The sequence below is a fragment of the Ambystoma mexicanum genome, chromosome 4p (genome assembly GCF_040938575.1).
Source record: "Ambystoma mexicanum isolate Mex_15411 chromosome 4p, UKY_AmexF1_1, whole genome shotgun sequence".
In the NCBI taxonomy this organism is placed as follows: Eukaryota; Metazoa; Chordata; class Amphibia; order Caudata; family Ambystomatidae; genus Ambystoma; species Ambystoma mexicanum.
This window is the reverse complement of record NC_090927.1, coordinates 385,572,920-385,645,008: the sequence shown is the minus strand read 5'-3', so window position 1 is coordinate 385,645,008 and position 72,089 is coordinate 385,572,920.

The window sequence follows — 72,089 nt, the reverse complement described above, 5'->3', positions numbered from 1 at the left end:
GTAGGGCCATTTCCACCAATTACACGCTTTGTCACTTCTGCGTGTAGGGCCATTTCCACCAATCACACGCGATGAGACTCTGACGTGCAGTCTTTCCACGTGTGCTCTGTCATCACGTGCTGTGTGGGAAACACCCGTGCGGGTCACGTCACAGACGCGCTTACGCGCTGAGGGCCTTTGGTCCAATAGAATCGCGTATGCGTGCTGACGCGCTTACGCGCTAAGGGCCTTTCCTCGATTTTCACGCTGACGTGCAGGATTTTCACGTGCCAAATCACTCCGTACCAAGCTGGCCACGCGTAAGCACACGGAAGACCACGCTCCTGCCCAGAAGGCCGAACTACTGCCCCCCAGAGCCCCGAGCACGCTCCCACCTACCATCTGCTGCTGCCTGACTGCCTGCTGCCCACGTGCACTGCCATTTGCTGCCTGCACATCAGCCAGGGGTGCTGTTGCTGTGACCACCCCTGCTGGTACCGAAGACTCCAGACTGGAATTCCATCGCTCCACAGCCCAGCCCCAGGACCCAGTTGCCCACCCACTCCTGCCTCTGGGGTTGTCATGTCGGGGCAAACACCATCTGTGACCACTGACAACCCCCGGCCAGAGAGGCAGAGGGGCACCAGCTTCAGTGCCACCGAAGTTGGTGTCCTGGTGGAGCAAGTCCTGGGGCAGTATGATGCCCTCTTCGGAAGTTCCCGCGCCGACAAGGAAGGACGGACTCGGATCTGGACTGACATCGTGACTGCCATCAACGCGGAGGGGGTGGCAGTCCGGGACTTACAACATGTCAGGAAGCGCTGGGAGGACTTCAGGTCCAGGACCCTGAACAAGGCCCGGCGCCTCTTGAAGGCAGCGGATGCCAAGGGGCGCCGGGGCCACTTGTCGGAAGAACAGATGGGGGTCCTGGAACGCATATCCCCAGCGCTCCACGTCCAGGTCCTGGAGAAGCAGACCCGTCTGGAGTCGAGCGGTGAGTGTACATGCATCCTGATTGTGAGCAGTGCGTGTGGTGATTATTCGGTATTGTGCAGGTTGCACATCTGTTTGTATGGGGTCGAGTATGGGTGGGGGTGTACATGGCCGTGGGGCTGACACATGCGAGGGCTGTAATGTGTGAGACATGGATGGTGCTTGTGTGTGTAGGCTTGCATGGCAAATGCAGTTGTGCGTGCACACATGTTTGTATGTATGTGTATGTAAGTAGACATGTCCGTGATGTCACGCATGTATGTTGTATTGGGCTGCATGTATGAGCACTGTGTACATGTGCATGTGTGTGTATTTGACAAGGGTGCAACAGTGATGCAACATGGATGCATGTGACTGCGGTATGTGTAAGCCTGATTGGCAGATGTGACATGGATGCCCGTCTGAACAGTGCGACACTTGGCAGAGGTGTACACATGCATGCAAGTGTGGTGGTGTGTGTACATGTGTGGTGCACTTCCTGTGTTGCATGTGATGTCTGGGTCACCTTTGGCTGCTCATGCTGTTGTATGTGTATGGATGGTGGTGGCAGTTGCGATATGGCTGTGGTATGGCTCATGTGTGCGAGTTGCAATGACATGTGTGTTGGGGATTGTGATGACATGTCTGAGGTTTGCCAATGCCACTCATGTGCAACTGTCATGTGTGTATGTGTCCATTGTACAGTGCCCTGATGCCTGTGTTTTGTTTCTCCCTGTCTGCAGCGTCAACTGATGAAGAGGGCGGAGAAGGTGCTGTGGAGCACAGCGGCGGGGATCCGACCGCCAGCCGGAGACGCAAGGCCCGGCTCCCCTCCCGTGTTGTCATCTCGTCGGGGAGTGAGGAGTCCGGTGCCGCGTCCCAGGCCGCAGCTGCCGGGGGGAGGTCCAAGAGGCGGAGGTTGGAGTTGGACTCCTCGGCAGCAGAAGGGGCAGCTGGGACCCCACAGGGCCCAACAGGGGAAGATGGCACGGAGTCATCCAGGTTGGTGGGGGTTCTGGTGGAGGAGGAGGCCGTGCAAGCACCAGAGACGGGGTCTGGAGGTGGGGATCCCACTGGTGCTAGTGGTGCAGTCCAGGACCAGGGACAGGAGGCAGCACAGGCCGCCGCGGAGGTGCCTGTGTGCAATCCTGTCCCCGATCCTGTCCCTGCATCATCTTGCACCAGCAGGGATGCCTACGTCCAGACCCGTTTCCAGGCAGGGGATGAGCTGACGTCAACTGGCCTTCCTCTGCCTGCGGACGTGGCTATCCAGGTCCGGGTTGAGCCTGTCCTGGCTGGTGTGGCATTGCGTCAACGGGCCATGCGAGGTGACCTGCAGTCTTTTCATGGAGAGACTGCACGTCATCTCGAATGGCTCGTTGACCACGTCAGCCTGCTGGGACAGGTCACCCAGACCGGATTCCTCCGTCTGATGGGGCTTGTTCCGACCCCCTCCTCAACTGGACCCCCTACGCGCCAGTCGTCCTCTGTGCCATCTTCCCACCCATCAGTCACCTGGGTGCCCTGTGGAGCTGCCTCTGACAGTTCGGCCAGGCTGGTGGAGGAGGCATCCCTGCCACAGTCGGGAGTCGGACGTCCAGCAGGGGTGGCCACATCAACAACTGCACCCCAGCCGGCGGAGGATGTGCTGGCAGCAGGAGGCAGTGCACGGGCAGAGGCAGAGCAGCAGCAGCAACATGGTGGGAGCCATGAAGGCTCGGGGCCTTCGACATCGGAGGGGCAGGCATCGGCCGGAGGGCAGGAGGACCCAGGACAGAGAGTGTCTTCCGTGTGGCAGCGGTTGGGCCACGCCATAGGTGCGGAGCGGCGGCGGGCGGAAGAGGCGCGGCTCACAATGGTCAGGGCGGAGAACTCCATGCGGAGGGCCCTGAGGCGGGCCGAGTGCCTCGAGGCAATCCGCAGGGGGTTGGAGGAGGACACGGCGTCGTCCCTGCGGACCCTCAGGGCCATGGAACTGGACCGCCTCTGGGACATCGAACAGGAGTTCGATGATGCCCTGGCCCGGAACACCACGGAGTGAGCCGCTGGACTTGCCCGCCGCCTTTGTATATAGTTCTTTAGTTTTAGGTTTCCTTTGTTTTTTCTTATGATTTGGAGTCGACGGACACTGCTCCACTTTTTGTATATAGTTGATATTTAGGTAGGTTTTTTAGGAGGTTTCCTTAGTTCAGTTGTGATGATGGACCCTTGTTATTTTTGTACATAGTTCTTTGTTGCATGGAGAGTTTTTACATTTCACTTTGGACAAAATTTTATGGATTTGATTTTCTACTTTTGTGTTTTTATGCGGACATGCAGCTTATTTTTTCACATTTACATTGTAGTTATTTTTCTTTCTTTACCATTCGTATTTTTGTCCAATACATTTTTTTTTCCATTGTTCACTGTGTGGTTTCATCTCATTGGTTTCATGCATGTCATGTTGTGTGTTTTCCCATTCAATTTGAAAATCTGTGTGTGACGGACATGGGTTCATTTGCTTCATGAACATTGGGGGTGTAACATGTGTTTTCATTTCCATGTGGGTGAATGGGTTACTTGGTAGGGCTTTTTGGCTGTGGAGGCTGACCATTACGCACATGATTGGGGATTGTGAGGACCTGGTGGGGGCTGCACATGGTGGCAGGGGGGTGGGGGTGGTGGGAGACATGAGTGGGGGCCTGGTGGGGGCTGCCCATGGTGGCAGGGGGGTGGGGGTGGTGGGAGACATGAGTGGGGGCCTGGTGGAGGGTGCCCCTGCACTGCTGGGGGGTGGGGGTGGTGGGAGACATGGGTGGGTGCCTGGTGGAGGGTGCCCCTGCACTGCTGGGGGGTGGGGGTGGTGGGAGACATGAGTGGGGGCCTGGTGGAGGGTGACCCTGCACTGCTGGGGGGTGGGGGTGGTGGGAGACATGGGTGGGTGCCTGGTGGAGGGTGCCCCTGCACTGCTGGGGGGTGGGGGTGGTGGGAGACATGAATGGGGGCCTGGTGGAGGGTGACCCTGCACTGCTGGGGGGTGGGGGTGGTGGGAGACATGAGTGGGGGCCTGGTGGGGGCTGCCCATGGTGGCAGGGGGGTGGGGGTGGTGGGAGACATGAGTGGGGGCCTGGTGGAGGGTGACCCTGCACTGCTGGGGGGTGGGGGTGGTGGGAGACATGAGTGGGGGCCTGGTGGAGGGTGACCCTGCACTGCTGGGGGGTGGGGGTGCAGGGGGACATGAGTGGGGGCCTGGTGGAGGGTGACCCTGCACTGCTGGGGGGTGGGGGTGCAGGGGGACATGAGTGGGGGCCTGGTGGAGGTTGACCCTGCACTGCTGGGGGGTGGGGGTGGTGGGAGACATGAGTGGGGGCCTGGTGGAGGGTGACCCTGCACTGCTGGGAGGTGGGGGTGGTGGGAGACATGAGTGGGGGCCTGGTGGGGGCTGCCCATGGTGGCAGGGGGGTGGGGGTGGTGGGAGACATGAGTGGGGGCCTGGTGGAGGGTGACCCTGCACTGCTGGGGGGTGGGGGTGGTGGGAGACATGAGTGGGGGCCTGGTGGAGGGTGACCCTGCACTGCTGGGGGGTGGGGGTGCAGGGGGACATGAGTGGGGGCCTGGTGGAGGGTGACCCTGCACTGCTGGGGGGTGGGGGTGGTGGGAGACATGAGTGGGGGCCTGGTGGAGGGTGACCCTGCACTGCTGGGGGGTGGGGGTGCAGGGGGACATGAGTGGGGGCCTGGTGGAGGGTGACCCTGCACTGCTGGGGGGTGGGGGTGGTGGGAGACATGAGTGGGGGCCTGGTGGAGGGTGACCCTGCACTGCTGGGGGGTGGGGGTGCAGGGGGACATGAGTGGGGGCCTGGTGGAGGGTGACCCTGCACTGCTGGGGGGTGGGGGTGGTGGGAGACATGAGTGGGGGCCTGGTGGAGGGTGCCCCTGCACTGCTGGGGGGTGGGGGTGGTGGGAGACATGAGTGGGGGCCTGGTGGAGGGTGACCCTGCACTGCTGGGGGGTGGGGGTGGTGGGAGACATGAGTGGGGGCCTGGTGGGGGCTGCCCATGGTGGCAGGGGGGTGGGGGTGGTGGGAGACGAGTGGGGGCCTGGTGGAGGGTGACCCTGCACTGCTGGGGGGTGGGGGTGCAGGGGGACATGAGTGGGGGCCTGGTGGAGGTTGACCCTGCACTGCTGGGGGGTGGGGGTGGTGGGAGACATGAGTGGGGGCCTGGTGGAGGGTGACCCTGCACTGCTGGGGGGTGGGGGTGCAGGGGGACATGAGTGGGGGCCTGGTGGAGGTTGACCCTGCACTGCTGGGGGGTGGGGGTGGTGGGAGACATGAGTGGGGGCCTGGTGGGGGCTGCCCATGGTGGCAGGGGGGTGGGGGTGGTGGGAGACATGAGTGGGGGCCTGGTGGGGGCTGCCCATGGTGGCAGGGGGGTGGGGGTGGTGGGAGACATGAGTGGGGGCCTGGTGGAGGGTGACCCTGCACTGCTGGGGGGTGGGGGTGGTGGGAGACATGAGTGGGGGCCTGGTGGAGGGTGACCCTGCACTGCTGGGGGCTGGGGGTGCAGGGGGACATGAGCAGGTGTGCAGGGTAGTCCCCTGTTTTGTGGGCTGCCTGCTGGGGCCGTGGAGGGTGTACAGGGAACACCTGTGAGGACCCACCCAGCCTAATTGCGTGTGATAATTCCCGCACACCCCTGTAATACACGTACCTGGCCAAATCGCATGTCAGAATTCCCGCGCACCCCTGTAATACACGTACCCAGCCGAATCGCGTGTAGAACTTCCCGTGTACCCCTGTAATACACGTACCCAGCCAAATCGCGTGTGATAATTCCCACGTACCCCTGTAATACACGTACCCTGGCCAATCGCGTGTAGAACTTCCCACGCACCCCTGTAATACACGTACCAAGCCAAATCGCGTCTGATCATTACCACGCACCCCTGTAATACACGTACCAAGCCAAATCGCGTGTGATCATTCCCGCGCACCCCTGTAATACACGTACCCAGCCGATTTGCGTGTAGAACTTCCCGTGTACCCCTGTAATACACGTACCCAGCCAAATCGCGTGTGATAATTCCCACGTACCCCTGTAATACACGTACCCTGGCTAATCGCGTGTATTACTTCACGCATACCCCTGTATTACACGTGCCCTGGTTAATCGCATGTAAGACTTCCCGCGTACCTCTGTAATACACGTTCCCTGGACAATCGCGTGTTGAACTTCCCGCGTACCCCTGTAATACACGTTCCCTGGACAATCGCGTGTTGAACTTCCCGCGTACCCCTGTAATACACGTTCCCTGGACTATCGCGTGTTGAACTTCCCGAGCCTCCTGAAATACACGTACCCTGGCAGCCTGGCTAATCGCGTGTATAACTTCACGCGTACCCCTGATATGCACGTTACCCGCTTTGCGTTCCTTGTTTGGCAGCCCTGTAAACTGGTCCAGGGTTAGCGCAGCCCTTTGCGATGATTTAGCGATTTTGATGGCTTTTCCTTGCGCGAGGGCGTTCTTGGGGGCGTTACTGGCGCTGCTGCAGGGTCGCTGCGATACTCTGCGCCACGGCTGGTTTGGGAGCCTAAAATCCATGAATACGCTGTGCGCGGAAATCTGTTTTAGCGCACGTGCCTGGCGCAGACAATCGCACGCGGACACTCTGCGCCAGCCGCTTGCGACACTTTTCTGCGAAATTCTATGAATTACCCTGTGAGTATCGTCTTCCTGTCCAATTGCTTCAACTGTCTTGCGTCTCGCTGTCTCGTCTGCTTGCACCCTGCCCTGTGTCCTTCCCTAGTGTTCTCCCCTCTCCCTTCCCTCTCTCTCCTCTCCCCTTCTACTCTATGGTGCTCGCGGTCTCTCCTATTTTTTCTAACTGCTTCTCTATAGACTATCCTGCCCTCCTCACTAAATCTGGTAGGAAATAGTATAAAAAGGACATCCTGTTCTCCAACCCAGGCCTCCCTATCGCTGACACCTATACCAGTGCATCCTCCAGGGAAAATTTCACAGACATCGGGCATCATTACGAGTCCGGCGGTAACCATGGCGGTAAAACCGCCTGGTTACCGCCGGACTCGTATTACCATTCCGCCTCTGTGATTCCCGGAATTACCGGGGCATTACAACCCCGGTTTTCCGGGAATCACGGAGGCGGAATGATGTTAATCCCCATTCCCATTGAGTCCTGTAGGACTCAATGGGAATGGGGATCATGGAAACACCGGCAGCATCTCGTAATGTTGCCGGTGTTTCCTCGTCCGCCTGCAGGCAGGCGGTGTTAAACCTGCCAGGTCAGACCTGGCGGGAACATCACCTCCCGCCTGCAGGAGTTGTGATCGCCCGGCATGGAAACAACGGTGGCGGCGGGTTTACCGCCACCGTTATTTCCGGACCGCCTGATTTGTAATGAGGCCCATCCTCTTTGTCGTTCCCTCTCCTGACCTATGGATCCTACATATGGTCTCTGTGCTCTCTCCTTTCTCTTCTTCCCCCATTAATGGTGGCACCCGCTGGGATGCCCTCCTGGCCTCCTTCCACTCCTCTAAGGTCATCATTAATGTCTATGTGAATGGCACCGTCCTGGTCCAAGGCCCTCAGGCCAACCTTCACCTCTTCAATAGATGCTTCCCACGCCTTATCAATTGCCTTTCTTCTCCTGCTGTCCCCTCTCCGTCCTACACGGCACCCTTGCCTCCCCCTTCTGCCTCCTCCTCGGCTACCTTGCCCTCTCCTTCCCTCTCTGCACCCCCTCGGGCTCCTCCTACACCTCAGCAGGGCGTACCTCTGATTTGTACTCCTCCCCAGAAGTCCTTCAAAGATGGCAACCTTCTTCATATTGCCACTATTAACTCTCGCACAGCTTTCAAACACTCCTCCGACATCTGCCGCCTTCTTGAGGAACTGGACCCCAATGTCCTTGGTCTCACCAAGACATGGTTCATGGCCAGCTCTGTCACTAGCTTTGACACGCTCCTCCCTGAAGGCTACAAGATCCTCTCCGCACCCAGGCCCAACCGCTCTGGTGGGGGTGTAGCCCTGATTTTCCCTGAATGGATTTCTGCTTCTGTCATTCCTACGCAGGCCTACTCCTCTTTTGAATGCCCCGTCTGCAGGCTCTCTCTCTCCCCTAGCCATTCCCTTACTGTGGCTACTATCTATCGGCCACATGGTCAGATCTCCTCCTTCCTCTCTTAGTGGGCGGACCTCTCCTCACTCCTGGTCTCGACCTCCCAACTCCTCCTTCTTGGAGACTTTAAGATCCACCTGTATGCTTCCTGTCCTCCCCTCTGGACTCTTTTGCAACCTCTGCGACTCACTCTCACTCTCTATTCTCCCCTCTGGCCCAACTCACTCTGCACTCTAGATGTTCTGATCGCCTCAGACCTCTCCCTATCTGCCACTCTCACCACTCCTCTCTACTGGAGTGATCACTTTCTCCTGTCCTCCCATCTCACCCTCTCTACCTCTCATGCCAAGCCACTACCATCATTGCCACCAGTGGCGGCTGCTATGCTAGGGCGGCCGGGCACCGCCCCCCCCAAAAAAAGAGAGAAACTAAAAGAGATTCAGTCAGAGAACTTCTCTGATTGAATCTCTTTTAGCTTAGTACTGCTGCAGTTCCTTTGCCAACAGCGCGGGGGCGCTGTGGCAAGGAAACAATAGTGTGCGCCCCGGCACCAGGCCGACCTACAGTGTATAGGTCGGCCTGGTGCCGGGGCGCGTCCCAATTTAGTATATTTTTTTTCTATAGCAGAGTGCGTGGAGCTCCTAGCTCCACGCACTCTACGTAGCCCCTTTCATTATAAGCCTGGCGGGGCGCTTCAGGGGTGGCCCCGCCAGTATTGAAATGTGCGCAAACAGCGCACTGCACTTATTCCCTCCCTCCCCTGCCATGGATACAGTAATGTCATTGGCTGGCAAACAGCCAATGACATTACTGTATCTATGGCGCAGGGTGTGTGCGTGCGCCTGCGCCGCCTTCACACCCTGCCGTTTTTCTCTTTCTTTCCAGCCCGACCTAGGAGTCAGGACTCGAGTGTGTGGCACAGACCAGCGGCGCCGTGGTAAGTACCCCAGTGTTTTCTTCTCTCTGGGCCCGGGGACTGGGAGTGCTCAGTGTTACTTACTAGACTCCCCTCCCCGGGCCCAAACTATGTGGTCCACTGTCCACGGCTCAGGGCCCAGGTCAACACTGAACAACGTGTAGGCCAAGGCCTACACGTCGTTCAGTGTTGCTGCCGAGCTGACTGCCGTCAACTTGGGCGAGCCTTGGTCGTAGCGGGCCAAGTTGACGGCAGTCTGCTCAGCGGGGGCCGCCGGGGCCTAGCCTTGCTTTGTTTAACCCCCGGTCCGTGCGTGGCCCAAGGGCCTTGCCTTGGGCCACGCCGGACCGGTACGCAAGGGCCAGGCCCAGGGCAGGCAGGCAGCAGGCGGGTGCTGCTTCTGCGGCCCGCCGCGACCACTCCCGCATCTGTTAGTGCCGACGCCGTTTTATATTTTCTGCATTTTTCGACAAAAAGAAGAATGCCGAAAATATAAAACGGCCTCTCCCTGCAAGCCAGGCTCTCCCTGACTTGTGCCGTTTTATATTTTCGGCATTATTTTTTTTGTCGAAAAAATGCCGAAAATATAAAACGGCACAATTAGCAGATGCGCCGCGAGTGGTCGCGGGCCGCAGCTGGACCGGAACCAGAGGCCGGAGAAGTGCCTGCAGTTCACGGTCCATTGCTGATTTTTTCTAGTAGCTTATCTAGTTCTGCTTTGCATTTAATTATTTATTTTGCACATTATAACACGTGTATTGAGGAGGACCGTGATACCTTTGCAAGATGTGTTTGCGTGTGAGGTAGGGAGGCCTGGGGGAGGGGTGCTGGGCATTACACCTTATTAAGGAACTGACTGCTAGCTGCATCACTGTCCCTCGGCAGCTCGCATGGCTGGCAGTGGCGGAATCTAATCCTTTAAAGCCAGCCCACGCAGGGCCACAGATGCGAAATAATTTCAGCAGACAGACGTAATGGAATCTGAGCGTTCCCGTCTGCTGCCTCGAAGCAATACTTTATTTTATTATTATTAATTTCTTGTCTCATTTCCCAGGGTTGCCTCTAAGCTGTCTGCCACCGTCACGGTTTTCCGTGATGAGTTTCTCTAATCATGTAGATGCATTTTGTAAAATTGTGAACGGTCTGCGACAGGAGTATAATTATTTCAATGCAGAATACATGCAGTGGCGAGCAGTGAGATGTGGAGCACCCAGTGGTGTAAGAGCATGTCTAACTGCAGTGCTTGAAAGATGCCACCTGTGTCAATGTGTCCGGCCCCTAATTACAGGGCAGGGCTCTCACTGTAGAAAATACTATGATCCCTATATCATAGTGTGTTACCCCTAATAGGGTACAGAAAACTTCACTCTGCTGGGACCCCCATGGGGTATTATGTGCACAGAGCTACTGTGGCGAAAGAGCTCTCATTATACTAACAGTGCTGGAAATGGAAATACATTACTGCGGGATCCCTCCTGCAATGGCGGGCGGGTAGCAGTTGAGGGTAACGTGCTTGCTTCTCAGTAGATTAATCACAAACACTTGGAAAATGATCTCGCAGGCTAAGTTAGCTTACTACAGTTTCAGCATTGAGGTAGCCTCTAACAGGCTACCTTGCTCCTGCAAGGCCTTATTTGACGTAGTCAAGAACTGCTCCAAGCGCTCACCTCTCCCAGGGTGCTGGCTTCATGAGAGAGATTTGACAGAGGAAACAGCTTCTTCATTAGCAAAATGGATCAAATCAGAGGTCATATTGATGGCTGAAAACCAGACAGAGCCTTGCTAGCAGTGGTGGCTGCTGAGTGCTGACTCAGAATGCCACCGCCGACAACGTGACTGCCATTGCCAAGCAGCCCTGCGCCGACGGCTGGGACTACGACAGGAGCGTGTTCGTTTCCACCATCATCACTGAGGTATGAGGAGAAGAAATTTTCTTCTCCTCATACCTCAGTGATGTGAAATGACACCCACTGCGCAGAGCACACAGGCTGGGGAGCCGCAGTGCAAGACAAATAAGGACAGGTGCAGCTGTGCAGCAGCGCAGCATATTAGCCTCACAATGTGAGGCTAATATGCTGCGCTGCTGCACAGCTGCACCTGTCACAATGAGACAGCGACGGCAGTGGCCGATTGAGGGTCCCGCGGGGAAGATTGTCAGAGAGTCCGGGGTGGGAAGGACATAGAGACAGAGTTTAGGGTTGAAGGAAATAATGGCTGTCACAAGTGTGACAGTGATGAGTTTCAGGTCAGTTCAGTTTTTGGCGTCACCTATAAGCCTCGACGATTGCATTGGAGTACAGCTAGAGTAGAAATGTCACACAAGGAAGGACACAAAGCTTGTAGGTGTTATTTGGTTTTTACCCACCTATTCAATGACCATGGCCATGTGATTCCATATGGCTATTCCCACCCACTTCCTGTCCCTGCCCATCTTCTGCCATTTTTGAGCCTGTTATCGCGACGCAACGAAAGTCTGTAAAGGGGTGTGTGTTGTACGAGTCTGTCTGTGTGCCTGTTTTACTGCTGCTACTAAATGCATCCTTTACTGCACAATTGCCGCAATGCTGGGAAGCAAATTTAAAGCAGCACCTCACAGTGTCTGACTCTTGTCAGTAACTACAGTTGCAATTATAGGCTTCTTCTAATTTCATTAGCAAGTAGATTAAGGACACTTGTTTTGGTATACGCACTTACTGGTTCTCCTCTGCCAGAGAGGGTGGTGATCTTTTTTTTTTTAAGGTTTGCGCCCTGGTTTCCTAAGCGTGTCACTTCCCAGTAGGCGGTGGGTGTGCACCAATGAGAGTTTTTTTTAGGGCAGGAAACTAGTAATGCTCCCCCGATTCCTGGTAGTGCAAATGGGTTGTAGACGTGTGTTCCTCTCAAGACACTGTATCTAACCCCAAGCCTTTGTGAGAAGGGTTCGGAGCTGCCTATTTATTGCTTGTATGTGGAAAGGTGGCAGCAGCGTGGTGTTGGCACAGAACCTCTGAGATGGGTTTTGGAGGAATGGCGCTGTAATGTAATACTAGTCGTGTTCCGAATCCCATGAGTGAACGAGTGCTTTCCAATATTGTGAAAGTCATGTTTTAATGTCGGAACAGTGGAAACTGGTACTGTTGAATAATTTTTGTTCTGCATTCATCCAGATCTGGCGGCCTCAGTTGTTAATCAGCTTACCCAAGTTTATCTCTTTATTAGGCGAAAAATGTTCACCATACAATTTTAAAAATACAATATTCGAAATTAGGAAAAGTTGAGCAATTATAGTAATAACAAATTTATATTGTGTTTAGACAATCAGAAAACGTGGAATGTAGGCTGTAACCACAAGTAGACACCTCCATTCCATGCTTTCCTTTTGTTCTTTTCACTGTTTCCAGCTGCTGTAAAATACACCATCACACTTGCACACGTAAGAATAGTGTACCACCATTAATATGTAAAACCGAATGCTTTTTTCATATTTCGGTGGGTTTTTTGGACAGTAAATTGCACATTTTGTAGGCCATTTTTCCAAAATTTTCACGGGGGGAGAACCCCCCCGCACCCCCCTTGGGGGGGGTGGGCTCGCGCGCTGCGCGCGCTCGCGACTATATTCGCCCTGGGAAATTTACGCCCCACCAGCTTTCAAACTCACCAGCCGCCACTGATTGCCACCCACCTTCTCAGTCATCCGACCCATGAATCGCGTGTCAGTTGAGGCTTTCGCCGCCACTTTCTCACCCCTTCATTCCCCTTTGGCTGACTCTCACCCTGACATAGCCCTTTCCTTGCTCCACTCTGCTTTATCTGATACTCTGGACATTCTTGCCCCTGTCATGAGAATCCGCCTGAAGCCCAAAGCCAAGTGCAGCTCCTGGTATGACTCTGACCTCATCACCCTTAAACGCAAGTGCAGGGTGGCCGAGAGGAAATGGCTTGCTTCATGTACATCCTCTGACAAACTGGCCCACCGCCTGCTCCAAAGGCAATGCTGGCTCTCTGTCCTCACCAAGGAGAGAGATCTCATCCAAGCCCACGTCTCTGCGGCATCTAACAACTCGGCTGAACTCTTTAAAATATGCAAGGAATTGGTCAATCCCGCCACAGTCTCTACCTCTCCTGTCCCTTCCCAGGCCCTCTGCACGGCACTGGCATCTCACTTCATCTCTAAAACTCAGGACATACTGTCCTCACTCTCCACCTCTCTCCTCCCTTCCTCTACTCCCTGCTCTTCATCTGACCCTTCTGCAGCCACCTCTCCTCCTTCCTTCTCTGCCTTTCCCCTGTTCTCAGCTGACGAATTTTAGAGACAAGTCTGATCTATGAAAGTCTCATCAAAACAGGTTCACCCCTGTTCCTCCAAAACCATCAAGGAACACCGACTCCCTGGCTCCTGCCCTGGCTGACTTCTGTAACCACTCCTTTGCCACTGGAGTCTTCCCATCCCCCCTGAAGCACTCCCCTGTGCACCCTCTTCTTAAGAAACCCTCTGCCGACCCTTCCTGCCCGGCTAACTATCGCCCAATCTCCATCACTCCCTTCCTCGGCAAACTCCTTGAAAAACTGGCCATCTCCCAGCTTAATCTTCACACTGAATCTGTTGGTTGTCTCCATGATCATCAGTCTGGCTTCAGAGCGGCCAGAAACACGGAAACTGCTCTCCTGAACATCCGTGAAGACCTGCTCTCCAACTTTGATTCTAACACCCCCTGTGTCCTCATCTTGCTTGATTTCTCCTCTGCCTTTGACACTGTCAACCATGCCATCCTGTTCTAATGTCTCTGTGATAACCTTGGTACCACCGGTCAGGCCCTGGCATGGCTGACTTCTTTCCTCTCTGACCAACCCTCCCAGGTCCAACTTGGGCCCTTCTTCTCCGCTATCTTTTTCTCTACCTGTGGTGTCCCCCAGGGGTCTAACCTCTCACCCTGGCTTTTCAACCTATACCTGGCACTTCTTGCCCACCGCATTGCCGCTCTCTGCCCTAACTTTCAGTGCTATGCAGATGACACTCCGCTCATTTCCAGGCTACCCTCGGCCACCTCTTCTCCGTCTCTCATCTCTGACTGTCTATCTGCTATCCAGGAGTGGTGTGCCGCCAATGACCTCTGCCTTAATGCCAGAAAGACAGAGATTCTCCTCATCAGCACACCCGCTCCCTCCTTTCCTGTCACTCTCTGGCCGGCCTCTCTTGGCCCTCCTCCTGCTCCAACCTGTGAGGCTAAAAACCTCAGGGTCATCTTTGACTCCACACTCTCCTTCTCTGCTCACATCTCTGTCGTCTCTAAGAAGTCACACTACCAACTGCACCTCCTCAGAGGTATTGTACCTTTCCTCTCCTTCCCCCAGAAGCTCACTGTCTCCAGAGCTCTGGCTCTCTCTAGGCTGCACTACTGCAACAGCCTCTTTCTAAATCGGCCTTCCTCTCCGCCCTCTTCGACTCATCTAGAACAGGACTGCGAGACTTGTCCTTGGCCTCAAGCCCAGGGATCGTATCTCTCCAGGACTGAAATCTTTGCACTGGCTCCCAGTGGCTGCGATGATCAAGTTCAAAACCTTCTGCATTGTCACAAGGCCTTCTGGGGCCTGGGGCTTCAATACCTTCAACTCTCCCGTTCCAAATATCTTCCTCTTCAAGCTCTTCACTCATCCGCCTCCAACTCCCTCAGGGTCAGTCGCTTCTCCAAGCAACGAGTTGGTGGTAGATCTCTTTCCTCAACTGGGGCTTCCCTCTGGAACAGCCTCCCTGCCTCCCTGAAACTTGAGGAGAACCATCTCCGATTCCGGAAGCACCTCAAAACCTTCTGCTTCTGCCTTTTCTCCTCCTCTCCCCTGCTGACCTACTGGCGGATTCGGAATCTGCACTGGTTACCTGGCCACCCTCTGTTCCTGGGCCCAGGTCCCTCCCCCGCCAGTCACACACACACCTGCACTGCCTGCCTGGCATCCCCCGCACTTTGGGACTGTGTCTGTATCCCTTCAGTCCCACCACCAGCACTTGACACCTGTTGTCTGCACTCACCTTTGCACTTGGCACCTGCTGGCCGTTACTTTACTTATTGTTATTATTCTACTCCCATGTACTGCACTGTCCCTTTCCCCCCTAACTCCCCCACTTTTCCCCTTCCCCACCGCACTTTCCCCCTTCCCGACCCCATGTACTTGCGTGATCTGAATTACACCTGGCCCAGTATGATCATTGTCTGTCCTCCCTTTGCTCGCCCTCCCTTGCATTGTTGCGCCTTGATACACTTGTGTATAGGCGCGTTATAAAAGTCATATCATATCAAGTCTGGCCAATGTTTCTGTTCATCTAACAATCTCCTCCTATTCTAGAGATGGGGGAGAGGGGTTGGGCTTGGGGAATCCCAGAACAATAAATACTTCTTTGGTGCTAGGGGTGGAGGGCACTAACCAAGGGGATCTCTGCGTTACTCAGTGGGTCCTCTCCTCCCTATTTCATGGACAGGGTATCATCTGCCCGACTAAGCTCCTATTGCCCCCCTCACTATATCTGTTGATGGGCACGCTACCCTTACCTAGATAGAAAGGCGCTTCATTGAGTCCTATACATAACACAGATCCACTGGTAGAGCGTCTTGAATACTAAACAATAGAGATGGGAGGGGCCGTCCCTCCAGAGCAGTTTGGAAAGGAACCAGGCACATAAACCCTCTGAAGATGTGCTTAGGCATTAGATAGGAAGCAAAAACCAGTGTGAGCTGAAAACATCATCTCACTCCTATGACCGGGCCAGTTCACCACTCTCATTTTCCACTCACATTCAAGGGGTATAAGCTGCAGGAGCCCAGGACCTTAACATTGCTAAGATCAACATACTCATATAGACCTAGTAGGAAAATCACAAGAAAAATGGTGCCAGTTCAGCTCTGAGCTAAAATCCATTATGCATCCATAACTATGTATATGCACATATAGTCTATATCCATTCTCTAAAGCTAATACATCTTTTGTATCCTTTATGCAAATTCAGTGACATTTTGTGAATACATGGGATGCATGTGTGTGATAATTATACAATGATTTGCGTGTGAAATAGTATACAATACTGAATACATTATGGTAAGTTGTTAATGGTTTTCTCACATGTAATTGGAACATTTAATTTATTTTATGTTTGTCTTTCTAGAAGCGTGCAAAGCCCTGGGACATGTAGGCGCTAGTTACAGTGGAAATGGTGTTCCAGTATGTCCACGGGTACAGTGTGGTTTTAAGGGCAAAGAACATGTGCAGCGCAAGGCTGAAAAGTCACAGTCAGGTGGGTACAGGTGAAATGCATTAGCAGCACGATGCTGAAAAGCCGTAATAATGTAGGTTTCAGGTACAATACATATGATATCATAGTTTATTTATATAGCACCTATACACAATGTGTTTCAAAGCACTTCAACTAAAACAGGGGATTGCCCCAAATGTGGTACAGCTATGGGGGGGGTCCAAAATATTATAACAACAAGAATTCCAAAAGCAGTAAGAAATCAATTTAACCTAATTTCTTAAAAAATTCATTCATGATAGGTATCAAAGATATCCAAAAATTATTTAATTACCCTGAGTAACCCAAATATATAATCTAATGAGGTAAGCAAGAGAAGAAAAAGGGAAAATGATTTTTTATGTTGAAATAAACAGTGTGCTTTATTAAATAAATAAAATATTGAAAAAATATTTTTGGGGTTGAAAATCAATATGAAGGACAATACATGAGCAAAAAATACCCTATGATAATCTGAATAGTGAAATACATGAACAAATCACCACAACAAAAAAGTGAATGAAAAACAACAATAAAATACAAAATAATAAATAAATGTACTTGCACAATACTATAATTTGTTCAGGTCTGCCTGAGGCAAGGCAAGAGAGGGAACAAGGGAAAATACAATGACATTCTTACAGTCCATGAACAGTAAGGATGTGAAAATTAACTATCGTACTCGCCCTGATGACATTGCAGATAGTGCAAGAGCTAAGACATAGATAAGGAAGTGAGCGGGAGAGTGGCAAGGAAATGGAAGCAAACAGGCGACTACCGTACTAGGCCTGACAACATTTCTGGTAGAGCCGGAGAGAAACAAAAGGTGAGGGAGAGGGATGCAGAAAGGGAGGGGAGGAACAAAACAAGCGACTATCGTACTAGGCCTGACAACATTTCAGATAGTGCTGGAAGGGTAAAGGAAAAAAACAAGTAAGGGGAGGGGAGAGGAGACAGACGAGGTTGCTATCATACTAGGTCCAGGGACAATTTTGATAGAGTAAGTGCATAGAAGAAAGTAAGGGGAGGAGGAGAGGAGATAGGAAAAGGGAGAAAGGGAGAGGAGGAGAGAACAGAGAGTAAGCCGTCAAAAAGAGTGGAGAAGCAAGAGGGGAGAATGAATACAATTGCAGAAGTCAGTAGTAACACAATGTTGCAAGCCAGGATACAAGATGAAGATGGGAACAGCATGATTCAGGGACACCATGAGTACAAGATGCAAAGGAAGTCCAGCATGAGAGTTGAGAAAGGGTGGCGCACCGTGAATCAATGAAGTCCATAAAAGTCAAATCCAGCATTGGCCACAAGATGGTGATGATGAAACCAGAATGTATCAGGACAGACTCCTGCAGAAGTAGGCTGGAGGGGGGTGAGGAGGGTTGCGGGAGCAAGGTAGGAAAATCAAGGAAAACAGGCAACACCTGTGTGCGGGAAGAGTAGAGGGCACAAGGGAACATCACAGGGGGACAAAAAGGGGTGGGGATGGCCTGTGGGGACAGAGGGAGTAAACACATGTTGGTGCATGCTTACCTGCTGTCTGAGCAGGGGGTCGGGCCCTGGGTCCTCCTGGTCCGTACAGGTCCAAACAGTAATTGCCCTTTTCTTCATCAGCCCTTCACTTCGGACGCCCGGTGAGAGACACCCTTGATCTAAGAGTTAAAAGCAGGAAGGAAGAGGCAGGGCTAAGAAGGTGAGTGGTGCTTAGGCCAGGTGACCTAGATCCACTTGCACATGCTCCCCATCTGCAAAGGAAAAGAGGCTGGCGGGCTCCTCAAGTAGGGAAAAAGAGTGGCAACCAGGAAGGCACTAGGTGGGTGGGGCTAGCTAAGTGGGGAAAAAGAGCAGCAACCTGAAAGGCACAAAGTGGGCGGGGATTAGGCCAGGTGACCTAGATCCTCTTCCACCTGCTCCCCATTTCCAAAGGAAAAGAGGCTGGAGGGCTCCTTAAATAGGGAAAAAGAGCGGCAACCAGGAAGGCACAAGGTGGGCGGGGCTTGCTAAGTGGGGAAAAAGAGCGGCAACCTGGAAGGCGCCAGGTGGGTGGGGCTGGTGCTGTGCAGCACAGTCGGCATAGTCAGATAGGTTACAGGTACAGTTACAGGTACAATACATATGCAGCACAAGGCTGCAAGGATTAGGCAGGTAGGTTGCTATAACTGCTTTAACTATTGTTTCAAAGTGAGTAAGAGGATTCCCCAACATAAATGATATTTGCTTTCTAAAAATATTCTCCTGCTCAAGTCACAAATGGGGGATGGTCTGGGAAGGTGTTACCAAAATGCATTGCTTTTAAATTGGAAATGAATAGTGCAATACACTGCATTACACATTAAGTGAGGTGTTATTTCAGTTGAACCCAAAATAAATGTCTGAGCTGTGTGTACAATGATGCAGATAGTACTGCTGTACAGGCTGCATGAAATTTGTTGTAAATCATAATCTCACTTAAATTGTACCCAAAGTGTTTTCACAGAAATAGTTCACATTAAGCTGTGATACGAATACATCCGTACCATAGCATAATGAATGAAGATTTGTTTGATAATCAGTGTTCTGTGAAGGCATTAGCTATTTAATAATGACTAGGAAATAGATCAAGTTTAATTATTTCATTTCTATTCTTACAGAAAATAATGAAAGTGTAAATCCCTTATACCCCTCATTTCTTAACTGCACTTGGGATGAAAGAGGAGGAGCCCGTATATCCATTTAAAATATCCTAAAACCATTCTCCTAGGTTGGGTGGGTAAACTGAAATTCCGTAACATGACATTCATAACCCAAAATCTGCTAAATTCCAATGCAGTTCATTTCAAACCCACTTTGAAATTAAATATACATATTAGCAACCCAAAGCAGCACATTTACATGGGAAATGGGATTTATACATCAGTTCTCGGATTACAGCATTTTTTGCGATTATTGGGTAAAGCAAAATATTGAAACAGTTTGTCATTTAACTTTATATGTAACTAGCAAAAGTACCCGTTCTCTGAGCGGGTTCTGTAGATAGACATGATAACACTCATCAATTGTTGAAAATGAATGATCCTGTAGGTCACTGTTCTGTCTCACCCTGGCATGGTGCAGTTCATTGCAGTGCATTACGGTGCAAATATCTCAGAAACCGCGCATTCTAGGGCCTTGAAGAGTTTTGTTCCTCGTGTCAGGACGGGTTGAGAAACAACATTATTTGTTTCCATTTCTGGTGAACATGGTTTAAGGCTTCGTCGGCAGGCACCACCTCGCAAAAATCCTCTGGAATAGTAATTTGACCTGCTGCGGCAAAAATCTTTGTTTCCCTTCCTGATGAACATGGTTTACGGCATTGCAAGGCTTTAGATACAAATTCAAAAAGGCGGGGCAAGAGACTGAGATCCAATGTGCTAATCAGTGGGAAGCCACAATAATTGAATTTAAAGATGTTCTTTCTACAGTAATCATCCCTGATTGATAGATGTCATCTGTGGATGGTCGTGTCTGGGTGAACACTTTGCCCAGGAGTTCCAAATTTAACAAATCAATGGATGCACAGCCACACTGTGCTGACTATTGTTTTTAACAATACAACAAGTTTATTTAGAAACAATTTTTGGTTTCCCTTCCCGGTGTTTACGACTTTGTCAGCAGATACCATCTCGCAAAAATCCTCTGGAAAAGTAATTTCACCTGGTGCAGCAAACATTTTGAACTTCTGGAATGCTACCTGCCTTCTCCTTTGCCTCTCAGCTCCATTCGTCTCTCCCACATTTTTAGTTTTCCTTCCCGGTGAACATGGTTTACAGCTTCGTCAGCAGGCCACAAAGCCACAAACACATTTTGCCTTTTGTTGAAATCCGGGCAAAGGGGCGGGGTGTCCCAATGACTTGTAGCTAGTGATGTCCGGAGGGTCTTAACAGGTAAGTATGCAAAATTTGGTGCAGACTGGTGTACCGGTGTGGAATTGCAACAGGGACAATGCTTCGCCAAGCCACAAACCCACCAAGAAATGTTGACTTTTGATGAAATCCACAGAAAGGGGTGGGGTGTCCAAATGCCATATAGCCAGTAATGTCCAGAAGGGTCCTAAAAGGTAAGCATGCACAATGTGGTCCAGATTGTTGAAACAGTGTGGAATTGTAGAAGGAATAACGCTTTACTAACCCACAAAGCCACACACAAATTTGGGCTTTTGGTGAAATCCGGTGAAAGGCGTGTGTTGTCCAAATGTCATCTAGCCATTTATGTCCAGAGGGGCCTAACAGGTAACTATGAAAAATGTGGTGCAGATTTGTGAAACTGTGTGGAACTGTATAAGGAACAATGCTTCGCTATGCCGCAAACCCAGAACATTTTTTGCTTTTGCCCAAATCCGGGTAAAAGGGTGGAGTGTGCAAATGTCATGTAGCCAGTAATGTCGGGGGGGTCCTAACAGTGCAAAATTTTGCGCAGATTGGGTGAAACAGTGTGGAGTTGTAGAAGGCACAATGCTTCACACCAAGCCACAAACCCACACGCAACATTTGACTTATTACACAGCCACGCTAGTGGCTGTCTAGTTATGGTTAAGTTGCTAATCCCATAGGAAGAGCACTTTTTGGGTGGCTTATAACTTCGCTCCCCCTGGACGAATCCACACCAAACTTTGCAAAAGAAAAAAGTATATGGCCCACTCTGAATTTTTTTGCAAAGTTTGGTGAGGTTTGGTCCAGGGGGGGAAAAGTTATAGGGCGTGTCCCAAAATGTATTTTTTTCCCTTAGACTGAATGGTAAAAAAACTTTTGCTCATGCCTAGAGCCCAAACCGCTGGACGTATTTTGACCAAATTTGCGGCAGGAGCAATGGCTTGGTCCCGAAAGTGTGCTTTTGTAAATTTGGTGAAAATCCGTCCAGTAGTTTTTTTGAAAACGACCAAAAAGTAGGTCACAAAAAATGTGTGATATCTATGTCCGCTCCGCGGACACACTTCCCTGTTCGCTCGGCGGACAGGACACCGATTGGGTAATCGGCTTGCGTCATGTCCGCAGACATGCAACGTGTTCGCTGATTGGCTGGGATGAAGCGTGAGGTGCGTCGGATTGTTTCGATGCGCCCGCCATCTTGGATCCCTGTTTGGTGTCCGCGGACTTTTTTTTTTTTTAAAACACAACATTGCACTTGTCAAACTTATCAAATAATCTCTGGAGAGGTGAGGCGTGATGAGGATGGGATGGGATATGGCTGCAAGAAGCAAAAAACTGGTGTTTTTTGTCACGAAAGTCCCACGGTAGATTTGGAGGTGTTCCACAATATGTGACTAAAGTACAGGCCAAAGAGATTGCATTTTGGCATTCAAGGGATGGAGATGTATAATAATGGATTTGTGGACTTGTAAACATAGATTGTTGCTTCTGCAGTCTGCAACCCCAACCTTACCTTGTGGTATTACAGAGTAATACTACATTCCGAATGCCTGTTCCTCTATATTGTTTTTATTGGTTGCCCAATATTTATGATTTTTTTATTTTATTTATTTAGTTTCTTACAAACTTTAAAAAAAGAGAATGTTCTTCCATTTCTTATCATCTAGAGACAAGTGAGCAATATTTCAATTCTTGTCCTTTTGCTCTATTCATGGGTTAAGTCTAGGTATTATACCCATTATCTTTCCCTATTGTGAAAGTTTTTTGTCCATTTCTTTCAAGAATGATATTAGCGCAAAAGTTATTTTGTTGTTAGAACCATCAAAAAAGGCACTCCACCATTCGTCATACTGCCATGTTGTTCTTTTCGCTCTCTAAGATCCCAGGATTTTCTGCCTCTCTTCTTCCAGGCCAGGGCAAGATAGGACAAGGTGCTTGAGCGTTTCAGTCTGGTGTTTACATAGCCTGCAGATTTTATCACTCTGAGTTATTTTATTTATTATGTTATGGATTTATTTTGTTTGAAATTGATTCATCCTGAACTGTAGAAAGACTTTCCGTAAGTATCTGCATGGGAATTTTAGCGGATATTTTGGTAATTTATTGTAGCCTTTGGCTTCGGGAGGCACTATTTGCATACATCTATGGCGAGACCTTTTTTGTTCTGTTTCCCACCAATCCATCTGCCACAGTTTCTTCTTAACTTCGTTGGGGTTTACCCATATTGTCTCCTTTGTAGTATTTAAAGTCTGCAGAATATTTTCGCATTTCGCCTCCCACATCTCTTGAATTGATTCACTTCTTATTCCTGGGTCCCTTTTTAATACTTTGAATTGAGGTGAGCAATTGGAGGCAGATACTTTACTATATAGCGTCAGAGTGTTCCATGTGATTTTTGCAGTTATGGAAATAAGGCTCAGTCCGTATCTTATACAAGCAAGAGGAGTTCCAATTGGCAACTGCAACATCTTCTTCCAAAATAGATATTCACATGATTCCCATATTCTATATGAGCATCCTAGGGTGGCTTCGCTTCCACATATTATCGCTGGCACGACTTTTATGTTGTAAAAGTCCCAAACAGGCTTTAAGCCAAACTTTCCATATTTTCTGTTAATCATAGCAGCTTGTGCTGTTAGTTGTCTACTTCTCTGCCTTATTGCTCTTATGTTTGGTTCATCATTGATATTCGAGTTTATAATCACTCCAAAATATCTCATCTGAGTTACATTTCTTAATGGTTCATTGCCAATTTTCCAATGGAATTCTTTCTTGGATATTATCCCACTTCCTTGCAGATTCTTGAATTGAAAAGTCTCTGTCTTTGTGATGTTTATTTGGAGGCCATTCACTAAAATATAGTTTTCCAGTGCCTTCAATGTACGCTGGAGAACAATAGACGTAAAGTCCAAAAGCACCATGTCATCGGCATAAAGGATCCAATCAATCGAATTTCCATTAATTTTTGGTGGAAATGTTTGAGTCTCAATCAGGTGTTTGCCCACGTCATTGATGAAAAAGTTGAATAACACGGCACCTAGTGGGCAACCCTGTTTTACACCTTGCTCAGTTTTAATTGCTTTCGACAGTGTTCCTTTTTTGTCAAGCCGGATTTTGATAGATGTACCGGAATAAAGTTCTTTTATCGCTCTTACAAGTCCTTCTGGGCAGCTCTGTGCTCTCATTTTTCTCCACAACAAGTTTCGGTCCACTGCATCAAATGCATGAGCTAAGTCAATGAAGGCAAGGTATATTTTCTTTTTATTTTTAATTGCCTCCATTTTTAGTAAGTTAAGAAGAAATAAGTTAAGGTTGCAGCCGACGCCCTTTACAAAACCTGTTTGACGGAGATCAAAGGAACCTGATTGCATTATCCATGCTGTTAGTTGGATTTGTAGTTGTGTCTAAAAGCGCTTTGGGCCGGTAATTCCCAGGTTCAGATCTTATCCCTTTTTTAAAAATAGTGACTATTATTGCGCTTTTCCATGATGAAGGAATGGTTTGTTCTCACATTATGTTTTTGAATAAAGTATAGCAAATTCCGTCCATTCCTTAGGATTTTCCTTTAGCATGAAATTCGTCAATCCGTCCGGGCCGGGCGCTCTCGATGTACTTAGCTTTTTGATGTTTTCTGCTATGTCTTCTTTTAACATATTGATGTTCCAAGTCTCATGTTTGTCTTTATTTTCTTGTGTAGACACTGCCATTGATTTATATAATGATGTGTAATGTTCAGTCCATTGTGCCTCACTTACCATATTGGTAATGAGCGCTGATTGATTTGAGTCTGTTTTATTCAGGATAGCCCAAAATTCTCTTGTTGTTTTATTGTGGAGTTTGCATCATTTCTTCAGCGTCTTTTTGTTGCATTAGAGCCCTGTGTGCCTTTATCCAGTTGTTATATTTTTAATATTTTTTTTCTTCTACCAGCTTTGGAACATTCTCCTGTTTTAATGCACGAATATTTCTTCGTAGTTCGTGCTTCTTCTCTACCACCGTTTGATCATAACTATGGAAATGATGAAATTGACTGTTCCCGTTGTTTTGGGCAGCTCCTTGTATTGTTCAAGCAATGGGACATAGTCTGGCTCCAAATAATTTTCAATGCAGGTCGTCATAGTTTTTATTTTTTTACTATTTAGCATTAGTCTATTTCTACCGGGCTCAATTACTATTTCATGTTGCCATTTGGCTGGGTTGTTGGATCTCAATTCATATTTGACTCCAATTGTGACAAAATTATGTTCACTCTGATCCATGTTTAGTACTTTTAAGTACACAACTGCATCTGCAATTCTCTCTGATACAACAAAATAATCAATAACTGAAGTTAGGGTCCCATTTTTCCAAGTGGGATTTGATGGTACGTCTCCTGGTGTATTCCCATTAAGTATTCTGAGATCCCTGACGATCATGTCGTTAAGGAGATGTTGTGTCAGTAACTCTGTTTTGAGATATTTGTGACCGAGACCGCTCAATCTGGACGTGTTAATAAGATCCAAGTTCCAATCCCCACATATTATCAAGTTTGCATTTGACTCCTGTGATATAATTTCATCAATTACGTCACATAACTCATCCGAAAATGCCCATGTCCCTGTTGATTTTTGTTGCCAGTATAGGTTGATTATTTGTGTTGGATTCTTCAGCCAGTCTTTTTCATCATCCTGGCCAATTTTTACAGTTTGGATGTATGGGGTCACATTTCTTGACTCTTAAATTCTAAAACCACTGATAGTTTTACCAATGTGATTATCCCGGTCATGGGTCTCCTCCTTTTTTGTTTGATAGCTGGATTTATTGCTATCTCATACCCTGGTGCGAGGGGAGATCCTACCAACCACGTTTCCTGTAAACACAGGATATCCAATTTCTGTAAGGCAGTGGTAGAGTCTCGGAAGAATGAACATGCCCTCTTGTATTCCAGGATCCAACTTGGAGGACATCAGTGCTTGTAGTCTTGTAGCACTAACTTGATTTTCTTAAATTTAGGGAACGTACCAGCCAACTCCAGTCTTCCTTCCATAGGTTCTGTTGTTCGTGTTGGAACTTGTTCAGTTTGGCACGTGTTCAGTCTATTATTCTGTGGGATTGAGATCTTTATTTTCTTTTTTCATTTGTTTTATCAACTCGTTTATAGGGCTCATTATTACATAAGGTAGCCAAGCTTTGGTCTCGATACCCATGAATGTTTCCAACTCGGTCAATTTGATCCTTTCTCAGGTTTCTTAACTGGTCCAATTGCTCCTTTCTGACTTCTTTTATATTAAAGTCAAGCTTACTTAAGGCCTTAATTTGGTCCACAATTTGATCCCTTATTTGTCTTTCGTGAATATGCAATAAAACCCATTCAGTCTGAAGTTCATTTACAAATTCAACTATTTTTATATTCTTAGATGACAAGGTTTTCAACTGTTCAATGTGTTGTAGCAAATTTAACACATTTCTCCTATTCAGTATTAACACATCATTTGCATTGTAGGATCTTTTTAATTGGAAGCAAAAGTTGGGATTGGATTTTTTTGTTTTGTTGTGTGACATGTGTATACTGTTGTGGGGAAAAGCTCGCAACAGCCATCAAATTGGAGCTCCTTGCAAGGTCACCTTGCTTTTGTTTCCCCTGTTGACTATTCAGAAGAGTCTTCAGTACTATCTCAGATTCACATTGGTCACTCTTCTGTGAAGTAGATTGAAGTGGCTCTCGATTAGTTATTAGAAAGAACCTCTCTTGATTCTGATGAATTAGGTTCCTTCTATCTTCAATAGTTAGGAACCTCTCAACATTATCAGTGTTGTTTTTCAAGGTAGTCGTTTTTTTTTCTCTCTCGTCATTTACAGAGGAGTCCATTATACAAACTCTCTCCTCATTGTACGTTTTTGCAGGCGGCTTCGTTGTTGTTTTATTCTCATTGACTGAAGTCGTCCGTTTTTTAGACGAGCTGCGTGTTATGTTTGCGGACGATTGGGCATCTGCTTCTTCTGTCCCTTGATCATCGTCCGTTATCTCATATGTTGATAAATTTATCAAATCATCAGTTGAATTTTCATCATCAGTGTTGTTTAAACGTCTCCTGGTGTCTATATAAATTTTGTCCAATTCTTTTACTAGTTCATTATTTGGGAGACCTTGTTCCTTTATACTCTCTGCTGTATGTTGTAGGAGATTCAGAGGTTTAAGATTTCTTAGGAATTTTAGTGATCCCCTCCCATGGCACTGTGTTTGGTTTGTTATATTCTTGTTTTTTTTTTTTGGCTTTGCATGCTATAGGTTTATTCAACTGAACGGTTGGAACTTTGTATTGTTTATCGAATATTGAATAGACACGTGTTTAGTTTCAGTTTCATTTATTTTTGCGTTCAGCGTAATATCTCTTTCATGGAGAGGTTTGCATATGGCTGATTCATCATTTTCTGTTGCATTTTTTAATTGCATTACTCGAGGTGGTTGGGATATCCTGATCTTTCAGTTTAGAAGATGGGTTTCCAGTTAGTTCTTTGTCCACCATGGCAAAGCTATGTAAAGTGTCATTGGTGTTAGTTTTGATTCTCATCGATGGGAGCTTTCCTAAGAGAATTGTCTGCTTATCTGAATTTTTGTTTGCCTCCGATGTTATGCAAGGCTCCACTTCATTGGATTGAGGCCTAGGTATACACACCTGGAGCTCTTGCTTGTCATTTTTTGAGGTCAGGTTGCCCTCAATCCCTTGTTGATGAGGTGTAATACTTTGAGTTGGACTTAAGTCAATCACTAATTTACTAGTTTTTATGGAGTTCCTTGATTGTGTTGATTCTTGTGATTTCATATTTTCCGCATGAGTTTTTTTCAGGATTTGTAGGGCTTCTCGAGCCACTTCTTCTAGCAATTTTTTGTCTCCGGCATTGCATATCATTTGATCCTTAAGAAGAGCGCTAGACATTTCAAGTGACTGTAGGCCGCTGTGAGATTGAATTTTCATTTCTTTCATCTCAGATTCGATGTTTGTCATCTTTGAATTTAGAAGAGCAATTAGCTTGTTCTGGTCTTTATAGTTGTCAATAAAGTGCTCATACATCTTTCTGAATGGTGCCCTAGAAAATATTATTGCCGATGATATTTTTGGCATCAATTCAGAACATAAGATTTCCATTTGTGGTCTTTTCTCATCTCGATGTGAGTTCTGTGTTCTTTTAGCAAGTGAAGAGTCAGAAGAAGTGAAGAGTCAGAAGAAGTTTCTTCCGATAATGAATTATCTGTTTCGTCACTCACATTCTGATTTTGTAAAGCAGGCGTGGGTCCTTTTATTACTTGTTTTTCAGGTTCACATGTCATTCTTTTCTGAGATCTGTGTATTTCTTTTTCAGGACTAGAGTTAATCCTTCTTCTTTTATTTGTTCTTTCATTATTTGTCGTAGAGATTTTTAGTTGATTGTCATAATTACATTGAAATACGATGTTATCAGGGGTTTGTTCATTAACAGTTGTTAGGAGGGGCAGGTGAAGTCTAGGTTCACAATTCGTTAACTCAGCCTGACCATTCAATTGTATTTGTTTGTTTATGGAAACCAGATCTTTCAATAGTTGGTCGGCAACTGCTAAGGAGCTCTGCCTTGCTGTCGATCCTGGTGCGTTTTTGTCAAATGTAAGGTGCTCAAATTGTACTCCTGTTTGAAGTCTCTCTTCTTTTGCATCCTGCTCATTGGTATATCTACTTGGTATACATGGATCCAGTCCTGTTTTAAAAGGAACTACATGGCCAAAAACTTCATTTTCACCATAGTTCTTTTCTTGCACATTCTATAGCTTCATAAGCATTACAGCGGGTTGCTTTCTCAGATGTACTCGCATGGTTGTTTATGAGGTCTTTAGCTCTATCGACCATGTTTATTTCATGTTGCTCGTTTACATCTGTCAGATTCACCATGTCTGGTGTGTAGGGTACGTTCACATGTAATTGGTTATGTGAATTTCTTAAGCTTGTGTGACTTTCTGCGTCAGACAAGCAAATATTCAGTTTGTCCGGCTTTTCTGAGTTTAATTCAACTGCATTCTCACTGCAGCCCTCCATGAGGCGGCCCACGAGGAAAGGGTCCACCCGGTCAGAGACCGAGGCTCGCCGAGTGCCAGTCTCACACGCAGAGCCCAGAGAGACGCACCTCGTCCGGACGGAGTCGGTTTGTGAAAACAAAACCAAAATATCGAGGCTGAATACCCCAAAAGAAAATACACCGAACACGGGTTACAAAGGAACATACAAAGAACTTTATTTTATACTGAATCCAATTACAAACACAGAGCAAAATCAGATAGCTATCGGCCCTCAGTACAACACAATGAACTCCAGCGTGGTTCAGTGTGTTCAGTGAGAGACGCTGTACATTAGAATGCATTGGCTTTTTATACATTTTGCGGGCACAATGTCCAGCCCCACTTCTGGTTAATGTTCCACTTAACACATCACCGATCTAGGGTTCATGCCAAGTCTCGAACAACCGCATATAACTGGTTCGTTTTTAATACATGTATCAACAAGCCTATACAGCAACTGTGTAATCTGGGATTTTCCATGTTAGTCTTCTTAAACATTAATACAATGTGTTTAGACCGGTGTTCTATGTTCGGTATTTGAATACATTGTTTTTATAGTATACTCGTTGATTAGTTTCTTTACACGAGTCATCCTTTACACACAAGTCAACGAAGGACAAGGTCTCAGTTCACGACCTCAACAAGTGGCCTGCAGGCAAGTTACATATTAGCTATGTACAGAGGTCAAGACGGCCATGTTGTATTTTTGGGATGACATCGTCCACCATTTTAACTCACAGGGTGACTTTTACAAAGAGAATCCTAAAATGGCGGATTTGCCTAAAATGGCGGCTTACATTGATTTAAGGTCAGGACCTTGCAACACAGATTTTTTCGCAAGCGACTTTCGAGCAGCTTGGCGTAGGCCAATATACATATATTTATTGCAATAGGAGGCACGATATAATTTCTCTTTTGACAAACCCTCCTTTTGGCCTATGCCAAGTGCTAAAACTACTTTGGATCTCCTTGCAAACTAAAATGTCTCTCAACACATATTCTTTGGAAGTTTTATCTGGGGCATACACTTTATGTCCTATCGAACCTATCGCTTGTGCGCAACATCCCCCTAGCATCGAACACATACCAGGTAGACACGGAATACAGCAACAAAGAAACAACAGGATTCCCAAAATAATTAGCAAGACCGAAAGTACCTTCCAACCCCAAGATTGCAAGAAGTCCCAGAACCAAGCGCTAAGATCCCAGTTTCCCTCGGGAACATGCACTTCGGAACTAAGGACGTACAGATTCTGTATTGCCTTGAAGATGGTTGGGGAGGAATCTGGTGCAAAAACACAGCAAGCAGACCCCACTAATTTACACACTCCACCACGCTCAGCCAGAATGACATCGAATGCCATCCGATTTTGAAGTGCTACTAATCTTATCGCCTTCTGTTCTAACGTCATATTATAGAGTATATCCGTGGTCTGGTTGATGGTTCTCTCCAGTACTCACGCTAGTTTTCTGAAATCTTCTGAATTTGCTATCTGCCCCCAAAATGGCACAACTAATTTAGCTATATCTACCAAGATTTGTGCTGGGGTGTCACCATTCTCGTCCCGCCGTGGACGAGCCTTTGAAACTTCTCTTGTACTAGCTATAAACACCCCAGGTAACAGGATCCCTAAATAACAGGTTCCCTGCCAATCCCTGGGCAACCATGGGAATGCTACATTACCGCAGACAAAGTAGACAGGTTCGCCTACATACAAAGGTCTGTTTTCCCCAGTCAAATTTGCAACGTTGGCACAACCTAGAAAATCTCCCATTGACTGAGTTCCATTCCTCTGTATGCAAAAGGAAACTGAATCGGGGCTATGATTAACAGTGTAAGAAGGAGGCATGGCATCCTTATTGTCTATTGGAGCCATCTTAAAGGAAATCAAAGATTGGAAAGGACGAGACAGTTTATCAGAAGGCCTAATAGAAGCAACGTTAGGTTTACTCCTGTTTGCGAAAAGCGTCAAAACACTTTTCTCAAAACTATTCAAATTGGTGCCATCAAAGTTCCCTGAGATGCTATCATTCCAACGGCCAAAGAACAGCGCTCTAAGAGAAGCATAGCAAGCAGTTGTCAAAGGTAAAGGATGAATATACCAACCTAGCCCCTTAGCCCTGTGTTGCGGTAAATGTGAGCAGACCCAACAGTTAGACTTATTAAAAATGGCATGCGTAGCATTCATGATAAGTAGTAGAGTGTTATTGTGGTACCTTTGTCTGTGCTGAGAGTCCCTAGGGGATAGAGTATGCAAATGTACAACAGGAGTAGCAACAATAGGTGTACTTTTAGTAGGTAACAAAAGGTCTAAAGAATGAGTTTCCTCAAGGTACCACCATCCTAAGGCAGTGACTATTAAAAAACCAAATATCATTATAAAAATACAGCAATACATTTTCGGGGCACAGGCATTTTGTCCATTGTCCCGGTTGGTCACCCCCTTATTTACAAGTCTCATACGAGCAGTAGCGGTAGCAGGCATTGTAGTCTTCAAACGGATACCCAATTTTCGTTGCTGGCGACCTCCCGGTCGAGCGACTTCTTAGTCCTTCCACAACCCTAACCAACAGAATCCCCTTTCTCAAATTTGGGCAAAAACAAGCCCTCGATGATCCTTTTCTTCTTCAAATGCACAGCCGAACCATGCCATAAGTCTATCAGATGCACAGCAAAACCGTGCCGTAAGTCTATTTTCTTAGACGCAGATTGTACCTTACTTTTCCCGGTACTGATTGATCCGGAAACAATATGTCGTCACTTCCTGGTGGAAGCAACGTGTCGGAAACAAGTGAAGATGCCGAATTTGAAATAGCAGTTTCCGGATACAAAACTTCTTTGACAGGAGATAGCCTAAATAGGCGACTTCCTGGCAACAATATTGAAATTTTTTAAACAAAGCTTTGTGACCATGCTTAGCTAGATGAATAAGCAATAACACAGTGCCCTCCTTACAGGCGCTCTCAGAGTCAGCAGCTAAAAGCAAGTCATCAACGTACTGAAGCAATGTACAAGTAGAGGGCAATTCAAGGGTATCAAGTTGTTCTTTCAAAGCCCTACTATAAATGCTAGGACTCTCTGTGTACCCTTGAGGTGCACGAGTAAATGTGAACGAGCGTCCCCCTAAGGTGAACGCAAACAAGTATCTACTATCCTTGTGTATAGGAATACTAAAGAAAGCATTCTTTAGATCCACCACACTAAAGTAAGTAGCTGTAGCTGGAATCATGGTTAGGATTGTCGTTACATCAGGCACAAATGGAAATTGTGGAGCCACAGCTTTATTAATGGCACATAAATCAATTATGAAACGGAATGGAATTGCATTGTCGCCTTTCTTGTACATGGGTAAAATCGGACTATTACACAAACTTCTTGAAATTTCGTCAATCACCCCGCGATGCACAAAATCGGAAACAATGCATTTCAAAACTCGCTCGCCCTCAACTGAAATCTTATACTGGGGAATGCGTGGCAGCTCAATTCCATGTTTCAAAACTATCTTAACAGGTTCAATCTGTAAAACACCGACATCATTATCGTCAACAACCCACAAGCTCTCTGGTACATTAATGAATTCTGGTGGCAAAGATCTAGTCAAGAATTGCGAGACAGAAAATTGCTGTGGTGAAATCGTCAAGCGCACTCCATCAGAAGTACAATAAATCACTGCATTTAATTCTTTTAACAGATTCAACCCCAGCAAGTTCTCTCCACAATTCGAAGTCAATAGAAATGGACAGTGGTCTGTAAAAGGACCCAAAGAAATAGGTACCGGCAAAGAAACCGGACAAACAACTGGTGTGCCAGAAAACCCTACAGAAACATTGGTTTGCCCTGACAGCGGAATGTTTGGAACCCGTGAATGATCAATGGAACACTTCTGTGCTCCAGTGTCTATCAAAAACTGATGTTTCCTATTTACCACCATCATTTCAACGTAGGGACCTTTCTGATTGACGGGAACAGGTGGAGGTTCCAAACCCTGCTTCGGGCAATCCAAACGAAACAGAATGTCATCAAAAGGAAGCTCTTCAGATAAATATGCAGCGGAAGGATGATCAAATATGTTCCTGGTGTCCACACTCGAAATCTGATTATCCTGCGAGAAAGGTTGCTGAGGATCCTGTGTAAACTGACCTCTACCAGGGCCCCCTACACCCGGGCGACCTCTGGATCGTCTACCCATATTTCTGAATGTATTATTTGACCTTTGTTGAAGGACGGGGCATTGTGCTCGCCAATGACCCTCTTGACGACAATAAGCACACTGGTTAATGTTCACAGGACCCAAGGGCATATTCCCTTGCGGGACATACTGACCTCTAATCTGAGAACTACCCCCTCTGGGCCCTCTAACAATTTGCTGCAATAGCACTTTAGTTTTCAAATCACCTTTTCGTTTTTCAACCCTATCTTTTTCATTATTAACACGGTTCTCGTAGTACTGAGCCATATGCAGCACTTCTGATTGGGACTTTGCCTGCCAAGTGCTCTCAGAAGACATAATTTGTGACTAGATGTCGGGCAGCAATCCACGCACAAATTTGTCCACAAACAACCTTTTCCCAGACTCTGTGTCTAGGTCTTGTCCACTGAAATCCGAGAATACCTGTTCGAACCGATTAAAAATCCCGATAGCACCCTCAGACTTTCCTTGGACACAGGCCGTAAATTTGTCCCAAATAATTCTTTTCTCTGGAATTATGGTTTTCAATTTTGCAATGATTCTATCAGGCAAAGTTAATATCACCTGAGGCGGTCTTTCACCAGCTGGCCTTTCTCCATCGAGTCTAGTTATATTCACCCATGTATCTCCCAACCCTGGCACTTCGTCTATAGTTCTAACTTGCTCCCACAAATCTACGGGCAGGAGTATAGGGAATAACAAATCAATATCGCCTAAAGTGAATACTGAGGATTGCAAGACGGACTCTATTTCTTTATAGAATCCTGTCGGATTTTTCCTAATATCAGGAATGGATTGCCTAATAGTATTCACTTCCTATCTTGAGAACGGGACGTGAACGAACTGTGATACATAATGTGCAGGAATGTTCACAGCAACTATACCCTGTGCAGCATCGGCCACAACCTCAACCTTCGGGACAAATGTCGGAGGAACCTCTCTCATAGTCAACTGAGAAGTAGGTGACTCTGAACGCTTACTAAGCAACAGAGCTAAATCGAGCGCGAAGAAGTGTCAAGTGAAAAAGCTCTCTTGTAAATACTCAATAACTCTGTGGGACAACTAATCTTTCTTTTTACACAATTATCCTGTAGGTACTCTATCATTACTGTATCACTTTCTTCTGCATTTCTGGTGTATACTGACTATATGTGTCATATACTTCAACTGGAGTTATCGACATATCCGAAATCCATCTAAGCGCGTCCTTCGTACAAATTCGTGCTTCCTCAGATATCGATTTACGACAAGGAAGGAACCGTTTCTGTACATGCATACTTTCCTCCTCATCATCCTCATTCTGCAACTTTTCTAACTCCTTTCTATACTCAAATAACCTCTTGACATGCTCATTTACTTTCTCCAAAGTGTCTCTAGAAAACGCTAAAGTATTTAGATCCCTTAGCCCTTGCGGGAGATCTGTATTATTTAATTGTCCCCACATTGCACATAACTGAATCCCTAAACCTTCAATAAAAGCATTTTTCTCAGGAAATGTATCCATATTACAAAGTGTGGCAAAAACATTAGCTTGATCATTCTTCTCCATACAATACTTAGCCCATGAAATTAACTCACGTTTCTTCTCCGCTGATACAGTATTGCGAGTGACAACCTTTGACCCTGCACCTCGATCGATTACAATCGGCTCAGGACCACTTGGAAGAGAGGGAGCAGGCAAATTCAATGGAGGTACTGTAACTGGTGCGTGTTACGCTCACCTGGTTCCCACAGGGGCGTCGATCGGACCCGGACAGCTGCGGTCTCCACCAACGTGATGCGTAGTGAAGAGATGACAGTCTGGACTGGCCCGCCTAATCTTGTCTGCTGGACTCGTAGAAGTATTCTCCTGCAAGTGGAGAAAGGGTTTTAGCCACCCATGGACTTAGTGATGCCCCCCCAACTGTTCTCATTCTCCCCACTAATCACCTCCGATATCCCCTCTTGGTAACCTCACCTTATGTTTTTAAATGATGAGCTCTCCATCCTGCATGGCATGCAGGGGCGCGTAGATACCAGTTACTTCACTGGTTTGAAGGTACTGGAGGAGTTCCGGAGGAATATTGACTCCAGTGTCTATAAAGTTCAAAGAGTTCAATATGTATGATGTTCACTCTTGTTCCATTCCCTCGTTAGGTTGCAGCTGGGTCCAAAAGAATATTGCCTGGAGGCAGCTGATGGCATTCAGGTAAGAGTCTGTATTACCAAACACTGTCCGGTAAAAGTTGCATGAGTTTAACTTGCTGTTTTCTCTCCCTTTATAGGTGCGGCACAGAAAGATGCAGCGAATTAAAGGATAATACCTCCGGTGGTAAAGCAGGTAAGCCTATGGTGGCAAAGAGATTGTATTTGTCGGTTTTCTCTGCTCATCTTGTTATTCCTTTTGTTTTCCCCCCAGGTGCTGGGTTTCGACGAAGAAAATGATGGAGGCAGCGCCGAGTTGAAAGATGCGGTGGACTGGTGAGTATAACGCAGCGCTGCTGCTGGCGAAGCAACGCGTGCTGAAATAATGTCCTTTCCAGGCTCGGAGATGTGCTGGGTCCGGAATCAGGTAAAGAATCAAATAATGTCCGTGATCTAACCTCTTCTCCTTTCTTTTCCTTTTGTCTAGGAGCTCCGAATTCGAGGCGGGCGTGGCAGAAGACTGGATGCTGACTTGCAGACACGGTGAGCGTTACGCTGCTGGATGCAGAATAACACGAAGCATGAGCTGCTTTTCAGGCGTGGTTTAAATAGCCTGCAAAGTAGTCCCAGGTAAGAAGTTCCCCAGAACCACACCCGAGTAAAAAATAGTCCCTGTAATAAAATAGTCCCATCCCGGCCTCACGTTGGCTTGGACTCATTTGCAGCATGGTCTGCATAAGGTAAGTAAAGTCTATGAGCCTGGCGCCTATGGTGCCAGGACTGATTTCTATGATGAGCCTGGCGCCTAAGGCGCCAGGACTGAATCCAAACAGCCCCCAGCTGGGGCTGTTGGGGTTTTAATGAGTATCTGGATGCCTGCTCCCGGGCTCATGGACTCGATCCGGATGCCCGGGGGTAGGCATCATGACAGCACGATAAGAAGAGGTGGCGGAGCTGCAGGAAGGGGAACATTAGGAGGAGCAGGAACAACGGGAACAACAGCAGGTAGAGCAGGAATAACAAGAGGAAGAGGCAAAGCAGCAGGAAGAGGAATAGACAGAGGTGGCGCAGAGGCACCAGGCCTTCGTTCATTTAACAATTTATCTATACATTCATCGGAAGCATGGAGGTCTTTGGAAGGATATATTTTTTGAATTCCAAGTGAGAAAGCCCTATCCATATACCTAGTCGATTCAGAATGTTTATCTTGGTCATACAATAATGCTTTTTCGGCGTTCGTCTTATGACGGTGTGCATGCTTTTCTCTACTTTTAAGTTGTTGCAACACTTCTTTTTTCAATTCTGCAAAACATCAAATGCTGCAGGTCTAGCCTTTTTCTTTAATAGAATTGACTCTAAATACTCAATACGAGGGATTTCGAAACTACCATTGATTGGCCACTGAAGTTCGGAGGCATGTCTGGTTTGTCTGTGCCAAATGTCATTAAATACCATACTTCCAATGCCATGCTTACAGTACATAGTACATGCCGGCAACCCCTCCTGTGGTGCCGGATGGCTAAATTCCAAAGATTGTCTATCGCTGCGGAACAACGCCCTGAAGCAGGTAGACAATTTCCCAGGCATAGCAAATTATTGGTGTTACCTGGTCAATAATTGTGTCTGCAGATACAATGCGCCAAATTCAAATTTTCAGGGTTAAATTAAGAGTCGGGTCATGACTCACCTGAACAAACCTAAGGAGGTCCGATCGGATTTCAAAGAATCTTACCTAACTAATCTTACCTCGTGTATGGTGATTTCAGCAAATCTGCCTGCCTCGATAAGTGGACCCTCATCAAGATGCAGTCTCAGACCACAAGCTAATCGCCCAGGGATCGGGTCGTGCAGCGCTGCTGAGGTGTCGCGTCTCATTCAGTGGGGCCCCTTTCTGTCACGCCGTCCGATCCCGGTCCGATAGTGTCTGTCAACCTTCAACAATCCGGCATCAATATTGAGGGTCCCTGTTCGGGCGCCAACTGTGAAAACAAAACCAAAAAATCAAGGCTGAGTACCCCAAAAGGAAATACACCGAACACGGGTTACAAAGGAACATACAAAGTACTTTATTTTATACTGAATCCAGTTACAAAAACAGAGCAAAATCAGATGGCTATCGGCCCTAAGTACAACACAACGAACTCCAGCGTGGTTCAGTGTGTTCAGTGAGAGATGCTGTACATTAGAATGCATTGGCTTTTTATACACTTTGTGGGCACAATGTCCAGCCCCACTTTGGGTTAATATTCCACTTAATACATCACCGATCTAGGGTTCATGCCAAGTCTCGAGCAACCGCATATAACTAGTTTGTTTTTAATACATGTATCAACAAGCCTATACAGCAACTGTGTAATCTGGGATTTTCCATTTTAGTCTTCTTAAACATTAATACAATGTGTTTAGACCGGTGTTCTATGTTCGGTATTTGAATACATTGTTTTTATAGTATACTCGTGGATTAGTTTCTTTACACGAGTCATCCTTTACACACAAGTCAACGAAGGACAAGGTCTCAGTTCACGACCTCAACAAGTGGCCTGCAGGCAAGTTACATATTAGCTATGTACAGAGGTCAAGACGGCCATGTTGTATTTTTGGGATGACATCGTCCACCATTTTAACTCACAGGGTGACCTTTACAAGGCGAATCCTAAAATGGCGGATTGGCCTAAAATGGCGGCTTACATTGATTTAAGGTCAGGACCTTGCAGCACGGATTTTTTCGCAAGCGACTTTTGAGCAGCTTGGCATAGGCCAATATACATATATTTATTTCAATAGGAGGCACAATATAATTTCTCTTTTGACAGGTTAACCGGGAAGCAGCCCGGAGATCAGCCCCTCCCAAACCTCACTCCCCCGCTCCCCCACCCACAATCCTACGCAGGGCTCACACAACCTCCACACACCCCGCCACCAGCAGTGGAGAGCTCCAGACCCAACCAAGGCATCCGAACCCCGGCAGGAACCTCAGGCGGGGACAAAGAGCACGCCCCTGCCACCACCCCATCCACCGCCCCTGCGGTGCAGCAAACAACAAGTCGTCTCAAAGCAAGTTCCGCAAAGTGGAGGCCTTGTTTCTTTCAGGTAAATGGGAGGGTACGAATTGCAAAGTTGGAGTCGGAATTTCACCATTGTTAATTTTCTGAGCGGTTAAAGGCTTCCCTTTTTTTGCATGCTCTGTTATGTTACGAATGGAAGTCTCGCTATGCTGGGTTATACCGCGATCATGATCAATGTTACAATGTTTCAGTTGTGCCCGCGTCTTTACGTTTAGATTCTGTATGGGAGTAGACACGGTGTGTTGGGTAGGATGGGTGCACCTTTGAGACCATGACTGTTATCCTGTTGGGCTCAGGGCACAGGGTGTTCAAGTGCCCTCCCTCGCCACTCATGTGATAAGCTTCAAGCCAAACAATTGTCTCACCATGTCCTTGTCTCACCCCACGACCACCACAAACATTCTGCTTCACTCCGCTACGCGCCGCGTCTGCAAAGCGGTTTTGAAGCAGAGTCTCCGCCTCCAGGCAATGAAAATGGAGAAACACTCCATAGCTGCAGCTCCTCAATAGTGAACAGGACACCACAAACACTCTGCTTCACTCTGCTTTAATTAACAAACACTCTGCTTTAATTAATATTAAATAGAAGCAATTTCAGGTTATTTTACACTCTTAATTAAAACGCTTGATGCTTATAAATTGATGTGCTAGTTCTACACCCAGAGTGCAGCAAATAAATGGCTAATGATGTCTGTGTTAAAATGTAATTAAAATAATAATAGAGTCAGACTGGCGTCCGCTAGACCCTGGCACCTCAGGCAGCCACCTGCAGTGCCTTATGCAAAGACCGGCCCTGCACGTGTATCAGAATAACAGTTCTCATGGATGCGGTGAGGCCAGTTGTTGCAAACTAAGAATGTATGTTGATTCTGAGTGAAGGTCACCAGCTTTGAATTTTTACTTGCAAGCTAAGGAAGCCCACGCATCGGACACATAGTATAAGGTTCAATTGTTTTTTGACCTTGAGAGAAAGGGACCATTCCAAAAGGAATTGAATGAAAGGAGGTTTGTAATAATGCAAGATATGATAAGGTTATGCATTGCAAAACTGGGCTAAGGAATATGTAAATTCCGTTCATGAAGAATCATTGGTGCAAACGGAGTGGGCGTTACAGTCTGAGTTACGCCAAGAGAATGGAAATGGTGAATATAATGTAAGTTTGATTTTCGATGATTTTATACTCGAACGACCATCAACTTATTATTATCTGACCATTATTTCTGGGTTACATTCTACTTGTTTGTTCTGTGTGGCATATTGCAATGAAACGCAATTACAACCTTTGTGTGTAGTGGTCTTTCTAACATGCACATGGGGAGTCCAGCATCGAGGTGCATGTAGACCACCACTCCGTTCCCCCAGGTTCAATGCTAATATTTCATTAAAATGTCATCTATGACCATCTAGAATTGTGTACCACTTTCAACGTTGTTTTCTCTTTGTTGAGATTGTTCCATGTTTGTGCTAATCGTTAGTTTAAACTCTATGCCAAATTAATAAGTCAATAGATAAATTGTACTAAAGATCGGCTACTGAGACACATTTCTGTTATGTTTTCGAAACAGGTACATCCTGCCATTCTGTGATTGTCATAGATTCCAGATGCCAACTGACGGGTTTTTTAACTGGCAGCGGCAGATAGTTGTGAACAACTGGATCACAATGACTCTTTTTTGGGACGATCGCCTAGGTCCCATATGCCCTTACGCTGTACTAGTGATTAGGAGCAACATAACATCCTTTATGGTGGTTTAGCCCCAAGTTTATGCAGAAGCCCTGGAATTCACTGTGTGACTCAAGCACTTCTTTTACCGAAAACGAACACCTTGTGTACGCAAAAAGAACAACGCGTGACTCACAATAAACATTTTGGATCACTAGCGAACAAAACAAATCTGCAATTTGATTGAATATGGCAATAGTCGGATGTTCTCAGAGCATTTATTTTGAAATAAAAGTACTTTACAAATTGTACAGTGTTGTTATTTTCTTTTAAAGTATGGTTTAATTTTCAAAATTGTGACGTGCTGTGTTGTGAATCGATGTGTGTTGATTTTCGGGTTCTGCGTCATGTCACGTAGGTGATTATGGGTGCGTTTGGCTATGCTGACGAGGAACGTCACAGAGAACATCACAGAGAAAGATGGAGAATATCACTAGGTTTGGTGATGTGAGGCTCAGGGGCAGGGCATATGATTTAGTGATGTCAGGGCAGTTTACCTTAGGCCGATGCAGCAATGGATAAGATTAGCACAAGATGTCCACGCCCTGCTGCCATATTTCGCATGTTTACAAAAGAGGAAAACTAAGGTTTCCGGAAGCACCTCAAAACCTTCCTCTTTGCTTCTGCTTTCCCTCTTCCTCTCCCCTGCTGATTCCTGGCTGAAACTGTACTGGTTACATGGCCACCCTCTCTGCTCATAGGCCCGGCCCTGCCAGTTGCTCACCTGCACTGCCTCCCTGGCAACCCTGCACTTGGAGACTGTTTCTGTATCCCTACAGTCTCCCTACCTGCACTTATGCCTGCACTTACCTTGCACTTGCCACTAGCTGGCCATTTATTTATTCTTATCCTTCTATCCCATGTACTGCACTTTCCCCTCTCCCTGCACCCTCGCACTTTTCCCTTTCCCCCTTCCCATGCACTTGCGTGATCTGAATGACACCTGGCCTAGTAGGATCGTTATCTGTCTTCCCCTGTTCCCCCTCCCTTGCCTCGTCGCGCCTTGAAACACTTGTGTATAGGCGCGTTATAAATGCCATATCATATCATATCATATCAAGGGAAGGTGCATTGGAAATGTTTGTGTGATGGATCAAAGTATGTATAAAAATACATGCCCGAACCCTCGGGACAATAATATTTTCTGAGCATTGCACTTGTCAAACTTATCAAATAATCTCTGGAGAGGTGAGGGGTGATGAGGATGGGATAGGATATTTCTGATCTGATTTCGAATTAGTTTACAAAGTTTGGTGGGATTCTGTCATGAGGGGGGAAAATTAGAGGGGGGTCCCAAAATAATGTAATGGCTTATCAATGAGGTGCCATTTGACGAATCTACACTTAATTTTGCAAACTGATAATAGATCTAGATATAAATGTTTTTGCGAAGTTTGGTGGGATTTTGTCCAGAGGGGTAAAAATTAGAGGGGGGTACCAAAATAATGTAAATGCTTATAAATGAGGTGCCATTTGATGAATCTATACTTCTTTTGGCAAACTGATAATAGGTCTATATATAAATGTGTTGGTGAAGTTTGGTGGGATTTTGTCAAGAGGGGGCAAAATTAGAGGGGGAGTGCCAAAATAATGTAAAGGCTTATAAATGTGGTGCCATTTGACAAATCTACACAAAGGTTTGCAAAAAGATTATAGATCTAGATATAAATGTTTTTGTAAAGTCTGAATGGATTTTGTGAAGTGGGGCTAGGTTATATGACGATTGTATGTGCATTCATTTGACACTTTTGAAAAAATAAAACGTGGGTGGATTTCCAGCAAACTTGCGTAAGGCGCATTGGCAAGGATCTACAAGCATGGTTTTGCAAATGTGCCAGTGTTTTATTATTTGACAAGTGTCATAATGTAGTTGTAGTTACAAAAAATAGAGGTATCCCTTTATTGACTGAGGGGTAGCCTGTGGCCATGGGCAGTGGCCAGATTGTCCGGTTCATGGAATAAGTCATGATCCGGACAATCTGGCTACTGGCCATGACCACAAGGGACAAAACGAGGATTACAGTGGCCATGTCCACTTGGGACTGGCTTTGTGGTGAAGTTATTCGAAATTAGGATAGATCTGAAAGGGAAGAAAAATGTGTTCGTAGTAATATGGTCATAGGGTTCTCTTTTTGCCTTCTGCAGGCTGCCACGAAAAGCGAAGAGGACCCTGTATGGAACCCTCGCCTTCTGTTTCCATGGTGGCCATGTTGGAAAAGGATTTTCCTTCCTACACCGGGACGCCATAGGCCAGAGGTGTCCCGGTGTAGCAAGCAGAATCCTCTTTTTTAGCACCTCGGGTTCCCGTTTTGGGAACCTAGGTTGCTAATGGCCTTCATCCCCCATTTCAGGGGCTGGAATGGGGGATAATGGTCCAGAGACCTTGTTATCCACCCTCGCATCGCTTGGGCTGATAACTTGGGCTGCTGGGCCGGTATCCACCGTTCCAGTCCCTGGAACGGTGGATGAACGCCACAATATTCCCATTAGCATAACAGAAAATGCAAATGAAAATGTTGGAAAATCTTATTGAGTCTATGTACTTTACTGAGAAATATGAAGTAGATGGAGTCTATATGTTTTTTTTTAGTTCTATTTTTTAACTGTGAAAGGTGGTTCCTAAAGGAACATTTATTTTGTTTTTGGATGCATTTTTTTGGCAGGAGAGCTTGGAATGAAAGGTGGGGAGGGAAATGAGGGAAGAGGCACCAAACACTAATATGGAGGGGCAGGTGGACAGGGGAAAATGTTGCGCGTGTGTTATTTCTAAGATAGGGGGCAGTGTTTCTCATGCTTCTTGATTACAGCAGTGGTGGTGTCTCTTGGTGAGGAGGGATGGCATTAGCTGATTCTATTTTAAGATAAATAGCAGTTTTGCTAAAAGTACGTACTATGTACCAGATTGTTAATGGATGAGTAGGAATAGGTGTTGGAGCTGTGCAAGGGAAATTTTGAAGTTGAAAGTTCCTAGATCAGTTGAAAATGCAGTTGCGAACTGTCCGTGAAGCACAGATCTTATCGTGAAGTGCGTATGGGTTCTCGGACACGTCATCATGCTGCGCGCCAGTATATGGTCATGTGGCACTCTCTGGAAGGTCTGCAATGAAGTCAGATGTTCGTAGACATTATGGTTAAGTTGCACTAATAAAAACCTATGAAATTCAATGAAAAAACTTTGTTAAGGCGACGTTATGGTTAAGTTGCACTAATTAAAACCTATGCAATTCAGTAAAAAAAACTTTGTTAAAGGGACGTTATGGTTCCAAGTAAAACCGAAAAACCCCTGAAATTTGCCAGTTATGGTAAGCTAAGCAACCACAACACGCGCCACCACTGTGCACTGCTAAAACTAACACCCAGGACATCAAAGATGACATCACTTTTTGCAGCTCCTCTTACTCTCCACTTATCCACACCTCTCTTTCTCATCACCACCACCTGTCTTCTAACTCTTCACCACCTTTTTGCCTCTCCTATCTCGCCTCCTTGATGCAGCAAAACACTCTCCTGCTTCTCTCTATTCCTACCCCACACGTCTCTAAAATCTGTGCCCTTTGTACACAAGCCCTCAGCACAAGGTATTAACGTGGGGGGCTGCCATTTTGTATTCTTTACTCTATGTCTGCATTCTGTGCCATGCTTTTGAAATGTGCAATGTCTGTTCTCAGACTTTGAAGAAATACAACCGGCTCATTGACATCGGTTCCCATAACACCCAGCAAGGTAACCTCGCAAGATGCTGCATGATGGGGGGGTGCAGGGACTGAACCTAGTCGCTGTGCAAACCAGGATTGAAGACTTGCACTATGCAGCTCACCACGACCAGTCCCAGTGTCCCTGTGAGCCGGTGTGCAGTAGGGACCCCAACCGGCCCATAGGACTGGGGGTTTGCCAACAGCACTTTAAGATGAGTAGCAGCACCCTTGAGATGGATGGGGATGCCGATTAATACTCTTGCATCAAATAAATAATGACAACCCAATAGTTTGGCAAAGGGAGTCCGTTTAATGACATGTACAAAAAACAGGGAGTTCATGAATATCAGCAATCGCTCGCTCTTCCTTCTCACTTCAACTCCAATTAATTTCAGAACAAACATAGTATTTATACCAAAAACTCATCACCACTGACGTGTAACTCTCAAAATTTAGCATGCAACTTGATTAGTTCTAGGAAGGTAACTTTAATGTAGGCACTTTGGGCCTCATCACGAGTTGGGCGGTAATGCCGGCGCTATTAGTGCCAGCGCTAATAGCCCTACCGCCAAACCCCCGGCGCTATTAGCGCCGGATCACAGGTTTGGCGGAAGGGTTATTGCCCATTCCCCATTGGGCCCATTCGGGAATTCCTCATTCCCCATTGGGACAAATGGGGAAAATTTGTGCTATTACCGCCGGCGGATTTCCCGCCAGCGGTAATCGCGCAGAAAATCGGCAATTTTGCCACAGATTACCCCCCAGCTGACAGCTGGGGGGAAATCTGCAAAAGCCATGATCTGGCGGACCCTTAAATGCGGCGGTAATAGCGCCTCCAGCACATTTAAGGGTTACCGCCAGACTCGTGATGAGGCCCTATATCTGAATATAGTAACAGGGAGTCCGAATTGGATAAACAATGTCAGGTGGGGCAACTAAGCCCTTCCTTCAAAATGGCTACTGTAAACATCACTAAAAGTACGACGTCTCATTGGTTCTACTAACTATAGGACCCTAGATTACATGGTCCACTATGATTGGGTTGGTATCAACCCCACTCATTCTTTTCCACTTGCTTAGCAGTGTGCAGAATAACTGGCCAGGTGCAGGGAGTTTGTCTGCACCCCAGCTTCCCTCCAATTATTGCTACAATCAATCATCACTTCAGTGGTCATGTGTGAATTATTTCTTTGTGGTTAGCCTCGAGTCTGCTTCTTGGTCTGGGAAAGTTAAGGCCAAGGTCCATGCGTAGGTGTGAAAGTTTCATCCCTTCTGCTTGCTTGGTCATGTGATTCCGACACCGTGAAATGGTCTTATTCTTCATGCAATTTCATGTATTTGATTTAATTCTGCCAGTCATCTGCCATCTGTGGCTCATCTTGACCTTTCTGAACAGGATACTCTGTTCTTCTTCTCATTAATTGTATCCACTGTTGGGCTATTTCAGCCGATACGACCTTGGCTTCTTGGCATGGTTACCCTCGTCTGAGTTTCTCTCCATCTTTAATTCTCGATTTGTTTGCTGCGAAACTCTCCTCTTGAGACATTTAGTAACCTTTGGTTGATTCTGCTCCTGTACGTAGTGGAAGTATACTTATATAAAGTGCTCTCCTGAGGTAGATATGTACATGTGGCACTTGCTGCAATATATCTGACTACTAAGCATAAGAAAGCCTCACGATTTCAGTGCTTCTTGCGGTTACTTGGCATATGTAGACGTTTAAAAGAAAATGAATATCTTCATCGTGCATATGGCATAAGGTTCTGACATCTTGACATCAATTGTTTAACTTTAGGCTTAGGATGTCACATATCCATGGTGTTTCATCTCGTTTGTGATTATTCTCAGGTCGTTATATCTTTTATATGTGAGTCAGTCCGGGTTATTATGACGTCATCATCCATCTTCCTTCAGCATCTTCTTAGCTTCTTCGGGTATTACATTCTGGCGATCGTCATTCTGTCTCACTTGTCGATATGGTTTTCTCAATGGGTACCTTACCGTCCAGGTTTTCTTAGGTGTCGGTACTTCAACAGGTGCTGATATTCTGATGGGTACTGGACAGAGCCCCACTGCGGCTCTCTGCTGGTTTATTTGTTTATTATACGTCACATATTTCAGCGTGAATGTTCCTGGCACTTCTAAATGGGCGGTTGGAGGGCGTATCGAGTTTGGCACCTCCTCTACACTCCCCCCTCTGGGCGATTCATCAACCACTTTCACTTTTTCCTTTGTATCCACCTTTACTTCATCCTCTGGGTCCACACATAGAGGCCTGAAGAAATATCTCTTTGGGGTCCATATCTTTATTACTTCCTTCAAGCTTCCTGCTGTTCTTACATGCTCATCTTTGTTCCAAGTCATTAGTTGATATGGTCCACTTGGACTACAATTGATCCATCTTCCCTCATCATTTCTAGGTTTCCTTGGATATCGAAATTGTGTTCCTTCTGGTGCATAAATGCTGGCTTTCACAAAGTCTCTTATTTCTTCATCAGTCAGGTCCTTAGGCTTCCATCCTGACTCGACATCAATCATGATCTTCATCCCTATGCCCTTTTTTTGCAGTTTTCTGACACTGAGATATTATTATCTTGATAACACAGAATCCGAGCAATATCATCACGAGCGGGGCTCCTAGGAATTTTAATGCATCTGCCATCCATTGCGGAATATTCAAATCACTTTTTGGAATCACCAACGCTGGAACATGGACATTCACCAGTGTGCATATACCGCCCCAATTTTTTGGCACTCTGATATATGCTTTGGATCCACATGCCCAATAATGATCCATGATCACTGCAGTACCATGTACCATTCATGGAGCATCAAAGACTCGGCCACAATTCTGATTCTCTCCCATTTTTCTTGTACCATTATTTCTGAAGCAGAATTTTGTGCTCTCCAATGGTACTATCTGCAAGGGTCCTCCTCTGTCCTCGACCCATGTTAGCAATCTTGCAAACTTTGGCCATATTAGCTTGCATCCATTCTGTACTATATCAATAGTACCCTGGTAACGATCAATGACCATCCATGCTATTCATGATCACTACTCTTTTCTCCCATCCGTCTGGTGAAAGCACTATTCCCCAAATTTGGCTTCTGTTCTTCGAACTCCGAGCTTCTTCTGGAGTTTTCCTTTGAACGTTCAGTCTTTGGTTTGCCTCTCTTCTGATCTCTGCTCCTTTAACTACAGGCTTCTCATATATGATCACAATGTTCTTTGTTTTTCCATTGTTTCTTGTCTTTATGTCCTGACATAATCATATTCATTTGGATCAGTTGTTTCAGTTGCCCAGTCACAGTTTTGTAGGACTTGCACTTGCCCCTTTCATTTCTGGATTGGGGGTGCTTGTGAATGCTGTCTCTGTTTGTTTATTCTCCAACTCCTCTTGTCTCTTTAAAAGTTCAGTTTTTTTCCATTTGCCTTTTGACTACTCTTGGTGTGGAGCTTCTCCTTGTAGGTTTTCCAAACTTCTCCCTTTCTTTGGACTGTGGTTCTGAAGTTATTGACACTAGACCTGGTGTATGTGCACTCATCGTTTGCGTGTGTGTCTCTTTCATTAACCTTTTCTCATGCTTGCTCTGCTGACCCTGTCTCCGGCTTTTCAACTTGCATGTTACCAAAAGTGTGTGTGTCATTGCTAATCACATCTATCTCAAGTTCACTCATTTCTCTGTCAGACCTTCTAGGGACTGGAATGACTATATAAGGTCTGAACACCTTTGTGGGTTTCATGCTTACATCATTAGGTGGGTGCACTGGGATCGGAACGCTTTGAGCACCAATAAAAAAATGCAGTTCGAATTGTCAGTGACAGTAAAACAATGATGAATACAATGCATAGGTACATGATTCCTCTATAGGTTAACCTACAACACTTAGTTCTGGGACAATACGAGCACCTCTCCTCCTGAGGGATGACAAGATTACTATTTTGGTTGCCCATCTCGATCATCTAAGGAAATAAAACTAACTCTTTAAAACATTGTAGGTAATATCGTTATCTCTGGATTCTGCTGTCTCTACTCGTAGGTTGCATATACTGGAACGATTGTCCTTCTTTGCCTGAATAATAGATTGTCTCTTGTCTCTGGAAACAGTTCTCTTTTCTGTATACGAAAATGTGAAATAAGGTAATAAGGTCAGCAAGTCTTTAATGTGCGTGTTCAAAATAAACAAGCTACCAGCCAATGCCTCTTATCTGTTTCATTTCAGAAGACATGTGTCCTTGTCAGCATAAACAAGAGTGACGTCTCTGGCAACACTTTCGCAATCTCTCCCTTGTTGGAAAGTTTACAGTCTTCTCCGGAAATTCTGATGATGATTAGAAAAAGCGACTTGCATTACAATACCATGCAAGCTCATCTATGTAGAGTTCGCTGGGTCTCTGATGAAAGTGAGAACGTCAACACTGGCAGGTCTCCCCACAAGCTCTGGTAAGTCCTCAATCAGGCGGAAAAATACATTACTTGCTAATCTGCTATCTTCTGGTGACAGGGACATTTGTCTTGTCCTCCCTGTATTCCGGAAGCAAAAGGAACTGCTCGGAAATCACAGTTAGCAACCTCCTAATTGTCTTTTCGTTTTCAGGATCTTGAAGAAATTCGATGATGTTAGTGAGCCTACCCACTAACATGTGTACGATCTCAATACTAACTCGAAATAGATTAAGACGTCTTTAGTGATGTCACTACTGTGCGACACCATAGGCGAGTCTGAATAAAGTCTCTGTGTTGAAAGAGACTGGATACTGTATTTTCTTCCAATTTATGTGTGCTGGATCAAAATGTGGCATATCCTTTTCTTATCAAGGCTTCAGTATGCCTCAGTCCAAAGTTCAAAGTCAGCAGACTATGTTGTGGCTTATACGTGTAATTTTCTTCTTCACCCTGCAACTAGGATGCACAGAGTATCTGTGTGTATGTCCTTATCCCCTTATTTTGCTCAAAGTTCTTTGCCTTTGCTTTGCTGGTCATGCGTCCTTCTTCCTCATCATGGATCTCGTCTGCACGTGCTGTGGTTCTTCCCCGTCGTCTGTAGTCTCTACACGTTAGGGTGAGGGCAGAGGGTCTTCTCCGATGTATGGCTTGATGTCACCCAAAAAGATCCAAGCTCTTTGTTCCCTGTAACTTGACTGCAGAGGGAGTGACATCCTCCACTCTGAAGGGACCATTGAACCTTTGCTCGTTCCACTTTTTTCTTGTGTGGTTTCTCACCAGGATCATGTCCCCAGGGAACAGTTGTGGAACACGTAAACCCTGAACTTGGTCTGTTGTAGCATCTCCTTCTGTGTTCTGTGCTGCCCTGCACCCTTTTTGTCATCGCTGCAGCTGTTCTGAAATTACAGTAAGACAAGATGTCCTGCAATTCAAGTAACTTTGTATTTCTGATCCTAACACTTCCCCTGTTGGCTGAGCATCACATCTAGCTCTATCTCGGGGTGTTAATGGCGTGTGCATCCTTCTGCCTGTCACGATTTCATGCAGCGTGAGATTGTGGTCAGAACCAGGCTAGTTTCTGAGCGCATACTCTGCCAGTGGAAGGCAGCATAGCCATCCCTTCTTTAGAGTAAGCTTCAACTTGGCTAACCTTTCCTTTAACAAGCCATTGAGCATCTTGCATATTTCATTTCCTTGAGGATGATACGCCAAAGAAAACGTGTGCTTTATACCAAGCAACAAGCTGATCTGTTCAAATACTGCATTAACAAAGTGAGGTCCATTGCCTGACCTCATGACCTCTCATATTCCCCATCTGGGAAATACCTCCCTCACCAGAAATGTGGCCGCACAGGTAGAGTCTGGGTGTGTACATGGACCTGCTTCTACCCATCTAGAGAATGGACACATCACAACAATTAGGTACCTGTAGTACCCGTTACATAGCTGAATCATATCGACAAAATCGACATGCAAGTGCTGAAAAGGTCCATTGGGCCTTGGGATGACTCCTCTAATTACACGTAGTGTATGCCCAGCCGTGAACTGTTGGCAGATTATACAGTTCACCACAAAAAATGCAACGTGCCCTGCCAGGTTCGGTATAAACCAGTCTTCAGCAATTGCCGCTGCTAGATTCTCTTTTGATATGTGTGCTGGATAGTGTAACTGTTCCAGTGATATTTTCAATAGGGCTGTAGGCATCACCGGTTTACCAGTGCTGTCTTGTCGCCACAAGCTCTCGGAGGGGTTTAAAGAACACCCTTGCCGCTTCCAGAGGTTCTTTTCTACCTGTGGTGCCTCCCGTTGGAGCTCCATTAATTGGGTTTTCTCCATATGACTATAACCTTCAGGTTCACTTTGTGCAACAATCAATCTCTCATGCACATCAGTTATTTCCACATTAATTATTATTTCATCTTTGGTCGACACACGTTTGGCTTCCATGATTTCTGCTTGATTTCCTCGTGAGATAAAATCTGTCCCTTTCATCTGGGCGGCGCATTTCACGACCGCTATGCCCACTGGGAGTTGTAGTGCCTTAATGAGCCTATCCAATAAGGCTGTGTGCTGCACTGGTGTGCCGTCCGCTCGGAGGTAGCCCCTCCTTTTCCAGCGCGCTAGGCCTGCGTGCACTGTTGATGTCACATAGGTGGAGACACTGTACACTGTCACTTCCTGGTCTGCGTGATTCTCGAGTGCGAGTATCAACGCCAATAATTCTACAGCTTGTGCTGAATAATGAGATGGTAATCGTGCACTAATGAGTACTCAAAATTCTCCATTAGCCATGTGCTTCATAGCGGTGCCTGTATATCTCTGCCCATCATTTTGATCGATTCTCAAAGAACCGTCAACGAAGACAATTTCTCCTTCTGCCAATGCATTTTCTTTCACTCTGGGAATTTTATCATAAAATTCTTCATAGATCGCACAGTCATGGATTGGCTCTCCTTCAGTGACTCGCTCTGCTATAAACATAGCCGGGTTCACTATTTTACATTGAATTATCTTAATCGTTGGATTTGATGTGATCACTTCATAAGCAGAAGCTCTCTGAGATGTCAATGTGCCTTTTGGGTTCTCTAGAATGGCAAATAGTGCGTGCTCGACGAACAACGTCATTGAGCATTCCATCACAATGGTTGTAGCCTTTTCTATGGTGAACGCTGCAGCAGCTAAACTTTGTTTGCACGGGAAGTGACCTCCCATCACTGGGTCCAATTTCCCACTGTAGTACGCCAGGGGCTTGTACCCCAACGTGGTTCTGTGTGAGTACTGCTGTCATAACACTGCCATTCGTGTGTGAAAACAGGTAGAATTCCTCTGCATAATTGGGAATCCCTAAAACTGGTGCCATGCAATTGGGCTTTTTTAGTTTGTTAAACCCTTCTTCCATGGTTTCGGTCCATTCAATTTTTTCTTACGTCCCCTGTGCTTTCCTTAGTGCTTGTAACAAGGGCTTGGTATAAGAGCTGTAGTCCAAGACCCACACCCTGACATAATTGTATAATCCTAGAAAACTCTGCATTTGCTTTATCGTGTTTGGCTTGGCTGTGTTCAATATAACTTCAGCCCTTTCAGGGGTAACCCTTTTCCCCTCATGTGAGATCAGTTGGCCTATCTACAGCACTTCTTGTTGACAGTATTGTAACTTCTCTTTGTCAACTTTATATCCTTTCTCAGCCAATACAGTCAAAAGCTGAATAGAATTGTGCCTCCTCTGACGTGCTGCAAAAGATGTCATCCACATATTGCAAGACACCACTCTCTAATGCAATATTGCTTAAGTCCATCTGCAGGACTCTGTTGAAAATCGATGGAGACTCGCAGTACCCCTGAGGTAACCTGGTACTTTTCAGATGCATTTGTCGATGCATTTGTCTGAACATGAATGACGTCAAATCTTGTGAGTCTTTGTGCAATGGGATTGAGAAAAATGAATTTTTCAAGTCAATCACCATAACATATTTTACCTCAACGGAACGGGTATATTACATAGGATTGTGGACGGGTTAGGGACTAGAGGGAACTCTGCCTCTACAATATCATTTATTGGCCTTAAATCCTGTATTAAACGCCATGACCCTCCCTTTTATTTTTTAATCAGATAAACTGCAGTGTTGCATGATTACTCTGATGTCACTAAGATGCCCTGCTCTATCATAGCAGAAATTGTTTTTAAAATCCCTTCATCTGCTTCCCTAGACATGGGATATTGTCGTGCTTTTGGTAAAATTGCTCCTGGTTTCAATTTAATCTTTACTTCTCCCACTCCTTTCAACAAGCCTATGTCATAAGGGCCTGTAGTCCACACTGAGACATGCACCTTCGCCATGTCGTTGTTTAAATATTCAGGACGTTTTTGTGCCAGCATCATTTTCTGGGGCACTTCTCTTTTGATAATTTCCACCCAATAAATGAGATTAACCTCAACTGTTTTATTCAAACAGATAGTCATCAGTGATGCCAGTCAATCTGTATCCTTCTTCAATGATGATTACTGTGCACCATTGTCTGCCTTCGTCATCACAACCGTCGATCAGTGCCATCTTTCCTCGCACTATGGGGGTGTGTATTTCCAAAGGAAACACTTGTCCCTTTTCCTCATGCATAGGTATTCTTGGCCTACATAAAAACTCATCTGGGGTTCTCATCGCTTTGTCTGTAATGCCTGGTAGCCATGACATTAATATATGCACTCCATACGCAAATATTTCTGGTTCCAATGGAACAGCTCTCGTAGCCGTTTGTCCTGCGTATGCTCTAATCATTTTGCATACATTCAAATAATGCATTCCTGGAGTTGAGCATACTATGCCCTTCTCCGTGAACGAGATTGTCATGTTTAACTTCGTCATTAGGTCTTGTCCCAATATATTTACTGGGGTTTGCCTTGAATATAGCAGTGGCACATTCATGTCACATTCTCCAATGGAAACTGGAAGTTCTTTTGTAAAAGGAACACGACTTGTTGCTCCTGTGAAGCCCTGAGTATTTATGGCATTGCCGGATAAAGAAAACTTGCCTTCACGTATACACGAGCGTGTTGCACCTGTGTCAACTAAGAAAGAATTCTCCTTATCCCCTATAAGGACATCTACCCTTGGTTCCTCATGAGGGTTTGGTGTCACTGATAGGATAGAACACATCAGGTTTCCCAGTGAGATGTCCTAGTCCATATATAACTTTGTCCCATGTTGAGTGAATGGACTTCCTCCATCACCATTGTTTATTTATTTATTTTTATTTATTTATTGATTTGTAATGTGCCAGTAGCTCGCATGCATTGGGGTGCAGAGACATGAACACAGCAAGACAACATGGGATCATCAAAGGCACGAGACAAGAGACGACGGCTGAGAGGGGGGTGGGGAACTAGAATACCTTAGATGAAAATGTGGGTTTTCAATCATTTGTGGAAGTGCAAGTAGTTTGCTTCCATCCGTATGTGTGCCGGGAGGTTGTTCCATAAACCGGCAGCTAAGACGGGGAAGGATTTGCCTGCTCCATTTTTGCACTTGTGAGAGGCCATGCGATCATACCTAGATTGGCTGACCTCAGGTTTCTATTGGGCACATATAAGAATAGTTTGGATTTTAGGTATTCCGGAGCCTTTCCAAAGATGCATCTGTGCATCAATGTCAAAGCCTTGAATTGGACCCTATCTTCAACTTTTAACCAGTTGAGGTCTTTCCGGCTTCACTGATGTGTTGGGTTCTGGTATTTTTTTAAATAATTCTTACGGCATTATTTTGGATGACTTGGTAGGTGTGTAGACATTGTTTGTTGGATCCTAAGATACGTGCATAGCCATAGTCAAGGCGAGACAATATAGTACCCCTTGGGATGGTTGTACAGTTGTCTTCTGACAAATATGGTTTTATGGCTTTTAGCAGTCTGAGGTGGTATGAACACATTTTTTTTATATATTGGGCTTGTGCTTCGGACCGCAGGGATGCTTCCAGCATCATGCCAAGGGTTGTGACCTTACCCAGAACTTGTATTAGGGTATCTTTTATCCTAAATGAGCTGTGGATGTGTCTAGCTTCATTCTGGCTGAGGGTGATCCAAAGACCATAAGCTTTTTTCTTTTGCCATTTAGGCACATCCAGTTTGTGTCCATCCATTGTTCTACGGTGTTGTAGACCATGGAGAGTTGCTCTCTGTCTTTCTGATGATCCCCACTCAGTTCGATCACCAGCTGAGTGTCATCAGCATAATTGGTGAAAAAAGTGTTGATGTTGTCAAGAATCAGGCAGAGCTCCAGAATTCAGTACCTGTCCTGTACTTGTTGTCTGTAACAGTTGCATCAGTGACTGTTGAGACTGTCCTTGTGGAATATTTGTGTTAGTGTGAGGTTGCAAGCTTTGCTGTGCTCCCAGCGCTTGCTGTTGCACTGTGTGATTTTGTGCAACTCCATTTCCACCCTGCTGTAAAAACACAGGTGGATTCACCATCCCTACTCTTTTTCCTTGGTCTTTTTGCACCATGCCTTGGCTTCTGCATGTGCGTGCTAGATCCCCTGTCATCCCACACGTCCAACATATTGGCGGTCGTCTGATTATTTGCCCATTTGACATATCCTGATTACCGTTTTGCATGTTTTGAAAACCTCCCTGATTACTCTGGAAACCTCCCCGACTACTCTGGAAACCTCTTCCTCGAAAGCCTCTCCCTCTAGGGTAAAACCCATTATTACCTTGATCAACCTGCCTTTGGTTATTGAGCTGCTGTATGTTCGATCCGTCTGTGCTAGTTATCATTGCCCCTTCAATGGCATATTTTGACAATTTCTTCTGCACTCATTTTGCCTCTTCAGCTTTTCGTGCAGCCTCTTTTTGCGATTTTTCTCTTGCAGCAGCCTCCAATAGTGAGCTATGGTATTTCAGACCACGGTTTGGCCTCAAGTCCTACCAATTTCTTGAGCTGCTTCTGTACTTGATCTGGCAGCCCTTGGCATAATATATGGTGAAACACGGGTATGGACTTCCCCCAAGATTCGCGAGTTTCCAACACCCATGCGTCTTGGAAATTCTGGATGTAAAGCAAAGGATCCTCTTACTCCTTCATTTTACGTGTCATTATAGCTCCCATGTCAGAAGTATCTGGGTATAGCAATCGTAATGCTTTCTATACCGCAGCTCTGAAATTGTTAAACGGAGCTCCATCATGCGCCGTATTAACTGTAGTTAAGTCAGGGTAACCTGCACGTGTCTACACATCATCAGCTCTATCACCAAGTATGGTGATTAAAAGACCCTTAATATCCCGTATAGCTAACGTGTTCCCTCCCGTCATTTTTTCTAACTCATGTATCCATTTTCCGGCTCCCGATGTCAACATTGGAAGCTTATTTTTCAGATTTTCTCGATCCATGTCTGGCCAGGGTATATAGTGTGGCCTCGATCCTCCTTTTTCGAGTAACAGGAATTGTGACACATGGCACTTCTTTTCTTCCCTCATCATTTTCCTATCCACTGCAGGGGTAATATTCCTGCATCGCCGCCTACCTGGCAATGTACTTAGTCTGCTCACATAAGGTGGTGGAGACACCCCCTCTGACCGTAGGATACTCCTTCGTGTCGGTCTGATTGTGTGGCTGACTCTGATGCCTTAGGTGCATGCTCACTAGAATCTGACCATCTTATTCCCTTTCCTCTAGAGAAGCATTTTTCGCGTCTTCTCTCATCTTCTTTTTCCTCATATTCCTCTCTTTCTGCGTCTGATATTGTCTGTGCCCAACTCGTGCAACTCCTCTCATCTTCCTCGTTCCTGTTTAGTGTCAACCTATATAGGGACAGTCCTCTATTTCTGCTACTTCGGGAGACGTCTTCAGTGTCGTACAACTGAGTGCTCTCCAGACGCTCGTCCTCTCCTTTCCTTTGGGGTACCTGTTCTAGCCCCTTTTCATCATATATTGTACCGATCGTCTTTCCGATGCTTCTGGTGTCAAAGTCATCTTCCATATTTGCCCTAGACGTGCCTGGTAATGAATCATACTCAGGAAAGAATTCTTCTACATCTTCCCAGTCTACCACTGGATCTGGTTTTTTAACCTCCCTTTCCAGATATCCAAGGTCTTGTTCTCTCTGTTTTCGCACGTTCTATGTCGTCATCAAATTCTCTGCGCTTCCTTGCTTCCTCTCTGACCCCATCTTCTTCCTGTTTCCTCGCATCTCTACATTCATTTGCCCTTCGTGTTTCCTCATCCCTTCGTCTCTTTACTCTCTTTTCCTGTATCTTGTGTTCTTCTTCTTCTATTCTCTTTTGTTCTTGCCTGTCCTGATCATTAGCTGTTCTTGGCTTATGATTGCGTTTCCTTTCTTGCTCTTCGCGATACAACTGCTCTCGTCTCTGTCTATCTTTTTCTGATTCTTTCATCTCTCAATCCTTTTTCCTTTTCCTTCTCTTTCCTTTTTGAATCGTCTGACTCTCCCTTTTGTCTCACATCCTCAATGCCTTTACCACCGAGTTTCAATAAAGTCTGACCTCCCATCCATTCGTTCTGTATGAATGCCATCTCATCAGTTCTATCCTCATTTCCTTTCCATCTCTTTACCTCTCTACTCGTATCAAGAGATGTACTTGCTTGTGCTTGGTCTCCTTTTTCTTTTTCACGCCTCTCCTTGTCCCTCAGGACTTTGGAGGTGATATCTCTGTCTTTCTCTAGGCTTTCATCACTACTAAGCGTAGGTGACTCATATGCCGGGTTACTATATCCTGTGGCTGCTTTAAGTTCCCTCAACGGGTATAATCCTTCGTCTTTACTTGCTTCGCTTTTTGTTTCAGACGAGGCGGGTGATGCAGAAGGCGTTTCACCACCCCTCTGTGCATATATTAAGTATCCAATCTAACAGTGACTCCTCCTCTTTTTCCTCTTGGCAAAGGGGAAGTTTCTAGAAGGGTTTGCGCAGTATGTGATGGACAGGCTCACTTGATAAAAGCTTTGTGCGAACAGGAAGCAGGGTAATTCACCAGCGAGCATACCATTGCATGCAGGGGTGTTGCTAGGTTTGTATAGGATCCGGGGCTAAGCTAATGACAGGACTGTAGGGGCTCGGGGCTAGCTAGCCTTTTGGTTGTAACCCCTGAGATTCTATCCGTGGCTACAACCAAAAGACCTGGGGCTATAGTCCCCTCAGCACCCCCTTGCAACACCTCTAAGTGCATGCAGGGCGTCCTGGAAAGCGAAGGCCTTTATGCGGGTGCTGGCGTGTGTGAGAAGAGTTATCCAGTCTGGTGTCCATTTGAGTGTCACTAATGCAACATAATTAACGAAGGAACATAAGAACTGTGCTCATGTGATTTGTGCATTTGGCTATTTGTTATCATAATTTCCTGTGCAGTTTGCAGTGATCATTTGCCTTTTATCTACTTACTGCAAAAATAAATGCAAAGTATAAAGCGTTTTCCTTTCTTCTGAGTGAGTTCATTGTCTCGAGCAAATACAAAACTGCAGAGGGGTGTGCTTGTATTAGGCTGGTCACAGCGCAAACAAAATACCCATATAAAACACCTCCGCAGACTGCGGGACTAGATGGAAACAATTCATGACATATTGTGTCTTTGAAAACTGTGATTATTTGTTAAACTCATGGAATTTGCTCGAATAACTCTGAATTTCCATGAAAGGATACAATTGCATTCCAAATGGCAAATGCATTTTTGAGGTATTCATTTTCACCAGGAATCAAGTCAATGTTCATAGCTCGTGCACTGTTGGCACAGAGGCCAATAACATCACCAGAAGTGTTATTTATGGGTACATCCACTGCCCTAGAGCATAACAGCTAGTTCGTCTTGTATATTTATCGTTTCTGGTCAGATGGCGACCACTTGTGGGGAGAGTGTGTAATGCATGTGCATTACTATATCTGCCAGTCGGCTTCCTGCACACTAAAGCAAAACATGTTATACTATCTGGCTTTGGTTGACAACGCAGTTCGCTCATATTAGATTATTTATTTCAGTTTTTATAGAGCGCTAGGTGGCCGTAGGCCTCAGAGCGCGGCATGAAAGAAGAAAGAAGAGCTATGAGCAGAAAGGACGTCTATTCCGGTAAGTTAAAGAGAAATGTCTTAAACCGTTTCTTAAAAACAAGTAGTGATAGAGATGTTTTAATGTTAGTGGGTAATGATTCCATAAAATGGCCACCATCATTTCTGCCTCACAAGTGTGTTCTTTGCTTGTCCGCGAAAATTATACACGGGGTGCCATGGCGAATGCGTTTCGTCTTGTGATTATAATAATATTCGACCGGTGTCATGCATGGCATATATATGCAGCATTTGGCCCCATTAGGCCTAAAGTAACCTTAATGGCGTGTAACGCATACCTGCTCCAATCCCATTGTGTTGTGAATATGCATTTGTTCGGGGTTGTGTGAAGCATTGGAGGTTATAAGGCACATGCCTTGTCCTATGTTCTAAATATCTACATATGAGGCAATGTAGCATTATCTTTGCCTGGGGCAGGGGTATTGCCAGGTCTGGAAGAGATCAGGGGCTAAGCTAATGTTGGGACTGGCGGGATTTGGGGATAGCTATAGCCTTTTGGTTGCAGTCCCTGAGCTTCTATCCGGGGCTACAACCAAGACCCGGGGCTATAGCTCCCTCACCCACCCCCCCACCCCCCAGCAACGCCTCTGGCCTGAGGCACTGGAAAATGTGTAGAAAGTTAGACACAAACAATGTTAGCGAATACAGCCAATGTCCCTATTTGTACGCTGAAACAAAGCGCATCGCTAAGTCTCGCTCTACTTTTCTTTTTCATTATTCCAGACTCTAATGTTTCTAGTCATGGGAAGTAAAGAAGATGGACGATTTTCCATCATGGATAGGCCTAAATGTGTTCTCGCTTGAATGTATGGCGATAGGGACTGGATTCTCTTACAGCGTGACTCAACAGAGGATAATGAAAGAAAGAACAGAAAATAATGCTTTATTAAATGAAGTAGCAATTTCGCACATGGATGCACCTTAATTGAAAACTGCAAAGCAAATAAATACTAAGGCATCGACAACTAGCCAAAATAAGAAATCATTTACCATGTAAAAAAACAGAGGAACAAATTACTTAACCTTCGTTAATGTTCTTTCTGATGGATGTTCCTGCCACGGATTCCTCTTCTATGATATCCATATCCCAGCGCAGCTGTTCTTCTGAAACCTTTCTGCCGCTAGGGGGCACGGCTCAGCTCAGCATCTTGTCCGTCAGACGCTTCTACGTGCCCCGTGCTGGAAATTACATAGGGGCCAGTATAAATAGCGGTGCTGCACCCCATGACCTCAGTTCCACCCTTTTTCCCTAGCACTCTGCTGCTGAGGGACTGTAGAACTGATGGTGTACTAGCTTCCCACAAGAGGGGCAGGTAGGGAGGGCGATAAGGAATCTGTGGCAGGAACATCCATCGGAAAGAACAATACCGAAAGGAAATTAATTTGTTCTTCTTATGGATTACTTCCTGCCACAGATTCTTTATCTATGATAGACTCCCAAAGCAGCACGTAATCTGGAGGAGGGAGGAAAGCAAGGACATCACCTAAACCGGAAAACTCTGAAGGATTGCCCTAACAAAACGGGTATGCCTGCCTTCAAGGGAATCCAAGCAGTAATGCTTAGCGAACATGTGCCTAGATGACCACACTGCCGACCCTGGCAAATATCCAGGACACAAACCCCTCTGCAAGCCAGGGGTAGCACCCACTCCTCTGATAGAATGAGCCCCAAGACCCTCACGCACATCCTTCCTAGCCAGATCGTGGCATTCTTAGATGCAGAGAATGATCCACCTGGACAGGATCTGTTTGGTCACAGACCTGCCCACACGAGCACCAGCTTAACCAAACAAAAATCTGGTCATCCTTCCTATCCACTCTATTACGAGACCACCTTCGGCAGAAAGAAAGGTCTCACTCTGAAAGTCACCTTCTCTTTGGAAAAAAAAACCAATAGGGAGGTAAAAGAGACAAAGCCTGGAGCTCACTCACCCATCTTGGGGAAGTGATGGCAACCAGGTAAATCACCTTAAGGGTGAGCAATCTAATAGAATAGGAATAAAAGTGATCAAATGGAGCGCTCATTAGAAATGTTAAAACCAAATTCAAATCCCACGCCGAACCACAAACTGGCAGATAGAAAACTGATTACACAAACCCTGCAAGAACTGCATAACAGTGGGGATTGTGAAAAGCGAACCCTGTTCTGGAAACCTCTTGAACACAGAAATAGCAGCTTGGTAACCCTTTAAAGTGGCAATCTGCAGGTCCACTTTGGCGCAGGAAAGCAGAAACTCCAACATAGGGAACAGAGGACATGATAAAGGATCCAAGTCCCTCTTTCGGCACCAAATCGAAAATTTACGCCACCTGCATGGATACATGGATTTTGGATTTTATAGCGGGCCTCCGAGCTGAAAGGAGCACATCGAGGGCATCACCCAACAAGTCACACTCCTTGTATCCCAGCCTCCCAGTAGCCAAGCTTGAAGGTTCAGGCTGCTTTGGGCTCAGGTGGATGACCTGCATCTCCAACTGGGTGACCAAGTCGACTCTCCTCAGAAGGCACCTGGGTGGGCAGATGGACATGTCCAGCAACTCCGATACGACGTTCTCAATGCTCAGTCCAGGGCGATCAGGATCAACATGGCTCGGAACAGACGTAGTCTCCTGAGGACCAGCAGGATGACAGGGATTGGCAGGAATGCATAACAGAGTTCAAAAGTCCACTCAACCATCAGTGCATCCCCCAAAGCTCCCTGATGAGGAAATTCCCTGGAGCAGAACAACTTGCACTTCCTGTTGACACTGGAAGTGAAGAGGTCCACTTGAGGATCCCCCAAAGAAAGATCTCCTCCAGAACTTCTTGACAAAGCTCCCACTCGTGGGAGGCAGAGGTCTGTCTGCTCAATGCATCCACTGTGACGTTTTCCCGTCTGCCCAGATGAGCCGCCGTCAGGGATCTGCCATTCTCCAGAGCGCACAACCACAGTCTCATTGCTTTTCTGCAAGAAGGACCTTACTCCACCTCACTTGTTGAGGTAGTGCATAGCCACTGAGTTTCCTGCCAGGATCAAACCAGTCTTGCATTTTACAGAGGGGAGGAAAGCGACCAAGGCCAGCCTGATCGCTCTCAACTCCAACAAGTTGATGTGCTCCTGAAACTCTGCGGGAGACCACAGTCCACTCACCGTAAGGTCTGACAAGTGAGCACTCCAAACGGTCAGAGATGCGTCCGTGACCACCGTCACCTGGGGCCAAGGTTGTCGAAACAACGCGCATTTGAGAAAATGTTCTTGCCCTGCCCACCACGCTAGGTCCTGAACAACTGAACCACCTGACTCGAGACCCTCAGAAAGTCTGACATGTAGCCCTGGAGCTGTGACCATTAGCAACGAAGATGCCACTGAAGCGATCTCATGCACAGCCTTGTCTCCGGCACCACTAGGATGCAGTAGGCCATGAGGCACAGAAGGTGCAGGAAGGCCAAGACACGGGCTTGTTTTTGTGATGGAAGGACATTGACCATCCTGAAAATGTTCGCCACTCGATCCTCAGGCGGGAAAGCTCTGCCCAAGCGAGTGGTCCAAGACTGCCGCATAGAGACTGGGATGGCAACACCTGAGACTTTTTGAAGCCCAAACTGTGCAAGAGATTGCATGTACGGAGATGTTCCGACACTAGCTCCGTTGAGCAAGCTCGGACGAGCCAGTCATCCAGGTAGGGAAAGACATGGATGCCCTCCCTCCTGAATCAAGCCACTATCACTGCCAGCAGCTTGATGAAAACCCTGGGTGCTGACGATAGACCGTATGGCAGGACCCAGAATTGGTAATGTTGTTGACCCACCACAAACCTCAGGTATTTCCTGTGTTTCAAATGAATCGGCACATGAAGTAGGCATCCTGAAGATCCAGGTAAACCAACCAGTCCTGAAGATTGAGGGCTTGCAGGATCTGGCCTAGAATGACTGGCTTGAACTTGTCCTTGCGAAGGAACAGGTTCAGCAGCTACAAATCCAGAATGGGGCACTAGCCTCCGGCCAACTTTGGCATCATAAAATAGGTGGAGTACCACCCCCTCTATCGTTTAGAACATGGAACTAATTCGATAGCATTCTTCACCAGATGCTGCTGGATCTCCTTCAGAAGGATGGAGTCTGGAGAGAGAGGGGGGCGTGTGGACCGTGCTCTGGTGGGCATTGGAGAAAAGGTAATATCCCTGATTGATGACCTGTAGAGCCCAAGGATCGGATGTGGTCTGCACCCACTCCCTGCTGAAAAGGGACAGCCTTCCCCCCACTGGAGACAGGAGCTGGAGCCTGTCACTGAGGTCTGGCGCCCTGGGGAGCCGAGCAGAGAGTGGCTGCCACAATACCTCTTCACTGGGAACCTCTCCCTCTGCCTCTCAGAAAGTGTCTGCCTTGGCCCCTTTCTGGGGCAGGTTATCAATGGCCCCTCTGTGCAAACACAGCAAAGGGGCTAGAACTCCTGCCCTGCGATGGGCATTATGTGGTATGCTGCTGGATCGTGAGTCCCAGGGATATGGAGGTCACCTTAGACGACTGGACCTTTTGGAGGGTGTCGTCAGCTTTAGCTCCAAATAAGTACTGTCTGTCAAAAGGCCTATCTAGCATCCTTGACTTGATATCGGCCGCAAACCCAGATGTCCTTAGCCGTGAATGGCGCCTGACCACCAGACTTGTGGCCATGGACCTGCCCACACAGTCCATGTCTAGGCCAGATTGGAGCATATGCTGCGCTACATCCTTGATGTCCAAGACCAGCAGACGAAACCCATCCCTCATCTGGCCCTCTGGAATGTGCTCTGCCACACCAGCTACAGCCGACCAGAGGCCAAACGAAAACTTGGCACATGATGCATTCATGGCTCGCTGCGCTAGACTGCCTGACACAAACACCTTCTTGCCCCACGTGTCCAGCCTTTTGCTTTCCCTGTCTGGTGCAAGGGACAAAAAAGTAGAGGTCTGCAGGCTCGCCATAGCAGTCTATACCACCAAGCTTTCAGGTGACACATGGGCGGAGAGGAAAGCTGGCTCTGAAGGTGCAGGATGCTGCTTCCTCACCAGATCCCTGTCCACTGGAGCAACAGAGGCAGGTTTCTCCCAAACTTCAAACACGGGGGCCTCGACTGCCACGTTGAAGGGCAGCAGTGTCTCCATCTTTGGGGCATCATCAAGAATGTCACAGAGTTCGTATTTCACTCTGGATCAGAACGGCACTGAGAGACCCAGGGTATCGGCCACCTTTGCCATAATGTGCTGAAAAGCAGCTTGAAGTTTGCCTGGTGTTGGAAGTGTCCAGACCGCTGGCCCCTTGCAGGTCAGCTGCCAGGTCCATCATGTCACCACTCCCAAAGAACTCCTCAGGGACGTTCCTCTTGTCCTTGGAACCCAGGTTTCCAACCCAAATAGCACTTTGTTGCCTTCCTCCTCATAAATGTCATACATTTTTTACATAAAAGCATCTCTGGGAAGTGGGGCATATTCCCATGGAGCCACAAAATCCATGTCACTGATGAAGTCATCACTGCCAGTGCCATGGCTGTAGCCTGCTAGCACCAAACAGCCTTGCACTCCATTTAGACCAGGCCTGAGCATGTAGGCGTGCAGGGTTGGTCGCCCGAGGGTACTATGCCATTCACGGAAGATACAGTGGGACACATCGACACTATGGCCCAAGCCAGCAGTGCCCCTACCTGCACCACAGGTGTCAAGGAAGAAGCCACTGCTGCCTTGGAGAAGATGTCAAGCATCTGCAGGTGGAATCTTTCATATTCCTCCTTCGTGGAGGATTGGGTTGGGAAGGGTACCTGCGCTGACTGCTCCAGAGAACCCTTAGAGAAGTGGCTCTTTGTCTTCGAGGAAGAAGAAGAGTGTGGGTGAGAAGACTCACTCAGAGAGCATAACCTCGTAAAGTGTTTGTCCTTCTTCTATTTATCCACGTGCGGAGCCATTCGACCTTCAGAACGATGATCCGCACAGTGCGACCATGACCCAGGAACCTTCTTCTTGTGAAAGAAGATGAACAATTTCGCCACCCACTGCCTAAGGGCCTTTGTTTGTTATGTTATGTTATGTTATGTTATGTTATGTTAAAGGTACTTATATAGCACACCGTCACCAACGGAATTGGTCCCCAGGTGCTCTGGTGGATCTGTAAACAGGAAGGAGGACGGGTAGGGTTAGTCAGGAGGAGGGAAGTAGGATAGTGGGAGAGGTGGTGTGCTGTTGGCAGCTTCAGCTCGGTATACACAGAGTGCTGGGCTTTGGTGCAAGTATCGGATCGGGCGAGACCTCATGTGCTGTAGGTGTTGTTTATGTGTTGTTGATGCAGTGTGGTAAAGTGCGTGCGGATTGAGGGGCGAGAGATGGTTGTTTGAGTTTTGTGTGGGTTGAGTATGCAGAAAATTGAGGGTTGGGATTAGTGGGGTCTGTATCCTGATTCAGGTACTTCTGGTTCCGTTTGAGCTGTATCCCTGTGGGTGGGGTTGTTGCTGGTTCCTTATGGGCCATCTCGCTGTGGTGGTGCTGCGCGGATCCAGCTGTATCATAGTGAGTATTGTATGGAGTGATAGGTGTGTCTGAACCTTTTCTTCGGGTGTGGAACTGGGTTTGTACTATCTATTCTCTTGTTATCTATTGTGACACAGGTCAGTTGAAGCTTTGAATGGTTCAGTGTCAGAGTGCTGTTTATGAGGCGTCCTAGTGCATTCGTCTTGGTCAGCCTGTATATTCAGTCGTTAGTTTCCTTCTATCATGACTATCTTTCAGTTCTTTGGTTTCCGTGGGGCGACTTCCTTAGGGCTATTGTTTAGTTGTAGTTTGTGTGTGATGGTGCATTGTGCTTCCTGCTGTATCTTAATGGGCATTGCGTAATGTGGGTACTTATTCTGTTTCTCACCCTCTGGATGGGAGCTAATGGCACATGGTTTCCTATTCCCTTGCTGTCTGCCGTGATTAGGTCTGTTAGGAATGGCTCTAATTTAGAGTCAGGGTCCTATTGATCAGTCGTCCTGGTGTTTCTGTCTTCGTCTTGCTATGTATTCGGTCTTTGGTCCTATTACGGCTATTTCTCGGTTAGTCGTTTGGTATGTCATGGGATATTTTCTTAGGGTTTTTCTGTCGATTGCTTGGTGTGGATCAGGTTCTGTCTCTTTGTTCATCAATGTTTTAGTTGTGAGTGTGCCCCTGTGGCCGGTATTTCTAGTTATAGCGTGAAGAGCCAAGTTTTGAGTAGTTTCCTGAATAGTAGGTGGTTTCTTGTGTTACGTATGTACTTTGAAAGGTCGTTCCAGGTTTTCGGCGCTTGGTGAGAGAAGGAAGATCCTCTGAGTTATTTTTTTGTAGGGTATCGGTTCCAGGCAGATGTCAATGCTTGATCTGAGCATTCTTGTCGATTGATGTAGATGCAGTTTGTCCCTCAGGAACTCAGCGCCTTGGTTGTGCACTGCTCTATGCGTGATGCACATTGTTTTGAATTTTATTAGTTGTTTTATTGGTAGCCAATGTAGTGTTTTCAGCACTGGTGTGGTGTGTTTTCTTCGGGGAGGCATTTTGTATGCGTTGTAGTTTTTTTAAAAGTTGTTTGGCATACCTAAGTATAGGCTGTTGGCGTAGTCTACTCTGGACATGACAAAGGCGATGATGGTGGTTGTTTTGTACGTGAATGATAGGAACGGTAGGATCGTCTTTGCCGCTCGCAGGAGGAAGAAGCATTTCTTGAGAAGAGCGTTTACTTGTGCTCTAGCGTGAGATTATTGTCCATCAGGACCCCCAGGTTTTTTACAATCGTCGAGGATGCTGGGGTTCATCCAGATCAATACATCGCAGAGGCAGTTTTCTAGCGTTGAGTTTATTTCCAGGTTGGCTTGTATTTTCAAGATTTTTTGTGTATTGTCGGTGTAGTTGTAGCAGGTGAGGCCGTGACTTTTTTTGATTCTGATAAGTAGATATAGGTAGATGTTGAATAGTAGCGGGGAGAAGGATGATCTTTGTGGTACTCCACAGGTGGAATCTCTCGGGCTGGATTTGAAGGGTTTCATCCATATGGTTTCCGTTCTGTTTGTTAGGAAAGATTTGATCCATAGTAGGGCGGTGTCTGTTATTCCGAGTCCTTCTAATCTCATTATGAGGGTGTCATGATTAACTGTGTCGAATGCTGCGGATAGGTCTAGGAGTATCAAGGCAGTGCTGTTGTCCGAGTCTGCGTTCATTTTTTAGGTCGTCCCTTATTGAGAGGAGAGCTGATTCCTTTCCTCTCATTGGTCTGAAGCCAACTTGTGCATGGTCTAGTAGGCCGTGCTCTTCTATGAATTCTTGGGTCGTTTTGTATATGTAAGTTTCGAGCAGCTTGGCTATGTACGGGATGTTGGAGATGGGTCTGTAGTTAGAAAAGTCCTCTACGGTTCCCACTGTATCTTTGAGTAGTGGCCTGATATATGCGGATTTGAAGGCTTGTGGCACTTTCCCAGTTGCGATGGAAAGTTTGAGGATGTTCCTGTGATATTCCATGGGCGTTCCTTGTTTAAGATTCGATTTGTATATGTCTGGCGGGCAGGGGTCTTTGGGAACCTGAGTTATTGCTTTCATTCACCAGTTTGATGAATGTCTCCACTGATATTTCTGGAAGGCTTCGTAATTTGTTCGGGTGTTCCTCCTGAGTGTTGGTGGGGATCGTAGTCAGATCGGGTGATCTGTTTTGTATGGTTTGTTGAATGCTGGTGATTTTGTTTTTGAAGTGGTCTGCAAGGTCATTGCATAGTTTTGTAGACAGAGTTGGTGTGTTGTTGCATCCCAGAGGATTTTTTATTTCATTTATGATTTGAAGAGTTCTTTTTGGGTGTTTGGTGCTTCAAAGATTCAGTTGTCATAGTGTTTCCTCTTCGCTTTTTGTATTTCCTTTTTGTAAGCGCGGTTGTGTTGTAGGAATTTCAGCTTATTCGCAGCGTCATTTTGTTTTCTCTAATCAAGTTCTAGTCTTCGGTTTTTCCTTTTCATGGTGCCCAGTAGTGGGGTGAACCATTGTGCCATTGCACGTTTATGAGAAGGAGTGAAAGGTTTTTCTTTGGCGATGTTGTCGATAGTTGTTATGATCCAGGAGTGCAGCAGGGCTCCTTTTTTGTCCAGGTCATCTTCTTCCATAAATGTTGGGTGTTGTTTGCTGAGCTCCAGGAGTTCAATAAGGTTGGAGTTTTTGATGGTTCTCCAGTTTCCTTTCATGGTGTTCGGTTTTTTGTCTGGTTGACTGTTTACTGGAGTGGTCATTTTGATTACAAACGGGATGATGAGGTGGTCGCTCCGGAGTATTTGAATTGGGGGTACCGTGGTAAAGAGTTGTTTGTTCACGCAGAATGCGTCAAGTGTATGCCCTTCTGAGTGGGTTGCTCCTTTGGCTAGTTGTTGTAGATTGATTGCTGCTAATTGGCTGGTTAGAGATTTTATTTCTTCTTCGAACCAGATGTTGAAATCTCTGAAGACGATCAGGTGATTGTGTTTAATGGCTAGGATGGTGATTGCTTCTGTGAAGGCGTCTACGAAGGTTGCATCGTAGGTTGGTGGTCTGTATATCAGTATGAATTTCAGGTTTGTTTTGGGGTTTACTGATAGACGTATGATTAAGGATTTGCATTTACAGATGTTTAGTGGGTCTTCCATTTTGATATCCAGGTGTTCCTTGTGGATGATTGCCAGTCCCCCCCTCTTTCGGTTTTTCTGTTTGCTTGGACGCATTTGAAGTATTTAGGCAGGCAGATGTTGAGGGTGATCTTGTAGTTGTCATCTAGCCATGTTTCTGTTACAAATAGGATGTCAATCCCTCCGTCGCAGAACAGATCGTATATTTCGGTGGCATGTTTGGACATTGAACTTGCATTGATTAGGTTGCAGTGAATATTTTTGGTGTGGTTTTGCTTGTTAGTGGTTCCTTGTTTTGGTTTGTGGTTGTTTGGTTGCGGTGCATCTTTATTGGGGTTGATTGGGGGAGGATCAGCAAAGACTGCATCTTCATTGAAGCAGTCTGCTAGATTGAAACCTTGGCTGTTCAATAGCAGTCTTTCCCTGTTCATGCCGGTTCGATGAAGATCCGCAAAGGCTTCTTCTTCATTGAATTGGTCAGTTAGGTTGATATTTGGGTTGTTGGTTATTAGAGTTTCGTCGTTTTGTCCAGTGTGCCGTGGGTGTTGATGGTGTTCTTCTGTTCTTGTAATGTATGGGGTGATGGGGTCGGAGTCTACCCACACTCTTGTTGGGTGCTCCTGTCTTTTTCCTGGTTGTCTCGGGCTGTTCTTTGTGTGTCTTGATGTTTCTGTGTCGTTGGTGTATCCAGGTTCCGTGTTGTTGCAAGGTAAGGTGTGATATATAAGGATTCTTCTCTTTGGAAGGTCGTTCTGGTCGTTTTGGTTAGTGGTGGTGTGTTTCCTTCATTTGCGGTTGTTGCTTTGGGTGTAAGTTGGATTTGTGCGTCTATGTCCAATGTGGCCTTGTCTTGTGCTCTTTCTCGGCACCCCTTCCTGATCCGGGGCATTTTGGTGCTTGGTGTAGAGATGCCGGTTGGGTGGTTGGCTGCAGTGACTTGTGATGGCCGTACTGGTGTTTCTTCTTGTGTTAATAAGCTTGGGTGCTTTTGTGCTGTCTATTCTTCAGGTGGGTTGGCTATGTATCCTTGGAGCGCTGTCCGGTAGGGTTGGGGTGCTGGGCGTACAGTTGTCAGGAGATGTAGGACTACGTTCGGAAGCTGTCTATGTAGGTCTCTGAGGTAATCGTGGGGCGTTGGTAGTATACTATCACAGTCTAGTCCTCTCTAGAAGTGTGTTAAGTTGGTTTGACTAAGTTTGGGCTTCAGACTAAGCCTAACTATGCTCGAGAATCCTGTTAAGTAGGAGGGGGGACCACCCCTGACGGTGCAAATGACCACAAGACCAAACACAGCTAGAGTTGAGAGTCCTGTATAGTGGGAGAGAGGCCTGCTCCTAATAATGCAGTTTGAGTGCCAACCTAGACACAGTTAGGGCCTAACAATGCAATTTGAGTGTCACCTAAACACAGCTAGATCTGAGAGTCAATTGGAACAGTTGAGTACACTCCTAAACACAGCTAGATTTGAGAATCCTGTATAGTGAGAGAGAGGCCTATGCCTAGCAATGCAATTCTGGTATCAGTCTAAATGCAGCTAGATTTGAGAGTCAATTGGAACAGTTGAGTATACTCCTAAACACAGCTCGATTTGAGAATCCTGAATAGTGGGAGAGAGGTCTATGTCTAACAGAATAATAGAGTACACTCCTAAAAACAGCTAGATTTGAGAATCCTGTATAGTGGGAGAGAGGTCTATACCTAGCAATGCAATTCTAGTATCAGTCTAAACGCAGCTAGATTTGAGAGTCAATTGGGACAGTTGAGTACACTCCTAAACACAGCTAGATTTGGAAATCAAATGGAACAGTTGATTACACTCCTAAACACAGCTACATTAAAGATTCCTGTATAGTGGGAGAGAGGCCTATGCCTAGGAATGCAATTCTAGTATCAGTCTAAACCCAGCTAGATTTGAGAGTCAATTGGAACAGTTGAGTACACTCCTAAACACAGCTAGATTTGAGAGTCAATTGGAACAGTTGAGTACACCCCTAAACACAGCTAGATTTGAGAGTCAATTGGAACAGTTGAGTACACTCCTAATCACAGCTAGGTGTCAGAGTCCTGTATAGTGGGAGAGAGGTCTATGCCTAGCAATGGAATTCTAGTATCAGTCTAAATGCAGCTAGATTTAAGAGTCAATTGGAACAGTTGAGTATACTCCTAAACACAGCTAGATTAGAGAGTCAATGGGAACTGTTGAGTACACTCCTAAACACAGCTAGATTAGAGAGTCAATTGGAACAGTTGAGTACAATCCTAAACACAGCCAGATTTGAGAGTCAATTGGTACAGTTGAGTACACACCTAAACACAGCTAAATTTCAGAGTCCTGTATAGTGGGAGATAGGCCTATGCCTAGCAATGCAATTCTAGTATCAGTCTAAACGCAGCTAGATTTGAGAGTCAATTGGAACAGTTGAGTACACTCCCAAACACAGCTAGATTTGAGAGTCAACTGGAACAGTTGAGTACACTCCTAAACACAGCTAGATTTGAGAGTCAATTGGAACAGTTGAGTACACTCCTAATCACAGATAGGTGTCAGAGTCCTGTATAGTGGGAGAGAGGTCTATGCCTAGCAATGGAATTCTAGTATCAGTCTAAACGCAGCTAGATTTGAGAGTCAATTGGAACAGTTGAGTATACTCCTAAACACAGCTAGATTAGAGAGTCAATTGGAACTGTTGAGTACACTATTAAACATAGCTAGATTAGAGAGTCTATTGTAACAGCTGAGTACAATCCTAAACACAGCTAGATTTGAGAGTTAATTGGAACATTTGAGTACACTCCTAAACACAGCTAGATTTGAGAGTCAATTGGAACAGTTGAGTACACTCCTAACCACAGCTAGATTTGAGAGTCCTGTATAGTGGGAGATAGGCCTATGCCTAGCAATGCAATTCTAGTATCAGTCTAAATGCAACTCGATTTAAGAGTCGATTGGAACAGTTGAGTACACTCCTAGACACAGCTAGATTAGAGAGTCCGTTGGAACAGTTGAGTACACTCCTAAACACAGCTAGATTTGAGAGTTCTGTATAGTGGGAGGGACGCCTATGCTTAGCAATGCAATTCTGGTACCAGTCTAAATGCAGATATATTTGAGAGTCAATTGGAACAGTTGAGTACACTCCTAAACACAGCTAGCTTAGAGAGTCAATCGGAACAGTTGAGTACACTCCTAAACATAGCTAGATTTGAGAGTGTGGGAGAGAGGGTGGCAGTGGTAGATAATCACAGTGTTTCAGACAGGTTTGCTAAGCTGCTAGGGTTCCAGGGCAGAGTAATTGATCTGCTCCCAACCCAGGCCACTCTTACCGTGTTGGTCCTAGTATTTGCTGGTTGACGGCTGGTAGCTTTCTTCCCCTGCTGACACCTGCAGACACGGTCTGGAGCCGCCTCTGTAGGAGCCGCCCTTTGCCTTGGGACCCTTAGCCAAAGGGGCTGCTCTCTGAGGGTCTGATTAAGAGTGGACAAGGGGCCAATTAGGATCGTGGGCGGGGGGAAGCAGCAGAGGATGGACTAAACACTCACCGGCTCCAAATGGGAAGTGGTGAGAAGGCATTCGCAGCGGCTCACTATGCCCAGCTGTTTGGCTGTGTACGCCAATCAGGACCAGTGTTTTCAGCTGGATGGGCCAATCGGGGGCGGTGGGAGGCGGGAACAAGGAAGGGGAAGAGGTCTCGGGCAGCGTGCTGATGCGCGTGGCGCTCACGGGTTTGGGCCACCAACAACAGGTGTTAAAAATAGAGAAATGGGCTCAGGTGGTCTGCAGGCTCTAAAAACACTCACCCGGCTCTAAATGGGAAGTGGGGAGAAGGCACTTGCAGCGGCTCACTAGGCCAAGCTGTTTGGCTGTGTATGCCCATCAGGGCCAGTGTTTTCAGCTGGAGGGGCCAATCGGGGGCGGTGGGAGGCGGGAACAAGGAAGGGGAAGAGGTCTCGGGCAGGGGGTGCGGTGTGCTCACGGGTCTGGGCCAACAACATCCTTTCCCATCCTGGCCGAGCGGGGAGAGAGTAGCACAACTTTTTATTCATACTTAGCTGCCCTCCTGGGCGTCGTGTGCTTCTGGTGACCGGGGAATTTGTGTTATTACAGCTGATTCCCCGTGTGCCCCGTTTCCCTCCCTCCTCCCGCTTTCTGTTCCGCCTTCCCGCCCGCCTCCCTACACGCTCACCCCCCTGATTGGCTTCTTGGCGCTGGTGTTTGGGGTAGGGTGTCACTGCTCGCTCACGCTCGCCATTCCCATCCTGGCCGAGCAGGGTGAGTGCGGCGCAACTTTTTATTCATACTTAGCTGCCCTCCTGGGCTTCGTGTGCTTCTGGTGGCCAGCGAATTTGTGTTATTACAGCTGATTCCCCCCATGTACCCTGTTTCCCTGCCTCCCTCCTCCCGCTTTCTGTTCCTCCTTCCCGCCCGCCTCCCAATGATTGGGCTCCCCTCCCTTATCACTATCCTTCCCTGGGCAGCCCCACGGCTAAGTGCCCCAGGCAAAGGGCAGCTCCTACTTGGTGGCTCCCCTGTTGGTGTCTGCAGGTGTCCGCAGGGGACGCCAGCTGCCAGTCACCTCCCTTCTGACCACCCTGCTTACCCCCCTTCCACTTACAAGTGGTTTATTCCCCTGCTGTTCAAATTGTATACATTGCCTGCATTAGTACCGCATTGTGAAACCTAGGCCTACTCTCCCTCTTTAGGATTCTCAAACTTAGGTGGCTTTCCACTGGTTGTTTTAAATGTGCTTGTATCAGCACCACTACAATTGCATTGTGAAACCTAGGCCTTTTCTCCCTCTTTAGGATTCTCTAACTTAGGTGGCTTTCCACTGGTTGTTTTAAATTTGCTTGTATCAGTACCACTAAAATGGCATTGTGAAACCTAGGCCTTTTCTCTCTCTTTAGGATTCTCAAACTTAGGTGGCTTTCCACTGGTTGTTTTAAATTTGCTTTTATCAGGACTACTAAAATTGCATTGTGAAACCTAGGCCTTTTCTCCCTCTTTAGGTTTCTCAAACCTAGGTGGCTTTCCACTGGTTGTTTTAAATTTGCTTGTATCAGTACCACTAAAATTGCATTGTGAAACCTAGGCATTTTCTCCCTCTTCTGGATTCTCAAACTTAGGTGTGTCTTCTGTCCTGTCTTAGAATGTGCATTTTCTGTGCTCTCATCCTGAGTGCCGTCGTCTTGTCCCATAGCTCTACTCACTTGCCTCTCGCTGTCTTGTCTGTCTACCCTTGGGTACCCCCCTCCTCTCCCACCTACTCTATGGTGCTCGCTGTCTCCCCTATCTTTTCAAACTACTTCTCGATTGACTATCCTGCTCTCCTCACTAGGTCTGGTGGGAAGAAGTTTAAAAAGGACATCCTGGTCTCCAACCCAGGCCTCCCTATCACTGACACCTACACCAGTGCCTCCTCCAAGGAAACTCTCACCGACATCCTCTTTGTGGTTCCTTCACCAGACCTATGGACGACCCCTCATATGGTCTCTGTG